Source organism: Canis lupus, chromosome 32 (assembly GCF_011100685.1).
Source record: "Canis lupus familiaris isolate Mischka breed German Shepherd chromosome 32, alternate assembly UU_Cfam_GSD_1.0, whole genome shotgun sequence".
In the NCBI taxonomy this organism is placed as follows: domain Eukaryota; kingdom Metazoa; phylum Chordata; class Mammalia; order Carnivora; family Canidae; genus Canis; species Canis lupus.
Window position 1 is genome coordinate 14,855,208 of NC_049253.1, and position 72,089 is coordinate 14,927,296.

At 35.9% G+C, this 72,089-nt stretch overlaps 2 long non-coding RNA genes and 1 other non-coding gene across 3 annotated transcripts; 2 read left to right on the forward strand and 1 right to left on the reverse strand.

Annotated features, from left to right (window-relative positions):
• The first annotated feature begins 20,862 nt into the window (after positions 1-20,862).
• LOC111093696 lies at positions 20,863-39,916 on the forward strand. The gene is made up of 3 exons (XR_005382522.1): positions 20,863-20,946; positions 26,297-26,380; positions 39,824-39,916. It is a non-coding gene; the product is annotated as an uncharacterized LOC111093696 (long non-coding RNA).
• LOC119867254 lies at positions 31,848-31,954 on the reverse strand. The gene has a single exon (XR_005382989.1). It is a non-coding gene; the product is annotated as a U6 spliceosomal RNA (small nuclear RNA).
• Positions 39,917-40,342: 426 nt separating the features above from the next.
• On the forward strand, positions 40,343-43,046 carry LOC111093650. Its single transcript, XR_005382523.1, has 3 exons — positions 40,343-40,390; positions 41,309-41,415; positions 42,915-43,046. It is a non-coding gene; the product is annotated as an uncharacterized LOC111093650 (long non-coding RNA).
• The last annotated feature ends 29,043 nt before the right edge of the window (positions 43,047-72,089 follow it).

Below are 72,089 nucleotides of genomic sequence, written 5' to 3' on the forward strand. Positions count from 1 at the left end.
GTAATGAAATACAATATCCTTAAATATATAATTCTGAGTTTTGATATATTTACAAGCCTGCGTGATCAACACCCTAATCAAGACATAAAATATTTCCATTATCACAGAAAGTTCCTCCCTACCTCCTTCCAATCTATACCCTCTGAATCAACACTCTAAAAAATAATATTTCACCATAAATTAATTTTAGTTATTTCAGAATGTCATATAAAAGGACAATAATGTATATGCTCTATACATTAGTATATGCTCTTTTATATCTGGGTGTCTTTTTGCTCAGCATAATAATTTGAGACTCATCCATAATGTGTATGCCAATAATTCATTCATTTTATTGTTCAACAGGGTTCTATCAATGAATATGTTTTATACATTCTCCATTCACCCTTTACAGTCATTTGGGTTATTCCTTGATTAGGGATTATGAACAAACTGCCCTAAGTATTTTTCTGAGTCACTTTGTAAATAGGTGCTTTCATTATTTCTTGAATAAATACCTAGGAGTAGAATTGTTGTACCATTAGATACATGTCTAACTTTATAGGAAACTGCAAAACGGTTTCCTAAATAGATTATCCACTTCAGACTCTTGTCATCAAATGTGTAAAAGTTCTGAGTGCTCCAAATCCTTGCCAACACAGGTTTCCCTTGCTATCTAAAAGTAGAGCATTCCTATGAAACCTATCATAAATCGAAACAGCATAATGGCATAAAGACGTAATTACCAGCGACTTATATGGAAAAGGTTTTGAGCATTCTCTGACTCAGAATATAACCTCTTTCTGGCTTTTCTGATATGTTAGGACATACTTTGCTAAAAGATGCACAAAATGAATCAAGATAAAGCACAGATGCTCACAGACCAGTTAAAAGCTATAGCAGCTTGATAGCTAGGTGCTGAGTATAGTTCCTGGGGAAAGGGCTTGGTAGGGCCACTCCTTGTCCAGGTGCTTGCTGCCTCTATAGTGGCTTGCTGCAGAACAAATTCTGAATTCTATTTTTGCTTTTCACTTCTCTTATGGGAGCAAAAATCCTTTTCAGATTTCTTTTGCTTAGGGAAAACAAGGTACTAATGTAGGTCTTGCCTAAAAGCAAAGTGGCATAATGCAAACTTTCAAAACTGGAGAAACACTTGTAATTGGTTTTGTCACACTTTATCATTTTAGTCATTTTCGTAGGTATGAACATACATGCCATCATGGTATTAATTTGCATTTCCCAGTGATCCCTGGGTGGCTCAGTGGTTTAGTGCCTGCCTTTGGCCAAGGGCGTGATCCTGGAATCCTGGGATCGAGTCCCGCATCAGGCTCCCTGCATGGAGCCTGCTTCTCCGTCTGCCTGTGTCTCTGCCTGCCTCTCTCTTTCTCTCTCTCTCTCTCACATGAATAAATAAATAAAATATTTTTAAAATAATTTGCATTTCCCTGATGATTAATACTGTTTATTTTCTTTTCACTGTTTTTTTAGTCACTCATTATTTTCATTTAAGTGTCTGCTCAAGCTTTTCCCCCTTCTTAACGGAATTGTTTATCTTTGTAATATTGATTTGTGGAAGTTCTACAAATATTCTCAATACGAGACCTTTGTCTGGTATAGTTATTGGAAATATTTCTCCCTTTCAATTTTTTACCAGTGTTTTGATGAGAAGTTTTTCGTTTTAGTTCTGAATTTTGTTCTAAATTCCACTTTGTCCCTTTGTATGGTTATATCTTTTATGGATTAATTGTAAATTCCTTGCTTCCCCTCATGGTCACCAAGCTATTATCCTATTTTTTTGTTTTGTTTTGTTTTAAAGACATTATAGTTCTGGGGCACCTACAACTATAGAACCTATAGCCACCTAGAACCACTGGGTGGCTCAGTGGTTGAGCATCTGCCTTTTGCTCAGGTCATGATCACAGAGTCCTGAGATCGAGTTCCAAATCAGGCTCCCTATAGAGAGCCTGCTTCTCCCTCTGCTTATGTCTCTGTCTCCCTCTCTGTGTCTTTCATAAATAAATAAATAAATAAATAAATAAATAAATAAATGCTTTTAAAAAAGAAGCATCACAGTTCTAACTCTTATGTGTAAGAGTTAGACACATTCTGGACACATCTTGATTTGATTGCGTGTATAGTGTGAGATAAATTATGAGGTTAATATTTTTTCTTTTCATTTGTAGTTACTTCAGCATCATTTGTTGGAAAGACTCTCAAAACCCTATTGAATATCTAGGATATCTTTGTTAAAAATCAATTATTCACTTAGATTTGGGTCTATTTCTGACCACTATATGTCAATCTTAGTTTGATTGTTGTAGTATTATGGCAAACACTGAATACCGTGTCATATAAATGGAAAGTGTGAATGCTCCAAATTTGTTCTGTTTCAAGACTGTTTTCCCTCCTCTTAGGGCCTTTACATTTCCATTTCATTAGAATTAACTACCTCTGACTGCAATGATCATTAGTTTTGACAGAACAAATATTCTTTCTTATTCCCTGGACACAATAAAATGATTGTGCTTCCTGGCTCCTAGTAGTTGAGTGAAGTTCTAAATCTAAATCTAATCTATGAATTGAGTGGAAGCGATGCTGGTATGTTTAATTAGCAAGCTGAGACCTTCAAGAGCTACCACATTTTATTTTGACATAGTTAGCTACTGTTCAGTTGATAGCAGCTCCCTCAGCCTGGGTCCCTAACTGGCTGTGATGACCAGAGTCCCCTTGACCCGACATGTACATGTTATCAGGAGAAACAAATAAACACTTGCTATGTTAAGTGAGTCACATTTGGGAATTGTTTGTTACCACAATATCTCGTGTCCAGTATAAACTTAGACTATTTCTTTGCCAAACCTCATTGACATCTACCCTCAAAACAGATTTCACATAATGATTTATAAAAGTCTGGAAAATTATTTATCCTAGGCATTTGGGAGCAGCCAGTTGGTTAGGCGGGTGGGCTTCGGAGCTGCCTTTTCCCTGGAGGCTGGCAAGGGATGGAGGTGGCTGTGCCCCGTTCCCTTCGGGAGAGGCGGTCCCGGGAGTGCAGTTCCAGCAGCACAGGCCCCGGATCCCAGGGCACCCAGTGGATACAGCCGGCGATCCCATGTTCCCCTCAGGACAGGTGGAGGTGGGGAGGGCACAGGACAGGGAGACTCTTCTGCCACGGGGCACCCCGGAGCTGTACAGGTCTGCGCCCCTGCATCTGCCCCCGGGAGCATCCAGGCCACTTCGGACTGGGAGACTGTGGTAGTTACTGGGGGAGCTGACTCCAGGGATAGAAATCTGGCTACCACCAGTGTTTTTCCTCCTTATTTCACCCTGTGCCTGGGAGGGGCGGGGCCGCCAGGGAACAGAGGCCTCACAACATTTCCCCCTGAGCCGTGCACCTGGCAGGAGGGCGGGGCAGCTCCCCCAGGTGCACACACCTGAGAGTCAGCACAGCAGGCCCCTCCCACAGAAGACCTGCTGGAAGGACAGGGGAAGGGCAAGTTCTTGACCCAGCAGCGCTGGAAAGCTCCAGGAATGAGGGAAAATAGTATATAGGACTAGAGGGTCCTTTTTTTCCCCCTTTCTTTTCTTCTTTTTCCATTAAAACTTGTTTTTATATCAGACTAAAAATTTCAAATATTTTTCCTCTTTTCCCACCTTAACTACAATATTTTATCAACTCTTCATTTTTAAGTATTTTTCCTTTTTGACTTTTGTGTTTCTACAATTACATGTCTTAGATACATTTTTCACTTCTGGATTCCCTTCAGTGTATTCAATTTAATTTTGGTAGATATACAAGATATGGGTTTTTTTTTTCTTCCTCATTTTGTTTTACAGTAGTGAAAGTTAGTACCTCCTAAAATACCATCAATATACACCCAGAACCAAGTGGAATACCATGTTGGTTCATTCTGTGAGGTTATATTTTTTCTTCCTTCCCATTTTGTCCCCTCATTTATCTTGTTTATGTTTTTGTGATCAATGTTGGGGCTTTATATAACTATTGCTGGTTTATATAAATTTGGGATTGAACATCTTCTGACACACATAACAAAAAACACTCAAAACCAAGAGGATCACCCTGTAGGACCCCTCAGATAGATTACATTCTCTCTCCACTACCACTTCCTCACCACCACTATCTCTTCTTTCTTTTTCTCTTTTCTTCACTTTTTTTTTTCTTTTTTCTTCTTTTTTGTTTTGGTTTTTGGCTTTTTATTTTTACTACTTTGTTTTAAAATTTATTTTTCACTTAGTGGTCTTTTTGTTTTGTTTTGTTCTGTTCTCCTTTTTCTTTTAGTTTCTGGTCTCTGACCTCTTTGGAATCATCTAGGGTGTATTTTACTTAGGTCATGGTTGATACTTTTGACTCAGCCTGCCCCCACAGCCACTCTGCCCTGGACAAAATGACTAGAAGGAAGAATTCACCACAAAAGAAAGAACCAGAAACAATACACTCTGCTACAAAGTTACAGAATTTCGATTTAAATACAATGTCAGAAATTCAGTTCAGAAGTACAATTATAAAGCTATTGGTGGCTCTGGAAAAAAGCATAAAGGCCTCTAGAGACTTTGTTACTGCAGAACTGAGATCTAATCAGGCCCAAAATTCAAAATAGATTAAATGAGATGCAATCCAAACTGGCTGCTCCAACTGCTAGGGTTAATGAGGTGGAAGAGAGAGTGAGTGAAATAGAAGACAAGTTGATGGTAAGGAAAGAAGCTGGGGAAAAAAGAGAAAAACAATTAAGAGCCCATGAGGACAGGCTTAGGGAAATAAATGATAGCCTGAGAAGGAAGAATATAAGTCTAATTGGGATTCCAGAGGAGGCTGGCGGCAGGGGGGGGGGGGGGGGGAACCACAGAGTATATCTGAACAAATCATAGCTGAGAACTTCCCAAATCTGGGGAAGGAAACAGGCATTCAGATCCAAGAGATAGAGAGGACCCCACCCCAAATCAATGAAAACTGTTCAACACCTTGACATTTAATAGTGAAACTTGAAAATTTCAAAAATAAAGACAAAATTCTTAAAGCAGCAAGAGACAAGAGATTCTTAACTTATATGGAGAGAAATATCAGATTAACAGAAGACCTCTCCACAGAGACCTGGCAGGCCAGAAAGGGCTGGCGGGATGTATACAGGGTCCTGTATGAGAAAAACATGCAGCCAAGAATACTTTATACAGCAAGGCTCATTCAGAATAGAAGGAGAGATAAAGGGCTTCCAGAAGAGGCAGAAACTGAAAGAATATGTGACCACTAAACAGGCTCTGCAAGAAATATTAAGGGGGACCCTGTAAAAGAAAGAGGGAGCCCAAATAAACAATCCACAAAAATAGGGACTGAATAGGTAATACAATAACACTAAATTCATATCTTTCAATAGTTACTCTGAACATGAATGGGCTAAATGATCCCATCAAAAAATGCAAGGTACTGGACTGGATAAAAAAGCAAGACCCATCTATTTTCTGTCTACAAAAGACTCATTTTAGACCTAAGGACACTTACAGCCTGAAAATGAAGGGGTGGAGAACCATTTATCATTTAAATGGGCCTCAAAAGAAGGCTGGAGTAGCCATCCTCATATCAGATAAATTAAAGTTAAGACTGTAGTAAGAGATGAACAGAGACACAACATCATACTTAAAGGGTCTATCTACCAAGAAGACCTAACAATCATGAATATTTATACCCTAATGTGGGAGCCGCCAAGTATATCAATCAATTAATAACCAAAATAAAGAGATATTTAGATAATAATACACTAATAGTAGGAAACTTTAACACGGCACTTTCAGCAAATGACAGATATTCTAAGCACAACATCACTAAAGAGAGAAGGTCCTATTTGGTCCTTAATACTGGACCAAATAGATTTCACAGATATATATAGAACTTTCCACCCGAATGCAACTGAATACACATTCTTCTCAAGTGTATATGGAACTTTATCTAGAATAGACCACATACTGGGTCACAAATCAGGTCTCAACGGATACCAAAAGATTTGGATTGTCCCCTGCATATTTTTAGACCACAATGCTTTGAAACTAGAACTCAATCACAAGAAGAAATTTGGAAGAAAATCAAACACATGGAGGTTAAAGAGCATCCTACTAAAGATTAATGGGTCAACCAGAAAATTGGAAAAGATTAAAAAGATTCATGGACTCTTAATGAAAATGAAAATGAAAATACAACCATTCAAAATCTTTGGGATACAGCAAAAGCAGTCCTAAGAGGAAAATACATCGCAATACAAGCCTCCTTCAAAAAATTGGAAAAACTCAAATACACAAGCTAACCTCACACCTAAAAGAATTGGAGAAAGAACAGTAAGTAAAACCTACACCAAGCAGAAGAAGAGAGATTATGAAGATTCGAGCAGAACTCAATGAAATAGAGATTAGAAGAACTGTAGAACAGATCAACAAAACCGGGAGTTGGTTCTTTGAAAAAATTAATAAGATAGATAAACCCCCAGCCAGCCTTATTAAAAAGAAAAAAGACTCAAATTAATAAAATCACAAATGAAAGAGGAGAGATCACAATCAACACCAAGGAAATACAAACAATTTTTAAAACATATTATGAGCAGTTATATGCCAACAAATTAGACGATCTAGAAGAAATGGATGCATTTCTGGAAAACCACAAATTACCAAAACTGGAACAGAAAGAAATAGAAAACCTGAGCAGGTCAATAACCAGCAAGGAAATTGAAGCAGTCATCAAAAACCTCCCAAGATACAAAGGTCCAGGGCCAGATGGCTTCCCAGGGGAATTCTATCAAACATTTAAAGAAGAAGTAATACCTATTACACTAAAGCTGTTTCAAATGATAGAAAGGGAGGGAATACTTCCAAACTCATTTTATGAGGCCAGCATTACCTTGATTTCAAAACCAGACAAAGACCCCACCAAAAGAGGATAATTATAGACCAATATCCCTGATAAACATGGATGCAAAAATTCTCACCAAGATATTAGCCAATAGGATCCAACAGTACATTAAGAAGATTATTCACCATGACCACATGGGATTTATCCCCATGATGCAAGGGTGGTTCAACATTCATAAAACAATCAATGTAATAGATCACATCAACAAGAGAAAAAAACAAGAACCATATGATCCTCTCAATAGATACAGAGAAAGTATTTGACAAAATACAGCATCCATTCTGGATTGAAACTCTTCAAAGTGCAGGGATAAAGGGAACATTCCTCAACATCTTTAAAGCCATTTATGAAAGGCCCACAGTGAATATCATTCTCAATGGGGAAAAACTGAGAGCCTTTCCCTTAAGCTCAGGAACATGACAGGGATGTCCACTCTCACTACTGTTATTCAACAAAGTACGAGAAGTTCTGGTCTCAACAATCAGACATCAAAAAGAAATAAAATGCATTCAAATTTACAAAGAAGAAATCACACTCTCTCTCTTTGCAGATGTCATGATACTGTACATAGAAACCCCAAAAGACTCCACCACAAGAATGCTAGAACTGATGCAGCAATTTAGTAATGTGGCAGGATACAAAATCAATGCACAAAAATCAGTTGCATTTCTATACACTAGCAATGAATCTGAAGAAAGATAAATTAAGGAATCAGTTCCATTTACAATTGCACCCAAAAGCATAAGATACTTAGGAATAAACCTAACCAAAGAGGTAAAGGATGTATACCCTAAAAACTACAGAACACTTCTGAAAGAAATTGAGGAAGACACAAAAAGATGGAAAAATATTCCATGCTCATGAATTCAAAGAATAAATATTGTGAAAATCTCAATGCTACCCAGGGCAATCTACACGTTCAATGCAATCCCCATCAAAATACCATGGACTTTCTTCAGAGAGTTGGAACAAATAATCTTAAGATTTGTGTGGAATCAGAAAAGACCCTGAATAGCCAGGGGAATACTGAAAAAGAAGACCAATGTCAGGGGTATCACAATGCTGGATTTCAAGTTGTATTACAAAGCTGTGGTCATCAAGACAGTATAGTACTGGCACAAAAATAGACATATATATCAATGGAACAGAATAGAGAACCCAGAAATGGGCTCTTACGTCTATGGTCAACTAATATTCAACAAGGCAGAAAAGAATATCCATTAGAAAAAGGACAGTCTCTTCCATAAATGGTGCTGGGAAAATTGGATAGCCACGTGCAGAAGAATGAAACTAAACCATTCTCTTACACCATACACAAAGATAAACTCTAAATGGATGAAAGATCTAAATGTGGGACAAGAATCCATCAAAATCCTGCAGGAGAACACAGGCAACACCTTTTTGAACTTGGCCACAGCAACTTCTTGCAAGATACATCTATGAAGGCAAGGGGAGCAAAAACAAAAATGAACTACTGGGACTTAATCACTATAAAAAGCTACCACACAGCAAAGGAAACAGTCAACAAAACTAAAAGACAACCTACAGAATGGGAGAAGATATTTGCAAATGACATATCAGACAAAGGGCTAGTATCCAAAATCTATAAAGAACTTATTAAACCCCTCACCCAAGAAACAAACAATCCAATCATGAAATGGGCAAAAGACATGAACAGAAATTTCACAGAGGAAGACATAGACATGGCCAACAAGCACATGAGACAATGCTCCGCATCACTGGCCATCAGGGAAATACAAATCAAAACCACAATGAGATACCACCTCACACCAGTGAGAATGGGGAAAATTAATAAGACAGGAAACAACAAATGTTGGAGAGGATGTGGCGAAAGGGGAATACTCTTGTTGCACTATTGGTGGGAATGTGAACTGGTGCAGCCACTCTGGAAAACTGTGTGGAGGTTCTTCAAAAAGTTAAAAATAGACCTGCCCTATGATCCAGCAATTGCACTTCTGGGTATTTACCCCAAAGATACAGATGCAGTGAAATGGCAGGACACCTGCACCCCAATGTTTATAGCAGCAATGTCCATAATAGCCAATCTGTGGAAGGAGCCTCAGTGTCCATCGAAAGATGAATGGATAAGGAAGATGTGTTCTATGTATACAATGGAATATTACTCAGCCATTAGAAAGGACGAATACCCACCATTCGCTTCAACGTGGATGGAACTGGAGGGTATTATGCTGAGTGAAGTAAGTCAATTGGAGAAGGACAATCATCATATGGTTTCACTCATACATGGAATATAAGAAATAGGAAAGGGATTATAAAGGAAAAGAGGGGAACTGAGTGGGAAAAATTAGAGATGGAGACAAACCATGAGAGACTCCTAACTCTGGGAAACGAAGAAAGGGTAGTAGTAGGGGAGGTGGGTGGGGTGATGGGGTAACTGGGTGAGGGGCACTGGGGGAGGCATTTGATGGGATAAGCATCGGGTGTTGGCAAATCGAACTTCAATAAAACAAATGCAAAAAAAAAAAAAAAAGGACCAGAAATATCTCTCATTAAAATAAGGGAAAAATAGGTAAACGTCAACTGGCATTCTCTAAGGCTTCTATCTGTGGTACAAGTGGAACCCCATTGGCTGCAACAAAGAAGATCTCTCTGGTTCATCCTTCTTTTATGTCTGCCAGACCTCTCAGGCTTTCTAAGATACTTTCAGGAGGGGATCCCTGGGTGGCTCAGCAGTTTAGCGCCACCTTAACCCCGGGGTGTGACCCTGGAGTCCTGGGATCGAATCCCATGTCAGGCTCCCTGAAGAGAGCCTGCTTCTCCCTCTCCCTGTGTCTCTGCCTCTCTCTCTCTCTTTCTTTTATGAATAAATATTTTTTTTAAAAAAAAAGATACTTTCAGGAAATTCAGTGTGTCACATGTTTTTTCACCACTCATCTCATGTTCTGCTTCAGCCATCCGTACCAACATCCTGAATGAGAAGATAATTTGCTTCCCCAGGTATTGTCTCCAAGTGGCCCCAAAGCTGCAAAGGTGCCAAATGAAATGGCATTCATCATTGCACAGAAATAAGAATTCTCTCTTCCTCAATTCGGTACCATACTGTCACCTATACCCAAAGCAAAACTTGTCACTTGAAGTCTGGGCTTTCCTTCTTGCCAGTTTCATCTTCAATCATGAAAACTAGTATAGCTCTTTTCTCTGCAAGGCTCAATGCTAGTCACTGGAATGGGGTAGAGGATACATGCCATGTGCTTATGGGTTTGTTCTGTTTTTCATTTTTATAGATTCCCAGGTACTCAATGCAAGTGTGTCCTCAGCAAGCTCTACTCCCCAGTGCCTGCACTCCTACAAATAGATGACTAGATGGCCTGGGCTGCCCCATCCTCATCAGACACTATAAATGCCTGAATCTCAGGAGTCTGAGCAAGAATGACTACCAACAAGTAAATAAATAAGAGGGGCTGGATGGATAAGCCATCCTTATCCTACGCAGAGATCTGGAGATATATGTATATCTGAAGATAAATATATAAGGATAAATGTAAATACAACCTCTCTTATCTGCTACATCAGGGAACTCTAGATTGTCTGGCAATTACCATTTTCCTTATGTTTTCAAGTGACCTTTGTGAAAATGGTTATACCACAAGTCAGGGGGATCTGAGTGGGTTAACAACACCCACCCAATAGTAAGAGTTACAAACAGCTTTCATCACAATAGGTATAGATCTGATTCATCACTTTGAATGACTCTTAGTATTCCATTATGTGAATTGGAGAAGGACAATCACATTGATCATGCCCAACAATGAACATTTTGATTGTTTTATGTATCTTACTATGATAAAAATAAATATAATCCACAAAAATAAATATTTTTAAACACTGGGATCCTTTTCCTCAGAGTAAATTAGAGATAAGACAGATGGCTTAACATTATGTAGAATTACATTCATATACATACTTTGTCCATATTTTTATTTATATTCCAATATAATGAACTTTCAAAGACAGGGTTGATTATCTTGTTGAGATACAGTCTCATAATATCAACAATGCCTTTGCAGGATACTTACTAACTATGCTTTTGGTGAGTATCATATTAATAATATTAAAAATTTGAACTTTATTGAAATTTTATAGTGAAATGACCTTTGCTTTTTTTAATTCTAAGATTAATTATTCATTCATGAGAGACATACAGAGAGAGTAGAGACATAGGCAGAGGAAGAAGAAGGCTCCCTGCAGGGAACCCAATGCAGGACTTGATCCTGGATCCCAGGATCACAATCTGAGCCAAAGGCAGAGGCTCAGCCACTGAGCCATCCAGGTGCCCCTGACCTTTGCTTTTTTTTAACCAAACTAACAAAAATACAAAGCCGTTTTGAGAAAATCATTGAAAATCTGGATTAAACTATCATTATTTCTAGTATAAACTAGAGTTTTTTTTTTTAAAGATTTTATTTACTTATGAGAGACACAGAGAGAGAGAGGCAGAGACACAGGCAGAGGGAGAAGCAGGCTCCATGCAGGGAGACTGATGCAGGACTTGATCCTGGGACTCCAGGATCATGCCCTGGGCCAAAGGCAGGCACTCAACCTCTGAGCCACCCAGGGATCCCTAAACTAGGGTTTTAACCTAATAATATCTAATGGACTTAATCTGCAGTTTGTCTTTTGAATTTGAAAATGCTTTATTTTCTCTTGTTCCCTAGACAGTGTTGTCATTAGCTACAGGATTATGGACCCTGTGGCTTTGCTATCCAATAGAGTACTAAAAATTGCTGATGTGGATATTATTTAATAAGTATGCCCTTGTGTATACGTAAACATACAAAATGTAATTTATGTGCATTTTAATGTGCTAAATCTCAACCCAGTTAAAGTCCCTTTGCTCCAAGGACTGAAGTCCCCGAAGTTAGCACTCTGGGCAGTGCCAAAGGGGCTAGGGACTGTCACAGATTCCTCCAGGACAGAACTCCAGGCCTCTAGATAACAGATCTGTCCATTATGCCCCTGGCTCTGTGACATCCCAATAGAAGACAGCTTCAGAATCAACGTGAGAAGTCAGACCAATTTCCATGCCCAAGAGAGTCGACAGTTAACGCTATGCAGTTTGCAAGGGTGACAGTAATGATTTTTTCATGCAGTGCATTTTATGCCCTCGTAAAATGCATGCATTTTCTAATTCTAACTTTCATGATGCGTACAAGACAGTTCTTATTACCTGAACTTTGTCATGTTTAGGGCGACATTTTCATACATTTGTGACTTAGACTCCTTTGTGAATTCTCTTACTTCTTTGCTACCCAGCCTGTCTCATAAACGTTCCTGTCTACAGAAATCAGTTCAGCAAACATTTACTGGTACTAGGGTTCTAGTAAATTAGAAGATATGACCCCACGGAATAAGGAGATGGTCTGTTATGGAGGTTGGCAATTCTGCATCATGACAGAAGTATGTGAAGGGTATTTTTAAAAGTAGTAGTGCTTTGCTGTGGGTAGTGGAAGCATTAAGATAGTCTTTGAAGAAAATAATAATTGAGACAAAGCTTTTAAGAGTGACATGGAAAGTGTGGAAGGTTTTTGAGGCAGACACACAGTGGGTGCAAAGGCATGAAAACATGAAACAATAAGGTGTAGGGGGAGTCCAAGCATGCTGATGACAAGTTTGAAGTGTAAGGAGGCTCGTCATTTAGGTGGCTCTGAGTCTTTGAGGGCTGCGTATGACACAGATTTTAAAGCTGTGAAATGTTACTGTATTTGTACTTTAAACAGATTGTGGGGGATCCCTGGGTGGCTCAGCGGTTTAGTGTCTGCCTTCGGCCCAGGGCATGATTCTGGAGTCCTGGGATCGAGTCCCACATCAGGCTCCCTGCATGGAGCCTGCTTCTCCCTCTGTCCGTGTCTCTGCCTCTCTCTCTCTCTCTCTCTCATGAATAAATAAATAAATAATCTTAAAAAAAATAAAAATAAACAGATTGTGTAATCAGTAGATACTATAGACAATAAGTTGGAGCATGAAACCTTAAGGTTGATGAACTACTGTTAATCAGTAATGATAAAACTTAAAACCAGACGTTTTAAGAATTTCAACAAGGGTGGGCACCTGGGTGATCATTCAGTTAAGTGTCTGACTTTAGCTCAGGTCGTGGCCTCAGTCCTGGGGTTGAGCCCGTGTCTAGTCCATGTCTGGCTCCACACTCAGTAGGGAGCTTGCTTCTCCCTCTCCCTCTGCCCTTCTCCCAGCTTGTGCTCTCTCTGTCTGTCTCTCTGTCAAATAAATAAATAAATAAAATCTTAAAAAAAAAAAAAATCTAAACAAGGGCTGTGGTTCTGAAGCCAGACATAAAGGGGTTATTTTGAGAAATGTTTAGAAGGTAAATCAAAAAGGCTAAATTAGATAGTGTTATGTAGAGATACAGGAAGAGGGTTTGGTGAGGGAGCTATAAAAAAAAATTGAAAATAAAATTCAGAAAGCCTATGGTTGTCCCCCATCCGCACAGACAGCTGCAGGACATGCCGGCTTCCTTGCTAGTCTTTCTGTACATTATACTCCTTCTCCCCAAATACTGCCTATAAATGAAGCTGCAAACTGAATATTTAAATATATCCCAGGTAGCTTAACCTCAAAATATCCAATATTCGCTTCAAATATTCTTCGTCTGGTTTCTCTATACTCAGGTTAATAATCTACCCTACTTTGTTTGTGTAACACTCCCTGGAGTCACTGCTCTCTGGCATCATAGGAAGCTCATTTCTCTCAGCCTGACACTTGCAATCAGGCATTTACCACACTTATTGCTCATCTCCTTCCTATTACATTTGCTTGGTATCTTTTTTTTTTAATCATCCCTCATTTTTGTGTGTCTTTCCCCACTTGATTACAATTCTAGAATTCTGAATTTTTAAATCTTCCCAATGAACTAATCTAATGTGAAACTAAACTAAGAGTCTGCCTTTGGATTTTTTAAATCCTCTCAGTGAAGAAGTCATATCAATTTTTTAAATTATAATTATTTTCTCTGTTTCGCTCACCAACTCTCTTTCATATTTTCTATTCAAATAATAAAAATATCTTCGAACAGTACTTTTTTGGTTTTTTTTTTCTTTTTTTCCTCTGAATTCTCTGAACCCTTCTTGGCATGTCATGAAATAGTTTCTCTGTGTTCCGCTCCCCAAATCTGCCTCATCTCTTTTCCTTCGAGTTTTCAGTTTCTTATTGCATTTTCTAACACATTGTTTTCAATATATTTTTTATTACATGTTAACAATTCCACCAGAAATCTTAGAATATTTCAAAAATAATGAATGTACATCCTGTAGATATTAAGCTAAAGTAACCACAGGTTTCCTCAGTTGGGATCCACGTGGGATACGAACAAATATTATTCACATGCACATAAAATCATGTATACAATAAAAATATTGGAATTCATTGGAATGAAAACTTTCAAATATCTCATATATAACATATGAAATATTTTGTATTTATATCTTATAAATAAAATATTTTATATATAAATACATATATTTTAATCAACTTTATAAATAATCCCTCTAGCTTGAAAATATTAAAACTTCAACTTTTAAAAGGCTTGTTAATAAAATGCTTCTTTTTGTGGATGCTACATAATTTTTTAAACATCTTCACACGCTAAATTTTTTCAAGATTTATTTATTTATTTGAGAGAGAGAGAGAGAGAGTGGGGGCAAGGAGCAGAGTGTGGAGCCTATACGGGACTCAATCCCATGGCCCTGGGATCATGACCTGAGCTGAAACCAAGAGTTGGACACTTACTGACTGCACCACTCAGGCGCCCCCACATGCTGAATTTTATATAACAAAATGATGTATTCAACTCAATCCCGTATAAGAAACTAAGATAGTCTTATTATTGTTTTCTTCGTGTTTATAGCTATCAATGTATCTGACTAAATACTTTTCTTGGAGTTTTGGAAAGGAAGTTATTTTTCTCTGAAGTGTTGCGTTCTCCCTGTTTGTGAACACTTTCTCCTTCTCTTTCCTTCTCCTCTCATTCTTTCATTGTTATAATTCAACTTTCAGACATTTGGAGTACCTCCCCTGTGTCAATCCTCTAATAACAAGAAAAAATATTAATCTGAAATAAGACTAGACAGCATGCTGTTAACAAGGGCACCAGCCTGGAAGTTGTTGAATGACAGAACTAGAAAAAGCTGCTGTCCAGGGGCTATCTGCTAGTCGGGAGCTTTTGAATAGCTGCTTCTACTACCAGGAAACTTAATCAACTCAAGCTCTTTTTTGGAAGCTGCATAAAAATCTCACATCCTTGTGAAGAGAAAAGGAAAAAAAAATCAAGTTTTGTTCCTCCTCACGCTAAAGAGATTTTTAAATGATGATTAAAATAAGAAGAGCAGGGGCACCTGGGTGGCTCAGTTGGTTAAGTATCTGGGTCTTGATTTTGGCTCAGGTCATGATCTCAAGGTCTTGGGATAGACCCTGGCATTGGGCTCTGTGCTGACTGTAGAGTTTGCTTGTACTTCTCTTTCTGTTCCTCTGCTCGAGTTCTGTCTCTCAACCTCTCTAATAAATAAATAAATAAAATCTTAAAATTAAAAAAATAAGAAAAGTAATAAATATAAATGCGTCTTTGATCAAGTCTGTATTGGAAGGAAGAATAAGCTACAAAAAACTAAGATGAGCCAAGTTAAAATTTTTTAAATAAAAAATATATTTGGTATTAAAGTACTTGAAAATTAGTAGAAATCCTTAATTATACTCTCTCATATGTGTCAGTCTTCATTCTCAATATTTTCCCTAGCTATTATGGAAGTGGAATAAAATATCTCATGCCTGATAGACAAGTACACATGCATATGCACATGCAAATTCACAGATACCTGCAAAATCTACATGAATTTTTCACTTCAGGAAGAATTAACATACATTTTGTAGGGTTATGGTAGGGCATTGGGGATAAGGATGGGAAGTGGGATCACTTATAACCAGTTTCATTATTATTTGCAATGCTAAAGAGCAGTGTTGCCACTAGAGGGCAGGGTTTGACTAGAAATCAAAGAAAAGTGCCTATACCACGTTGCACACAGACCTGTTTTATCCATAGTACACATGGAGTTATCTAGTCAGTAAACAATTTGAGCTTCACCTCTGATCTTACTTAATTTTTTTTTTTTAACCACAACTAACATTTATTGAGCACCTGCCACGTGTGGGGCAGCCTTTACAACCACCCTTAGAGGTCAGTGCTATCCCTCTACACGTGGGGAAACAGGTTTAGAATGCAGGAAACCTGCCCAGAGCTGCAGAGAGGAAGTGGCACAGCTGGAATTCCCACACAGCCAAGGCAGTACCTTTCATTTGGGGAGGGAAATGTCTTCCTGAGGAAGCTCTTTCTCCACTTCAAGAGGAGCATAAAGGAGGTATCTTCAGACACCTGCAGGCACTGGGTACTTCCTGTCTCCTGGAGATAAAAGGAGAGGCAGCTCTGAAAGCAGCTGCCTCCCTTCTAACCTCACAGCTACTACCCAAGGACACCCAAGGACCCACGGCCATCTCCCCTCATCCCCCAAAGAGAAGGATTTGGAGGTTTTGTACTAGAGGGAAGACTAAGCTAGGTGGTTTCTTTAAGAGACCCCGGGGTGGAAGGGGGCTCTCCTGTCCCTAGGTGGCTGCTATGCATGGGGCCAGGGCTGCACACAAGACTGCATCTGTGCCCTGGCCTAAAGCAAGGGGGACGCGGGAGATCTCCCACAGGCGCCAGGCCAGCTTAGTGGCCTGCTGCACCAGCACGTCTGTGGGGATGACGGATAGGTGGAGGCAGCAACTCATGGCACTTGATAGCCTCAGCGGGGTGGCCCTTGCTAAAGTAGGGCAAGTGCTTCCTGTAGTAGTCTCCTCTCAGCATGCCTGATGGAGGCCGAGTCATCCGAGAGGATGGAAACTTTCAAAGAAGTTTGGTTTGATGCCTATAACCTATAACATTCAGTGATCCAAAGATGTGATCCCTGTCAAATCCCTGTAAGATTATAAAGTATGTTTGTTTAGGTAGCTTTATTCCTAGTCTTGAATTCTGCTCTTTTCTCTGAAAGAGGAAAGCACTCCTTGCCTTTGACATTCACTTAAGTTCAATCAAGAAATAAAGACTCAGGTTATTGCTATAAGCCCTACACTTTGAGGTTTTCTTGTATATGTAGGAATGGGATCCGGTCCTTCACCAGAGCTTATGCAACCATGTCTTTCCTTGGGACTTCCTGTGATGGTCCTTACAGATCCTGCTTTGGTCCTGCTACTGTCCATTTCTTCCACCTGAAACTTTTATTTTCAAACTTTATACTTATTGTTAGGAAATTGGTATTCTTACATATTTTAAATATAAATTTAAAATAAATTTAATAATAAGGGCTAATATGAAAATAATATAATATCTGACTCTTCTTAACATGCACTTTCATGTTAGAATTCATTTCTGGAGATGACTAATAATTATACATTTTAATATTTGCATTTGTATTTCATTTGACCATTTCTCATTAGCTAATATTTAAAATTATTTTCTGTATGGCTGTCACTGTAAGTGTAAGGTAATTCTGAATTTAATCCTATGATATAGGCACTACAATTATTTCTAATTTACAGTTGAAATTGGGCCCAAGGGTATATTTCTAACCATTCAGACAGTTAAGAAACATGAGGATCTAGGCTATGGCTTGAGATTATTGGGAAGTAAGAAGTAGAACTAGTTCTCCTGACTCTAGAGTTGATAATAACTACCTTTCAGGCTTTCTGTAGATATCAACTTAAGAAACCTATATTTGAGGGGAGGCTGAATGGCTCAGTTGGTTAAGCATCAGACTCTTGTTTTCAGCTCAGGTCATGATCTCAGGATTGTGAGATAGAGCGAGCCCTGCATCAAGCTCTGACCTGAGCATGGAGCCTGCTTAAGATTCTCTATCTCAAAAAAAAAAAAAAAAGAAAGAAAGAAAGAAAGAAAAAGAAGAAAGAAAGAAAGAAAGAAAGAAAGAAAGAAAGAAAGAAAGAAAGAAAGAAAGAAAGAAAGAAATTAAGAAAAGAAAGATTATTTTCCAGCTTTATTGAGGTATAACTGGTATACCACAACTGCACATAATTCATATATAAATTTGGTAAGTTGGAATGAGTATACACTCGTGTTACCATCACCACAAAAGTAATATAAATACCTAGCACCTCCAAAAAACATAGGATTTAGATTTAAATATATTGTTTTAATATTTAGACAATATTAAAAAAAATATTTAGACAATATTGGCTTGTTTTCTGAAACCATGTGTTCTCTTTATCTCTGCAAGTTGCCTCAGTTCAACAGGACAGGAAGTAGGAGGAATCAATCTCTAGAAGATGGGATCTAAAGAAGCTCCTTTGCAATGAAGTACTATCAAAACACCACAGGAGGGAGCCTGAATTCCACACTGGAAAATTGGAAAATTCACTCCGTAGTCATGGATTCCTCAGAGGACAATTTGCAGAGTAGGTCATGTGAACCATCGCTCCAGAGGTTTATTTTTAAGCACTGGAATATATGCTTAGTGATGTCAGGATCCAGATCTCTTCCAACCTGAAACAGTAGCCCTTACATCCCCATGTGAGAGGACTTTTGTTGCAAATATAGAAAAAAAGGGGATTTATTTTTACAAATTTCTCAAGATCAATAATTGTAAATGGCTTTTATATAATGTAATTGCATCCCAAAACAAAACTTAATAATATTTATGAGGATACAAAATATAATCAGTTGCAAAGTCTATTATCCAATCAGATATAACCAAACATTCAAAGAAGAAAATAAATCCATTACAAGGAAAAATTAATCAATAGGAAAAGGCCTGGAAATGGCACAGATGACAGAATTATAAACAATGATATTTTAAAAGTTATAACAACCATATTCCATCTATTTTAAAGCCAGAAGGAAGATTCACATGTTCAGGAGAAATATGGGTAATATAAAATACACAACAATGTAAGAGAAAAATGATTAAAGGCAGATACAGTGCTACAGAAGAAAATATTAGTGAACTAGAAGAGAGGGTAACAAAACTGTCCAAAATGAAAGGCAGGAAAAAAAAATGATCACAGCATGAGTAAGCTGTGAGGCAAATTCAAATGACCTAATAAATGTGTAAATGCAGTTGTCGAGGGGGAGATATAATAAAAATATATTTGAATAAATAATGGTTGAAAATTACCCAAATTTTATAAATACCATATGCCTACAGATCAAGCAGCTTAATAAACTCCAGACCAAAGACAAACATAAATAAAAACATACCAAGGCAAATCATAATCAAAGTACTTAAAACAAATGATAAAGAGATCATCTTAAAACATCCAGGAGAAAATAACACAGTACCTAGAAAAGAACACAATTAGAATGACAACATACTTTTTGATGGGGGCGGTGCATACCAGAAGATATTCTTACCAGTGGAGAAAAATCTTTAAGTATTATAATTTAAGGGCAGCCCAGGCGGCTCAGCAATTTAGCGCTGCCTTCCGCCCAGGACTGATCCTGGGGACCCGGGGTCGAGTCCCACGTTGGGCTCCCTGCATGGAGCCTGCTTCTCCCTCTGCTTGTGTCTCTGCCTCTCTCTCTGTGTCTCTCATGAATAAATAAATAAAATCTTTTAAGAAGTATTATAATTTAAAAACAAAGTAAACAGAAATACTATTACCCTGGACCTCTATGCCACATAGTAATAATAATTAGAAAATCAGTGAAATATAGACTACTTGAACAAAACTATTAACTAATTTCCAAAAGTAAAGTATATAAAACACAACGATGAATGATATTTTATTTTCAAGTATACATAGAGCATGCAGTAAGACAGACGATATTGTGGCCCAAAAAACAAGCTTCATCAAAATAAAAAGATTTCTGTCATACAAAGTGTGTTCCCTGATCACAATGGAATAGGTTAGAAACCAATAATCAAAAAGGTATTTGGAGAATCCTCAATTACTCTGAAGGTAAAAAACATACAAAAACCCTCCAAATCAAAAACAAAAATAAATTTTAAATAACCCAATGGTTCTAGAAAGACACAAAATGAAAATTCGAACACATGTGGGACTGAATGAAAATGAAAACACCACATATCAAAAATTGTGGATGCTAAACCATTACTTCAAGAAAAAATTATAACACTAAGTACCTATATTACAACCAAAGAAATGCAAAAGAATCAATTAATCCATCATCTACCTTAAGAAATTAGAGGAGAAAAAGAGCAAATGAAAGCACGACTAAGCATAAGAAAGGAAATAATAAGGCGCAGATGAAAAATTGATGGAATAGAAACAGAAAGAAAACAGAAAATTAATAAAACTAAGAGCTGGTTCTTTGAGAAAAACAATAAAATTGATAAACCTCTAGCAAAAGTGATCTGGAAAAAAAGGATAGAAGAAACAAATTACCAATATTAGGAAGCCTATATATTCTAGAGATACTAAAATAATAACAAAGCAGTAGTATAAAAAAGCATTATGACAGTAAATTTGGAAGCTTGTATGAGAATGAAAAAGCCCTCAAAATTACAAACTACCAAAACCCACTAAAAAGGTAGAAAAATTTAATATCTCCTTATCTAGTTTTGTCAAATCAAATTTTTAGGTTATAAATATTTTTTTGAAAACCCTTCAGTAACAGATGACTTTACGGTATTAGTCTGCTAGTGGGTGCCCAGCATACGGGATGGCTTAAACTACAGAAATTTTTTCTCTCCCTGAAAGCCAGAAGTCTGAAATCAAGGTGTTGCCAGGGATTAACTAGGAGATGTAGTGGAAGAGAGAGAGAGGCAGATAAACCTGCCTATAAGAGGGCAGCATTAAAAAAAAAAAAAAAAAAAAAAAAAAAAAGGAGGGCAGCATAAGAGATACTTGTGGTGAAAAAATGGTCCATCTGTGACATCAATGCTAATGTGACATCATTATATTCCAGTGGCTATGAGGGAAGGAGCTGTTCCAGGCTCTCTCCTTGGCGAGTAGATGGTCATCTTCTTCCTATGACATCACATCATCTTCTCTCTGTGCAGGTCTCTGTGTTCAAACTTCCCTTTCTCATAAGGACAACAGTCATGTTAGATTAGGGTTCACCCTAATGACCTAATTTTAACTTGATTACCTATGGCAAGGCCCTATCTTTAAATAAGGTCTCATTCTGAGGTGCTGGGGAATAGGTCTTCAACATACGAATTTGAGAAGGGACACAATACAACCTATAATACTTCAGCCTCTGGTCCCCCAAATTCATGGCATTCTCATATGCAAAATATATTCATTCTATTCCAAGATCCCAAATGTCTTAACCCTTTCCAGCATCAACCTTTAGTCCAAAATCTCACCTACTATCACCTAAATCAGCATGAGTGATACTCATGAGTGATTGTTCCCAAGGCAAAGTTCTTCTCTAGCTGTGTACCTGTAAAACCAGACAAATTACTGACTTCCAAAATACAATAATGGGATAAGCATAGGATTGATAGTCCCATCCTAAAAGGGAGAAATTAGAAGGAAGAAAGGGGTCCCAGGTCTCAGGCAAGTCTGAAATCTAGCAGGGGAAATTTCATTGGATTTTAGGCTTGAGAATAATTATCCTTGGGCATCAACAGTATATAAACAAACAATCTAATTAGAAAATAGGCAAAATACATTAATGGATATTTCTTCAAAAAAGATATACACATAAAAACATGCATAATAAAAGGCATTCATCATCATTAGTCATTTAAGAGATGAAAATTAAAACCACAATGTGAAATCACTGTGTACCTGCTAAAATGACTAAAATAAAATATAGTTACATATCAAATATTGGCAAGGATGTGGAGCAAATGGATCACACATACATTGCTGGTAGGAATGTAAAATGGTACAGCCATTCTAGAGGTCAATTTTTGGCAATTTCTTAAAAACCAAACATGTAACTACCATATGGCCCAACAATTGCACTCCTAGACATTTATCACAAAAGATTGAACACTTATAAAAAACCTGCATACAAATGTCTATAGAGGCTTTATTCCCAATAGCTAAAACATGGAAACAACTCATATACCCTTAGTAGGTAAATGCTTAAAAAGATTGTAGATCTTCAATACCACAGAATAGTAATTAGCAATGACAACCAACCAACGGAAACAAACAAATAAACATACACCCCAGATGTTGATACATACAAGGACCTAGATGAATCCCCAATGAATTTTCTCAGTGGAAAAAAAGCCAATCACAAAAGATTACATAGGATACTATTACATTTATATAACATTCTTGCAATAACAAGTTATAGAAATGGGGATCAGGGTACTGATTGCCAGGGATTAACAAGGAGATGTAGTGGAAGAGAAAGAGAGGCAGATGGGCCTATTAAAGGGCAGCATTAAAAAAAAAAAAAAAAAAAAGGAGGGCAGCATAAGAGATATTTGTGGTGGAAAAAATGGTCCATCTGTGACATTAATGCTAATATCATAGTTGTGATAGAATACTATGGTTCTACAAGATGTTGCCATTGAGAGAAACTGGGTAAAGGATATGTGAGATCTCTCTGTATCATTTTTTATGATTGCATGCAAATCTATAAATATCTTAAAATAAAAAGGTTAATCAAAAATTAAGAGATAACGTACTGGTCTGGATATTTTTTTAAAGATTTTTATTTTATTTATTCATGAGACGTAGAGAGAGAGAGAGAGAGGCAGAGACATAGGCAGAGGGAGAAGCAAGAAGCAGGCTCCATGAAGGAAGCCCCATGTGGGACTCAGTCCCGAGACTCCAGGATCACGACCTGAGCTGAAGTTAGATGCTTAACTGCTGGGCCACCCAGGAATCCCATAGTCTGGATATTTCTTACCAAAACCTCTCCCTTGGTCAAGAGTCATTCACATAAAGATGAAGGCAAGAATTGAAGGAGAGGGTATAGAAAGGGTAGTTCTTGGGGAGCAGATGAGGGGATGATTGCAAATGAGGAAGGGGATATACTATTAAGATAACAGAAGTTTCCAGACTTGACAACCCTTCCTTCAATGGAGGTGACAGGATTTCAGAAGGAATGGTGTCCAGATGCCCATGGGGAAGCTCAGCTTAAGGGCATACGATTACGTATGGCATAGAAAAAAAAACACCAAAAGCTTCACTAGGTCTATGCTTGATCAGACAATACATCTAAGCATGTTAACAAGTACTGCTGTTGCCGAAAAGCAAAATAAATTTCAAGTATCCTCTGGACTCCGTGAAGATCCCAAGTCCAATGCACACATTTTTGGGGTGGGGGGAGGGAAGGAAGGAATGAGAGAAACATTGGATTTAAAAAAAAAAAAAAGAAACATTGGATTTTTCAACACTTATCAAGTGATAAGAACTAAGAACCTGATTTTAAATGATTTTAGAAAAATAAAGCAAGCTAATATTTTGTGTTGCTGCTGGAATTGCTGTTATCTCCCAGAAACATGAGTAAAATTCACACCTGCCAATAGATGTCACAAAATCTTTTCTTACTGATGGACTACAGAAAGGAAGTTTTAGATTTACATAATTTCAAGAATCAAATTTCCTTTCCATTCTCTGGAGTAAATGGCCCACATCGCTTTAACAAAATGGCTAGAGGATTTGGGGAGCCAGGATATGCTTACTCACTTTTGATGATGCCAAGTTGAATACTTTTACATTCTAGAAAGAGTGAGGGTTTCTATTTACTGTGTGCTTTCCTTTGAATTCCTTCATAGAGACTGGAATGACCATAAAATTATTAGCAATGGAGCTATGTCTAAAATAATTAGATAAACAGAAGAATTAAAAAGAAATCTGAATGCAGATAATAGGCATCCAAATTGTTATGCCTTACGGAGGTGAAGAGGTATATGTATATTCTAAAGCATTTTTTACTACATCAGTAATTGAATTCAAAATATTTTAATATAAAACCTTTATAAAATACTAACAGAATAAGGTTACCTGATATGTTTTCAGGCACAAGTAAACACTTTCCACGGCTTTTATGGTGAAGCTTATTTTCCCTTTGAAACTAAAATTGCTTTCAAATGGTGGGCACTTTTTCCCACATGGAAGACAAGAAGTTTGCTTATTATTTTTAGTGCCTTAATAACCAGACTTATTTTTCTTGGATTTACCTTGAGAACTGTAGTGGTTTGAATAGAGCCCCTCCAAAAATGTATGTGTACCCAGAACCTCAGAATGTGACCTGATTTGAAAATAGGGTCTTTGCCAATTTAATTATATAAGTAAAGGTCAGGTCATACTGAATTAGCGTGGACCCTAACTCCAATGACTGGTGTCCTTAAAAGAAAGAATAGTCACCCGGAAGAAGACCTTGTGAAGTCAGAGGCAGAGGGTAAAGTGGTGCATCTACAAGCAAGCCAACATCAAGAATTACCAGATATGACCAGAAGCTAGGAAGAAGTAAGGAACAATTCTTCCTGAGAGCCTTCAAAAAGAATATCACTCTGATGGCACCTTGATTTCAAACTCTGGCCTCTAGACCTGTGCAAGAATAAACCTCCGTTGTTTTACATCACCCAGTTTGCAGTAATTTGTTAGGCCTGCCCTAGGAAACTAATACAACAATAAATCTTCAGCTTCTTTTACTGGATGAGAAAATGTTTGGATGTTTGAATCAGGATATTTACTTCTGTTCTCCACAGAACATATTGACTTATTTGGTGCTTTGAGGAACAGCCAAGTGGTTCTCCAGCTGCTTTTGTAGCTAAGTGAAAAAGAAAATGTTAAACTAGTCGACCGTATTTTTAAATCATTCAGGGCCCTTCTTGTTAGAAGAATTGATTTCCTCAACTCTGAACTGCAGCCAGTAATCATTGCTGTTGATTAAGAAGAACATCCTGGTGGACAAAGAGACAATCAGCTGAGACTTACATGAAGATCAAGTATCACTCTATCCATCCTGTTTCCTAGTAATGCTTCTACCTAACTGATTTGTAAAATTGGTAATTCTGGCATTTAAAAAATATTCTGGCAATATTCTATATTTACTCACAGGCTGCCCTTTTCTCATTTTTTTTGTAGGAGAGGTCAAAAGGAACCAGCCAACGTATTGTAACATTTGTTTTATCAGAAATGATAAGATTTATGGACATTACCATTATATTCTAAAAATAATTCTAAAATATAAATAAGATGAACATGGGAATGGAAATCAAAGGGAGACTTGGGGAAAAAATAGAGTTGGAATTAAGAGGGCTCCTTATGTCTTATGATGCATTTTCTCTGGTTTATTTTTGAGTCCATTTATCTTTGCTTAGAAAGAGGTAAATGATTGAGTACCCTTGCCCCTAACCCTTAAGAAAAGTGAGTTTGGTATATGAGTTGTTCTCTGGTAGAAAAGCAGGGGGCAGGCATCATGGTAATTCCACTCAACTCAGCTAGGTAATTCCAAAAAGAAAATAGCAGACAGTTCTCAGCTTGTGGGTACCATGTGTTATTGGAGAGGAAGGTGGAAAAGGAAGCAAGGTTTCTTGGCTCCCTACATCACCATCTTTCCTTACTGCTGCCTGGGGTTTAACACCTCACCAGTTGGCTGCAGAAGGACATAATATTGAGATAACTTTTTCTTGTAAGTTTGCTTCAATTGTGAGATTTTTGCAATCGTTTCTCAAGATTTCTGACATGTCTCATTATGCAATTTCTCTCTGGCCTCCAGAGAATTAATTCATTTCAAAAAACCCAAAAAGTAAAGAACAACATAAATTATTGAGCTTAGCGTTGTAACACTTTGCATTGCTGAGGAATTAAATATAAATATTTATTTTGTTAGTGTAGAAGATTGGATTCATATTTCTACAAATGAAAAAGAGCTTAAAGTTTATCCCTTCAAGAACAAAGTGTAATTTGATGGAATTATAATATTAAAATTTCATAGAAAGAATACTTTTGTTTATGACTTTACAAATTGTGATTTACACTTTCACATTTGGAACAAATTGCAGAAATGGCCTACTCAATCACTTTCACAATTCATATGCCCCTCTTCTTTCATCCATGAAAAAAAAATTTGTTTTTCCAAAAAGCAATACACTTCAAAGAATTTCAAGGGAAAATAAGTTACTTTGAAGGAAATTGTCCATGGAATAAAGTAGTAGAGATTGTGTCCCTAGATATCATTATTTTTTCTGAGGTCTATCAGTGAGAATATGTAATACTTATTATGTCAAGCCATGTGAGAACTTACCTGTATGCTTGTATGTGTGTGTGTGTGTGTGTGTACATATGCATCTATGTTCATATGTGTCTTTGTGTGTGTGCAAAAGAAAGAGAGAATAAGAAAAATTCATTTGTATGAAGAGGGAAAATAAAATATTTGAGCATGTTATTTAATTTTTAATGACTTTTTTTTTACTCTCCTCTCCTATTAAGACTCAGGCTCCGTGAAGAGAAGATTCAGTCTGCTTATGTCACTGCTGTAGGCCCAGTGAAAAGAAAGTGCCTGTGAAATAATAGGTATTTTATAAATATTTGTTTAGCTACTGAAATAAATGAATAAAGGACAGTCTATAATAAAATGTAGCTCAAGGTAAGTACAAATGATATACCATTACTAGAGAAAAGAGTATAACAGTTATAGTTGACAAGATTAGAAAAAGCACATTATTTTATTGAGATGAAATTCGCATGACATAAAATTGTCCTTTTCACCACTTTGCACAATTAGAGGCCTTTAGTACATTCATAATATTATGCTACCATTACCACTATCTAGTTTCAGAACATTTTCATCATTCCTAACAAAAACCCTGTACCAGTAAGCAATCACGTCTCATCCTCCTCCCCCTAGCAACCACTCCTCTGCTTTATGTCCAATGGAAATGCCTGTTTGGACATTTAACATAAATATACATTTCACAGGCTGTGGGGGTTTTATGAAAGGTAATAGAAGTTTACACTAAAAAGTAAAATACTAATCAAGAGAAGAAGACCTAAACTTCAGTAATGGAGCTTTGCGATCATTAACTTGCCCTGACCCAACACCCTTCAGCCCAGCTCCAGCATCTAGGGCTACAATAGGAGGTCCTACAGGAAGTGGGGTTCCAGATACTTATCTCATGACTTCCCAGACACACTTATGTCTGTAAGTTTCCTTAATAAATAATTTCTATCAAGCTAATCTTGTTGGCCTTTCTCTTTGGTCTTGTGGATTTTTGGTCTTTGGAGGTCATTTTTCATATACCTCCCATGGGATACAGTGTTATGTCAGCTTCAGGTGTACAATATAGTGATTTGACAATTCTATACTTTACTCAACACTCACTACAGTAAGTGTGGGCACCATCTGTCACCGTACTCCTCACTACTTTTATAGAGGGACAGGATTTTAGAGTTCTCCACTCCATTAATTTTGTTGATGTCACTCACAAAACTTCTAATTGCTTTTATTTTTAATGTGACATTGATTTCCAAAGATTGAGAACATACTGACTTTTCAATATTTCTGGACATTATCACAAGATAGATTAGATGAGGGAATGGTGGCAAAGCATGTTTTCAAAAGCCAGGTGATTTGTCAATGTGTGAGGCAGTCTAGAAGGAGAAAATAGGGAGTGAAAGTGTTAGTGATTAGCTAGAGAATATGCCTCATGTAAAGAATTTCAAATCCACTGAAAAAAAATTACATCTGGACTGAAATATAAAGAGGATGAATTTTGTCCTTGAATAACCAATTTTTGACACTAGATTGTTGTTAATCTAGTTAACATTTCCCAGTGACTTTTATAATTTAGAAATCATATATAATCTTTTAATATCACTCACTCATAATTATTTTTCTCATTCTAAGTGTAGGTATGGCATTCTAGATTTTTTAGTGTAGTTTGCATGTGACAGTACTTTAAAAATGTTTGTGTTTTATACAGTTTAATTTGACAGCTGCACATCTTTTTTTTCTTAAGATTTTATTTAAACTCAAGTTAGTTAACATATAGTGGAGTATTAGTTTCAAGAATACAATTTAGTGATTCATCACTTACAGTTAACTTCTAGTGCTCATAACAAGTGCCCATCACATATTTAGTCTAACCCCCACCTCCTTCCATCAACCCTCAATTTGTTCCCTATAGTCATTCATATATATATATGAATATATATATATAAATATATATATATATTTTCTTTACCAATGAACATTTTTAATTGTGATAAAAATAGCATCAGTATAAGGTGGTTGGGGAATAATGGAAAGGAAGGGCTCAGATGAGGAGATACAGCACATTCATCAGGCGGTGGGGTCTTTAGTCTCCTGCCCCCCCCCCCCAACTTGGCCTTTTACCATGGTATCCAGCACCTGGGAAGAACTTCTCCACACACTATTTCTGCTCAGGCTGTCACTAGTTGACAGGCAGGGAACAGAGAAGCAGCCAGTGGGCCTAACTCTCCTTCCCTTCGACCTTGAAAACTGAAGATGACCGGGCACATAACTCATGGTGGCCTGGTGTCGCTCCACCTCGTTGGGCAGCCACAGAAACCAGCTATACTACAACGGCCTGATTAGAGACCCCATAAATAGCTTTCCCTGGGTTCCTGGCATCAGTCATGTTGGCATTTGGGCCTGTGTCCTAAAAGGAGCTCAGGTTTGCTGGTATCAGTCGATGCTTCTCACTGGCTTCAGATAAAACTTTCACCTAATAAATAGTGTGTTAGCACTGGAGCCTGAATGAGCTCCTCGGGGCCCGGGGGAAAAAAAAAAAAAAAAAAAATATATATATATATATATATATATATATATATATATAACCTCTTATTTATCCATTCATCAGTATATGGACATTTGGGCTCTTTCCATAATCTGGCTTTGTTAATAATGTTGCTATAAACATTAAGTGTATATGCCCCTTGGAATCACTATTTTTGTATGCTTTGGATAAATATTTAGTAGTGTAATTGCTGGGTCATAGGGTAGTTCTATTTTTAACTTTTTGAGGAACCGCCATACTATTTTCCAGAATGGCTACACCAGTGTGCATTCCCAACAGTGTTAGAGGGTTCCTCTTTCTCCACAACCTCACCAACATCTGTTGTTTTCTGTGTTGTTAATTTTTAACTATTCTGACCAGTGTGAGGTGGTATCTCATTGTGGTTTTGATTTCTATTTGCCTGATGATGAGTGATGGTGAACATTTTTTCATGTGTCTGTTAGTCAGTTGTATGTCTTCTTTGGAGAAGTAAATGTTTGTTCATGTCTTCTGCCCGTTTCTTAGCTGGATTTTTTATGTTTGGGGTGTTGGGTTTGATAAGTCCTTTATAGATTTTGGATACTAGCTCTATCTGATACGTCATTTGCAAATATCTTCTCTTATCCCATAGGTTGCCTTTTAGTTTTATTGTTTCCTTTACTGTGCAGAAGCTTTTTATCTTTGATGAAGTCCCAATAGTTCATTTTTGCTTTTGTTTCACTTGCCTCCAAAGATGTGTCTAGCAAGACGTTGCTGTGGCCAAGGTCAAAGAAGTTGCTGCTTGTGTTCTCCTCTAGGATTTTGATGGATCCTGTCTCACATTTAGGTATCGTCCAGTTTCACTCTTCTGCATGTTGCTGTCCAATTTTCCCAACACTATTGTTGAAAAGACTGTCTTTTTTTCCATTGGATATTCTTTCCTGCTTTGTTGACCATAAATTTGAGGGTCCATTTCTGGTTTCTCTATTCTTTTCCATTGATCGATGTGTCTGTTTTTGTACCAGTACCACACTGTCTTCATGATTACAGTGTTGTAATACAGCTTGAAGTGTGGAATTGTGATGCCTCCAGCTTTGGTTTTCTTTTTCAGGATTTCATTGGCTATTTGGGGTGTGGTTCCACACAAATTTTAGAATTGTTGGTTATAGCTCTATGAAAAATGCTGGTGTTGTTTTGATGGGATTGCATTAAATGTGTAGATTGTTTTGGGTAATATAGACATTTTAACAATACTGGTTCTTCCAATCCCTGAGCATGGATTTCTTTATGTCTTCCTTAATTTCTTTTATAAGTGTTCTATAGTTTTTAGAGTACAGGTCTTTTACCTCTTTGTCTAGGTTTATTCCTAGGCATCTTATGGGTTTTGGTACAGTTTTAAATGGGATCGTTTCCCTAATTTGCCTTTCTGCTGCTTCATTATTAGTGAGATAGAAATGCAACAGACTTCTGTGTGTTGATTTTATATTGTATGATTTTGCTGGATTCCTGTATCAGTTATAGTAATTTTTTTGGTAGAGTCTTTCCAGTTTCTTACGTACAGTATTGTGTCATCTGTGAAAAGTGAAAGTTTGACCTTGCCAATTTGGATGCCTTTTATTTATTTTCGTTATCTGATTGCTGAGATGACAACTGCACATCTTTTAGTCTGTTATCTGTCTAGTTATGATAAATACACAAGTTATTCCTTTAAAAATATAGCTCGTCTATTTTGATCACAGACTTTCTTTTTTTTTTTTAATATTTTTTTAATTTAATTAATTTATTTATTTATGATAGTCACAGAGAGAGAGAGAGAGAGGCAGAGACACAGGCAGAGGGAGAAGCAGGCTCCATGCACCGGAAGCCCGATGTGGGACTCGATCCCGGATCTCCAGGATCGCGCCCTGGGCCAAAGGCAGGCGCCAAACCGCTGCGCCACCCAGGGATCCCCTGATCACAGACTTTCTTAAGTTAAATAAATTAAATAAATTTGGGGTTTCTTTACACAAAGCAATTATTTAAAGGTGCCATACCAAGTCGTGTTTGGTTCAAGAAGTCCAATTAAGGAAAGTACTTTCTCTGTACTTTCTTTAAAAATATAAATACTTCATTTTCAGTGCAGTTTTATCTTAACAACAACACTGAGTGGAAAGGACAGTATTCCTATATACCTCCTTGCGTTGCACATTCAGCCTACCCCACCATCAACACCCCACACCAGAGACCTGCATTTGTTTACAAGCAATAAACCAACATTAACACGTCATTATCACTCAAATCCCATTGTTTACATTAAGGTTCACTTCTGGTATACATTATATGGGTTTTGATAAATTCATAAAGACATCTATCAAACATTATAGTTATATAAAGAATAGTTTCATTGCCCTAAAAATCCTGTTCCACCTGTTTATCCCTTCTTTTCCTTATACTCCTGCACTGACTGACCTTTTTAGTGTCTCCATAGTTTTGCCTTTTCTAGAAGGCTGTATAATTGGTATCAAACAGTATATAGCCTTCTTAGATTGTCTTCATTCACTTAGTAATACACCTTTATGGTTCTTCCATGCCTTTTCATTGTTTGACAACACATTTCTTTTTATTTTTTTTAATTTATTTTTTATTGGTCTTCAGTTTTAATATTTTATTCATTTATTCTTGAGAGACAGAGAGAGAGAGGCAGAAGGAGGAGCAGGCTCCATGCAGGGAGCCCGATGTGTGACTCAATCCTGGGTCTCCAGGATTAGGCCCTGGGCCAAAAGCAGGTGCTAAACTGCTGAGCCACCCGGGCTGCCCCAACAACGTATTTCTTTTTAGCATTGAATAATATTCTATTGTCTGGATGGGCCACAGTTTACTTACCCATTCACTTACCGAAGGACATCTCAGTTGCTTCTAGGTTTTGGCAATTATAAATAGATACTATAAACATCCATGTGAAAGTTTTTGTGTGGACATAAGTTTTCTACTCATTTGAGTAAATATCAACAAGTGTGATTGTTGGATCATATGGTAGGAATGTGCTTATTTTTGTGAGAAACTGCTAAACAATCTTCCAAAGTAATTGCACCATTTTTCATACCCACCAGCATGAATGTTGTATTTTTCTCTGTTGCTCCACATCCACGCCAGCATTTGATGTTGTCAGTGTTTTGGGCTTTAGTCATTCTACTATATGTGTAATGGAAACAATTTTATTGTTGCTTTAATTTGCAATTCTTTAATGAGGTATGATGTGGAACATCTTTTCATATGCTTATTTGAAAAATATGGAATGTGTCACAAATGTGCATGTCCTCCTTGCACAGAGGGCACGCTAATCTTCTCTGTATTATTCCAATTTTATTATTTGTGCTTCCAAAGTGAGGACACTGTCCTTTCTTTTGATTCCCAAGGTAACCTTTCTTTTGATTCCCAAGGTAAAGGATGTAATGGGTTAAAGCAAACAACAAAGATGAAATGGAGTATGACATTCATGGAAGAGTCACGTCTATTTCTTTAAAATATAAATAAGACCAGGGCTGTGAATTCAGAGGAGCAAGAGATACCTAGGAATATGGAAGAGAAAAAGTAGTAGAAAGGAGGTATACTTTCAGACAGAACCAGAAAGGCACCACAGGTTCAGTGTATGCAGAAAAAACAGGGCAGATTTTGAGGAGGAATTTTTTTAAAATGGGAAGAGGAGTTACTGGAACTTAATTTTAGAAATACTAAGCAAGTTTTCTCCTAATATCTTATTCTTTCATGTTTTTATCCAGCCCCAGTCCCAGTTTACACAGAGTTAATAAGATTTAAATTTAAAGCATGGGAAAACAGTATGATTCCACACTTATAAAAAATATCAAATTGCTTATGGGGGAATTATTATTTTAGGCTCATAACTGGATACTTATATTTTAAGATGTCTGAGATGCCATACAGTGTATTATGCTCTGTTTTGGTGCTGGAAAATTTAAAAATGGAACAAAACTAGCTTCCTGTCCCAATTGAATTTATATTCTACTGGCTGAAGATAAAAATGAACAAACAAAAATGCAATATGTAAAACACAGAGTAAAAAAAAAGCAGGGTAAATTGGGAAATTACTATTAATGTGGCTCACTATTTTATATAGATTTGCTTGGGAAGATTTTTCTTTTCCTATCATATTTAAGAAGAGTTCTGAAGCAGATGATGGATTTGGCCAGGCTGTAAGAAAGAATATATTTAAAAATATTTGTTTATTTATTTTTAGAGAAAAAGTGTGTGTATGGGTGGGCAGAGAGAGAGGGTAGAAAGATTCTTAAGTAGACTCTACACTCACTGTGGAGCCTGAAGGATCCAGGTGCAGAACTTCTTTGGTATGTTTAGAGAATAGCAAAGAGGTTGCTATGAGTGAATTAATCATAAAGGTAGCTTGTACTTTGAGTTTAAATGGACAAGAAGAAGAGCAATGGAAGTTGAGGTGAGAAAGTAACAGAGGAAACCATAGAGGATTGTATAGGGCTGTATAAAATAAGGTTTTCCTAAGGGTAAGATATGAAAATGAAGTAAATCAATTTGTGCTAATTGGCACAGCACATTCCATTCAAAAGAGCAGAATGTATTTCTATGCACACGCACATAAACCATTACCAAGATTAACCATATTGCATGAAAAAAAATCATTAATTTAAAAGTGTTTGCACACTGAGACATAAGATATCAGATTATGTGAAATGTCACTAAAATGACACTAAGAGAAAATTTTTAGCAGCCTCTAGCTGGCCCTGTCAAAGGACCTGAGTGGAAAAAGAGACTGCAATCAGAAGCAGATTGTGTTAGGTAAGAGTTGAAGTCGTTTTTAAGGCTTTTTAATGATACAGCATATCATGCAGTATGGAGATTTGCATTCTTATCATTTACTGAATTTCTAGTAACACTGTGAATTCTGGTATATCAGTTATAGTGCCTAGTTGAGACAAAACAGATCATTGGTAGGAATCATGAAACCCAGAGTGAAATGGTGGGAAATTATTCTAGAAATGGTGTATTGACACTCCTTGCAAAATCAAACGTGTTCACAAACACAAATGAATAGCTTCTGGGAATCTCAGAAATACTTGCAAGTTTATAAAGGATAGTAGGCAGAAGGCAACTAAAAAGAGCAAAATTTGATGGACTGTTGCGACAGTATCCAAACCTTAAAAGGCTTGGGGAATTTAGTTACAATTCTCTTCTGTAAGTCTTTTAACATCTCTCCTAGGAGAGTTATGAACATGACAAACCTGTATTCAGTCTCTGAATAATAATTGCAACTTATATTGCAATTTTGTTTATCCATTTACAACTTAATGGTCATCTGTATTGCTATTCGTTAGTTAACAGGAATAAGGTTTCTATGAAGACTTGAATACAAATTTTTCTATGGACATATGTCTTTATCCTTTTGGGAAGATACCCATTAGACCCTCTCTTTCCTGCCAGACTCTGAAACAATTGAGGAGTAGATAGAATCAGCATATAAAAATCAAAATGTCTCCCTCATTACTGAAAAATGTTATTGGATAATGTGGTCTTGTGCTGTTAAAAAGTAAACATTTCATGATTGCACTCCAGAATTATGCAGACTTGTCCATTCTGTCATAGGTAGCACTGGATTACAGTAGATTGTTCTAGTCTGCGAAGTCAGTTTATAGTGTGGAGGAGCAGAGCACAAAGGGGTACTGTGATAATAAGATGTTTGTCCAAATGGAAACCTGAGTGTAAAAATTCAATTAAATGTAGTTTTACAATTTACATACAATCCAGTGATCACACTCTTAGGTGTTTACCCAAGTGTCTTAATCCATCTGTCTTAATTCATCTTCTATAACAAAATGCTATAGACTGTCCACCTTATAAGCAACAAACATTTGCTGGAAGATGAGGATGCCGGCATGATCAGGTTCTGGTGAAGGTCCTTTTCTGTGTTACATACTGTCAACTTCTCAGTGTGGCCTCACATGGTAAGAGAGGCTAAAGAGCTGTGTGGGATTTCTTCTATAAGAGCACTAAACCCTTTCATGCTCTCATGACCTAATGACCTCCCAAAAGTTCCATCTTCTAATACCATCACATAAACCTTTAAGATTCCAACATCTGAATTTGGGGAAAATACAAACATTCAAATCATAGCACCCAAGTGTTGAAAACGTATATCCATACAAAAACCTGCACATGCCCGTTTAAACAGATTTATTCATAATGCTTCTAAAAAATTAGAAGCAAAGGAGATGTCCTTCAATAAGTGAATGGACAAGAAAACTGTAGTAACATCCACATGAAAGAATATTATTCAGTGACAAAGAGAAATGAACTATCAAACTATGAAAAGACATGGAAGGATCTCAAATGCGTATTGCTAAATGAAAAAAGTCAGTTTGAAAAGGCTCTACATTGTATGATTCCAATTACAGGACATTCCGGAAAAGGCAAAAGTATAGCAATAGTAAAAAAGGTCAGTATTTGCCAGGGGCTTGGGAGAAAAGGAAGAAAATTGAATAGATGAAGTACAGTTGTTTTTTTAGGGTGATGAAACTGTTCTGTATTATATAATTTTGGATAGATAAAGGTATGTATTTGTCAAAACTCATAGAAAATTATAGCACAAAGAGTAAATCTTAGAGCATGAAAGTTTTAAAAGAATCATTTAGGATGTCAGATTTCAGGATGGAACACATTCTTCATTGACAAGAGCATCCACTGTTTTATTAATGTATGAATTAACTTCACTGAAGAGGGGTAAAAAGTTACTAATCTAAGTAATTTTGGAAATAAATAGATTTGGTAAATACTGGAATTGAGCAATTAAGTAAATAAATGTAAATTGGTTGAAAGGAGGTTTCTCACTGGTAAAGAGTAGGTGTACAGAAAAGCAGGGGTAGGAGTCTAGAATAATCTACGTGGTAATGGATTAGAATTAGGAACATCAGTGTGAGCTCATGGTTACCCTGATGTAGGTAAACGGTCACACACACACAAACACACACACACAGATTTGTATATACACATATAGTTCCTTGTTCCTTCCTCTGTCAAATGAGAAAACCTAGAAACAACGATATTCTAGGGCACAAAATTCATACACAAATGTAAACATCCCTCTCACATGTATGCCTAGCTGGTTACTTACCTTCCCAGGAAGTGATCATGGTTCATTTCCTGTGCCCCTCTACTCCCGTCTAATATGCATATGTAACAACTCTGCAAATAAGGTGAACATAAAGATGCACCCTGACTTTCTTGCATGATGACTGTTCTGTGTCCTTTCATATGGGGCTGATGTTTTACCTGCTGAATAAATTTCACTGGATGGAAAAAAAATTAAAAACCCAAATACTTTACAAATTATCAATGTATAGTATTTTGTTATCATTCATAATTACAAGTGAAAATTCCACTCAATGTGTAAATTTGAGCAGTAGGTTTTAATATAATAGACTATATACAAAAAGTTAACTTATATTCTTTCAAATTACACATTTTAATTAACATTTCAGATGTTACCTATTGTTAACTTTTGTATAGAATCAAAGAAGAATATTTATAATTATCTGAAAAGGATACCAAAATGCTAATATCTCCTATACTTTCCATCTACAAAACTGTATGAGGTCAGATTTTCTTCATATATCCTTCATGTATTTCAAACCAACACAATATATTGCAAGAGATTAGAATGTAGAAGCAGATATAAGAATCCAATTCTATTTCATTAAGCCAGATGTTGAAATGTTTATAAAAAATATAAAACAATGCTGCTTTTCTTATTATATTTTTATTTTAGAAAATACAATTACTTTTCATAAAAATATTTATGTCAACATGTGGTGGAACACATATTAAAACACAGCTATTTCAGTATTTTCAAAATATCTATTTATTTTAAAATACAGTAATCATTGATGATTTAGTTTATGTAAGCAAAGTTTTGTTGTGCACTCAATAATTTTTAAGAAGGTGAAGGAGTCTGGAGACCAAAACTTTGAGAAATACTGGACTAGTATATGTGTGGCCCAAGACTTTGAAATAAGGTCCATGGATCCTAGCTAGGTTCTGCCTTTAATAAGCCAGACTGTTTCACTCTTGTATTTGCATTTATTTTGGTGGTCTTCTACCTTTATAAAACTAGTTAAAAGCTTTAGCTGTGTGAATGAGTTCCATGGGAAGTGTGTTATCTATGACAAAGCCAGAGCTTTTGAAAGTCATGCCTGTGGTGAGGATTTAGAAGTGGTATTTGGGATGAGAAAACCTTGAGAGAAGGTTAAAAAAAAAAACTTGGGAGACACTCTTGGGGCTGCTTAATCCAACTATCCATCTTCCCAGCTTAAGTTTCATTTTCTAATTTCAGTAGTTTGTTCTTAAATAAGGAATTAGTATATAGATGGAGTTATGGTCAATACTTTACTTTTCATGATACTTTTATTAGGCCTTTCACAAAATTTATAAGATATAAAAAATATTTCATCTATTTTTCCAGTAAATATGCCCACATACCTCCACTTGACACTTAGTCTGTTAACTGATGCACATCAGGTAGTCCATCAGCTTTTCTTCATAGGAAGAGGAAGTACTATATTATCAGATAAAAACATAGCAATAATTCTCACTGGGAAAGAGCTAGTGCTTAAGGCTGATGTTTCTTCCTAGCTGTATACTAAACCATAAGGAACATTTACAAGTTTTTAAGACAAGAAAATATGTATCACACACAGAGGAATTTATGATTTTTATTTGCATAAGATAAAACCTAGAGGGAAAGAATGTTTAGAACTTTTAGTATATTCAAAATAATGTGACTTTCAAGAATGAGAGATGACATAAATTTAAGAATCCTCAAATAAATCTTCAAATAATTTTCATCAAAATGTTTTATTCTACTCAAATTTGATCACATTATAGTAGTCAGCTATTGATGAATGAGCATGTGATGCAAAGAGAAAGGCCTTGACTCAGTAGACTGTTATTAATTAGTTTGATTTGGTTAAACACTGTCACCATCAAGAAAATTAATGGTAATTGAGAGGAAATAAATGAGCAGATGGGTGGCTACCATATGCTCATGCCACACTCTAAATTGATAATAATTAAGTAATTATGGATGGAAAAATATTTATTCAAATGTCTATGGCATTTAAAATGCCTGTTTATAAAACCGTGTCATTTTTAATGGATACTGTTCCACTTGACCTCTGAATTAGCAAGAAGTATTAGGGCAAAGGGAAGAAATCACTCCAGTGCTTTCTAGCCCAACCTCATTTATTAAACAGTTTTTAATATGTGCTCTCAAAGGGCAAATAAGGAATTAAGAAATATAAACTTTATTTTCTTATTCTTGATACCAAGACAGAAAGATACGCTCATTGTCTTGGGGTATTAACTATTGAGATGTCTGTGGATGGTGTTGGATGTGATTGTTAGCACCTCCTGGAATGTGGCTTGACTACTTTTGGTCCTCAATCTTCAGTTGCTTGTTCTAATAGGAAAATTAAGGGTCTGATTTCAAAACATCATTCACAAATTTTGTCTTTTTGTTTCTCTTTTCCCCAGCCTAGTCTTGTATCTTTTCACTGAAAACATATGCCTTCTTTGCTCATTAACTCTCTCAAGAATTTTGTCTCACATAAGAAGACTGTTTCCTTACTATTTACTCAACAATTAGAAATATGAGCCTTCTTATTATCTAACTAGCTTGCTTCTTTTAGTGAAAAAGCAGCAGCAGCCAGCTAGTAACACTAAGAATTGCAGTGATCTTTAAAATGTTATTTTAACTGTTATTTTACTTTCTATCACAGTTCCTGCCCTGCATAAATAACCTTGACATTGATCTTCCTCAATCTTTTTTTTTTTTTTTATGGTGAGATAATGAATTAGACTAGAATTTAGAGAAATTCCTACTCAGATACAGTATTGATTCCTCAGACAGTAAATGAATTTCTAGTACTGGATAAAATTCAAACACCTAGTGTCAAAGAATACCAATGTTTATCTCATTAAAGTATGTAAATAAAGTACATTTCTAATATCACAAGATGTGTCTTTGAGGCATAAAAACTTATTAGCCTCCCTCACCTGAATTTCATTAAAGATTCTGAAATGCTGTGACAGGTAATGTACTATCTAATAAACAAGCTCAGAAAATATTTCCTGCATTTGTTTGTTAAGGCTGCCATAGTAGAGTACCACAGACTGGATGATTTAAACAACATAAATTTATTTTCTCAAAGTTTTGGAGGATAAAAGTTCTAGATTTAGGGGACAGTCAGGCTTCTCTCTAGGCTTAGAGATGGCTATCTTCTATGTCTTCACAGATCTTTGCCCTATCTTTGTGTACAACTTTCCTCTTCTTATAAGGACACCAGGAGATTGGATTAGGGCCCACCCTAATGACTCCATTCTAACTTGATAGCTCCTTGCAGGTTTTATCTCCAAATAAAGTCATATCCTGAGGTACTGTAGTTTAGAGCTTCAGCATATCAGTTTTAGGATACAATCAACCCATAACATGAACTATAAGATTAAAACATTTAGGTAGGCAATTTTTACTTTAAAATATTCTTTAAAAAAATACAATACAATACAATAAAATAAAATAAAGTATTCTTACATACAATTATATTCGGACACATGCAATAAATAAATAAATAAATAAATAAATAAATAAATAAATAAATAAACAGTGATCTTACTCATTTGAGCTGTCACATGTGACTCCTCATGGATAACTATTTCACAGGATGTACACCCATCTGAGGAAGCGAGCTCATTCATGTTAGAATATTAATGCTCTGGGGCACCTGGATAGCTCAGTGGTTGAGTGTCTGCCTTCAACTCAGGCTGTTATCCTCGGGTCCTGGGATTGAGTCCTGCATCAGGCTCCCAGGAGGGAGCCTGCTTCTCCCTCTGTCTATGTCTCTGCCTCTCTGTGTGTCTCTCATGAATAAATAAATAACACCTTAAAAAAAGAGATGATTAATGCTTCATGTTACACTGTTGCTGATCAATTTTGCGTTTCCTCCACATAGTTGCCTGACCTTCATCCTATATGGCTGAAGAAGGGTAGTAAATGGCTTGCTTGTTAAGATACATCTGATTCACTGAGGCTACTCAGTTTATTTAGAAATTGCAACTTGGGCTTTTTCAGTTTAGTAAAATGACAGCAAATTTACAAATATAACTCTTTGAGAGACGAAGACAAAACTCAATACTTGCTTCTAATACTTTTTTTTTTTCCTGCCAGGTTTCTCCAAATCTGCATTAAGAAGATCCAGTGAAAAATTTCTTTCTAAGTAACATGTTGACCGGGAATGGACTTGCTAGATATCAAAATAAGTATCCTTTATGTCTTATTTTATTTAAAAACATAAGTCAGCATAGTATTTTATAGTATTACCTCCATTTGGCATAATAAGAATCCAAAACTTAAGAGTTTACATAATTTTCCAAAGATTAACAAAAAGTAGTTAAGTATAGAATTTGATTTCAAACTTAGGTAACATGACCCCATGGCCATTTTCTGAAGGTCCACATGCTACTGCTTCCACTAGTAATTAAAACCCCATCACAAATTCTAGAAGAAAGCATTCTTAAGTGTGATCTTAGTTTCAGATTTTTATTTTATGTCCTTTATCAGACTGAGAAAAATATATTTTATTACTACTTTGCTGAAGGTTTTTTCATAAATGTTATATTAAACTTTGTCAAATCCTTCTTTTCTATTAAAATAATCATACACTTTTTTCTTTTTTTTAATAAGGTGAATTATATTGAATGGTTTGCAGATGCTGAGTGACCTTGCATTCCTGAGGTAAATGCCACTATCAAAATTCATTATCAATTTGATCCTGATTGTTTTATCCTTGCATTCAAAACCAAACTTTCATTGATTTTCTGTGTCTATGTATGTTCATAAGGAATAGAGATCTATATCACTTTTTTCTTCCAGGTAATGTTCTATCTGGTTTTGGTATATGAATTAATGCTGGCCTTATGAAATGAGTGAGGAAATATTTCTTTTTTTTTTTTTCTTTGAAGGACTTTGCATAGTTTTTTCTTAAATATTTGATAGAAGTTACCATCCATGGCACTTGATCCTGGAGATTACTCAACCACCTTCTCTCTCAAACTCTGCATTTAGTTTAACATATATTCATTATTCTTGACAACAATTTTTAAATCTAATTAATTCAGGATACTAGTAGTAAACCTTATTTTAACCAAAGTTTATTTTCTTCCCTTAATATAAAATCTTACCTAAACAAAACATCACTAGATTATATTTAGTAAAATTACTATGTATTGAACACATTATGATACTTTACATGAATTATCCCATTTAATTATTACATTTACAAAATTAAAAACTTGAACAAAATCATTGCATACAAAGACATAGGCTCATTTTTTTCAATATGATGGTCATTACTCTTACTGAGGTTCATATTGCAAACATATAAATTTGTATCTTCATGCTAAGTCAATTAGAGAATTTCAACCACATCAGAGAATACTATTTGCAAGAATAGAAATCATCCTCCAGCAATGTGTATGGCACTTAAGCTAAAAAGTGGCATTTTTAACATATTTTAATAAAAATTTTTCTCTTCAATTTAAATATTCTTAGATCAATTAATTCTGATATAATAAAAATACTATATAGTTGATACTCATTTTTTCTTGTTATTTTAGATTCATACATTTAAGCCTGTTCTAAATCATTTGTCAGCAGGGAAATGAAATTAAAAATAATGAGATACCACCACACAACTATTAAAATGGCCCAAATGCAGAACAACAATAGCACGAAATGCTGATTAGGATGTGGAGCAACAGGTACTTTTATTCCCTGCTTATTCACTCCTAACCATAGTTATTTAATAGTTCTTATAAAACGAAACATGCTCCTATTATATAACCCAGCAGTCATGCTCCTTGGTATTTACCCAAAAGAGTTAAAAACTAAAAACTTATGTCCACATAAAAATCTGCACATGGTTGTTTACAGCAGTTTTACTCATGACTGTCAAAACTTGTAAGCAACTAAGATGTCCTTTAGTATGTGCATGGATAGATAAGCTGTGGTACATCCAGACAATGGAATATTATTTAATGCTAAAATAAATGAGTTATTGAGCCATGAAAAGACATGAGGGAATATTAAATGCACGTTACGAAGTGAAGGGAGTCAATCTGAAAAGGCTACATACTCGAAGATGCCAACTATATAGCAGTTTGGAGAAGGCAAAACCACGGAGAAAGCAAAGATCAATGGTTGCAAGTTTAGAGGGGAACGTATGAATAGGCTGCTCACAGAGGGCCGTGAAAATATATTGTGTGGTACTATAATGAAAGATACATGTCATTATACGTGTCCAAGCCTATACATGTGTGTACAACTCCATAAGTGAACTATAATATAAACTATGGACTTTGGGCAATCATCATGCGTTGGTGTAGGTTCATCAGTTGTAACAAATGTTCCACTGGTGGTGAAGGATATTGGTAAAGAGCAAAGTCATGTAGAGCATATGGGTGGGAGCATATGGGAAATCTTTATACCTTCCCTCAATTTTTCTGTGAATTTAAGACTGCTCTAAAAAATGTGTCTTAATAAAAACAAAAACAGAAAAAAATATGTGAAATTGAGCTCTGGAATTTAAATTACAATGTTCACAATCATAGTTTTCTGAATCTAAGAATTATCCAAACTTAAAATTAATTACATGTTAACTTAAGGGTTACAATTTATATTACAATGTATTAGATGGTCCATATCTATTGTCCTTCCTTTGTTTCATGAATTGCTGTGGATCCTTCATGTCAACATCTCAAGCTTGTCTTTTTGCAAAATTCATGTCGTCTTATAACCAGGAATTTATAATCATGCCTGAATCATCTATCTTCTATTTATGTAAAACTTCCTCACTTTATCATGTCCACTTTATTTTTTTTCATTTTGCAGCCCAAAAGAGATACTAGCAGGTAAAAGTAGATAATACTGACTACAAATACTAAGTTGGACTTTATTTTTAAAAGCCTAAGCATTCAAAGAAGGAGTTATGATAGAGGAGAAGCCAGAAAAGTTTTGAAGGAGAGTTTTGACTAGATATTTTTGGTCTTTTCAACCAGGGAAAGAAGAATGAATAATAGTGACATTCATTGTATTAAGGACTGAGCATATGAAAACTTATTTCCAAGTGAAGTGGACTTGGATATCAGTTAGGGCTGAGCATCATATTCTTCAGTAGTTCTGTGAGGGAAGGATTTCAGTGGTGGACTTGATTTGGGTGCCTATTAATAATGATGGACACTAATCATCTTGGTCTTGACAGTCTTTTAGGTGGTTTCCTATGGCCGTGGCATGGGGAAAATGGAGCTGCAAGTTGAGTCGTGCACCCCCCAAAACACCACCACCTGAGAAACAAATGCACAACAGCCAAATAATAATAAATTGTCCATGCGTGTCTTTTGTTTTTTGGCAAATGTTTAAGCCCTGGAATTCTTGGACAAAACAAGAAAAAGAGAAAGGGACTTATAAAATTAAACTACAATGACTTTCTTGCTAAATGTGGTAATAGGTACTTGAATGTAGTTTATTATGGTAAAGGATGTTTCTGTAATATGAAGTAGCTCATAGTTAATTGATACACAGGGAAATGATACCAGTATAATATGGAAGTAACATTGGCATTCTCCATGTCAGGTTTTGTACCACAAACTGATTATAACTGAGCATAAAGTCCATTAACTCAGCTGAATGAAGTAAGGTCTGGAAGAATTCAGTATGGCATATTCATCTTTGTCATTCTGCTTGACCACAAGCTCTGTACTGGAACTGTTAAGGGAAAGCCATAACTTTCTCATTCATAGCCTTCCATGATTATTTATTTATTTATTTATTTATTTATTTATTTATTTATTTATTTATTTATTTTTCTTTGAAGATTTTATTTATTTATTCATGACAGACAGAGAGAGAGAGAGAGAGAGGCAGAGACACAGGCAGAGGGAGAAGCAGGCTCCATGCAGGGAGTCCAACATGGGACTCGATCCCGGGTCTCCAGGATCACATCCTGGGCCAAAGGCAGGTGCTGAGCCACCCGGGCTGCCCCATGATCTTTTTAAAAAGGCAAACGTCTTGATAGTATCTACTTATTAAAAATTTGAGAGTTTTTTTTTTTAACAAAGCAAACCTTTTTCTTAGGATTATTTTTATTAATTTTAGGGTTTGGGTTACAAAATTTCTTAGGATTAAAGTGGTTTGAACCTAACCCTATTTTTTATCATAGAATTATGGGGTTTGGTTGTAATTTTGCTAATTTAAGATATGCAAATATGCCATTTTAGTAGAAATTAGTGTTTACATCATGACCTTGATAAAAAATACAATACTTTATGTACAATGATGTTGTAGAAAAAGCTATATATGTTAAAAACAGATTCCTAGATCATGAAGATGAAATGCGACAGAAAAAACTTCAATGTTTGAATTCGGTTTATTTTTTGTTTAAAATTGTTAACTCAGGGCACCTGCATGGATCAGTCAGCTAAGCACCTGCCTTTTGATTTTGGCTCAGATCATGATCTCAGGGTGGTGAGATCAAGCCCTGTCTCAGGCTTCATGTTGGGCATGAGTCTGCTGAGGATTGTCTCTCTCTGGCTCCTGCTGCTCCCACCACCCACCACCACCACTCATGTGCTCTTTCTCTCTCCCTCTCTCTCAAAAAAAAAGAATTGTTGACCCAAAAATAGTCTCAAAATACTGTCGTATAGCTTAGCATCATTTGTTTAAAGGAACTAGAATGTTTAGTAATTAGGAATATGAGCTAAAAACCTGATCTTAGAAGAAACTTTCAATAGCTGCATGTTAATATTTGGTGCTGTTAAATTTAGTAAAATTCTTCCATGTTATCATTTCCACTCATTTATTTTCATAGTTACATGGCATATATGATTGCTACACTATGTTTTTTGAATAGGTCATAAATAATACCGGGCAAAGCCTGAGTACCTTAAAAGTGATAACTTCATTGATTTAGTCAGTTGATACATGCTTGTTCATCATTTAACACTTTTTGTATCATCTGCTAAGGACCATATACGAACAATGGTAATGTAGTGATTTAAAGAAGGAAATAGTCACCATGGAGCTGGGTGGTCAGGGCATGTTTCTTTGAGAAAATGGGACTAGATATTCAAAGAAGGCAAATTCTTCATATCGCATTGTCTTCTAACACTTTAGAAACCTAGTTGTCCAATTTTATGTTTTTCAATAACTTCATGTGGAACCATAAAATTTATATCAGAAGTATTTTTAAAACTTGTTCACTCTTCTTAACTACCTCTTTCTTCTAATTAATCTGCTCATCTTTTTTCTTGCCAAGCTCCAGTCTGTTCACCCCATAGAAGTAATGTAGGCAAGGAATTCATTTGAAATACAAATACGATCATGTTATCAGTATGTATGCATACACACATTTAAATGCTTTTCCGTCATTCTTATCATAAAAACTTTTTAGCAGAGTCAACAAAACCCTACATAATTTGACCTTCCTTTTTCTCTTTTATCTTCCTACAGGCTCCCTTCCCATTCCTTTTTTTTTCTGCCCAAGAAACCTTAAATTCATTTTATTCCACAGTATTTGACCCTTCCCCTTATCCCCAGAAGACATTTCCCCACTTTACCCCCAGTTAATGTTTGCTCACCCCAAAAGTTTCAGCTCATGAGCACTTCTTTCAGGGATATTTTCCCGACAACAGTACTGTGTCATAGGTAAAAACCATGCAATAGTAAGTTAGAAGACTTTATTCTTGAGCTATTTATTCAGTGCTTATTATGCATTAGACACTTACCTTTTCATGTACAAATTATTTTAATTTTCAAAATAATCCTATGAAGCTATCAGAGTTTTAATTTAAAAAAGGTCTTATCAAGGTAGTAAAAAGTCATAGAAATAAGTTTTTTCCCTTTATTATATACCAAGCATCTAGCACGTATAGTATTTGTTGAATTGAAGAACGAATGAATGAGTAATGGCTAAATAAATACATAGCAATAGCTCCTGAACGCTTTCTGATGTCGTCATTGAATTGTTTTTTGATGTTATTTTTTTAAAGATCTTAACAATGCTATAAGCAGCCTGAACTCTTTCTGAAGTTGACATTTAATTGCTATTTGATTTTTTTTAAGATCTTAACGGTGCCATAAGCATCTTTGTAAGTTTTAAAAACAAAGACTTTGGAATATTAAAGATATTATATAATTTTAAATTGTTATTTTAAAAATAAGATTATATATTAGAACATTAGACACTTATCAAGGTTTCAGGAATAAACAAAATGGTAATAAAAACCTTCTTAATGTTCAATCTACTCATAATATTCTATCATTCTAATGAAATGTTCTAATAAAAGAGTTCTCAGTTTTTTACATAAAATGTAAAGTTTTATTTCTCCCAATCATGAGTTGACACTTTGCAAAGGAAAGTTATTAGCTTATATTTAGTCTGAAATAATTAAATATTTATAGACTACCTATCAGTCAAGCACTATAATTCAAATAGTTTTGAGAAACATTTTATATTTATCCTCCCATAAAATTTGTGGTAAAGACTGAGTCATCACTGTCATAATAATAAAATATTCAATGATCACCTTTATTACATGTCCTTCTAGGTAAAGGGAAACATATCAAAAAATACAGGATGAATTGTGCCCTTAATCAGCTTATAATCATTTAGTAATTCAAGGATAATGCATAAAAACAATTAGAAAAAGAATAAATAGATTGCATAATTTTATGAACTTGTTGAAAACTAACACTAAGAATTTAGATTTCAGAAAACTTGAATAGTTTAATGTAATTGAAGTTTCCTCTCAAAAGAGAAGACTTAGACTAGACCTGGAAAAGAGAGTATTTGAATGATCAGAGGAAATACAGAAGATAGAAGGCAGAGACACATAAAAAGAGCTCACTGACATGTGTTCAGGGGAGTGTAGGAAAAGGAAGTGGAGTGTATTCCAAGACAGGCAAGAACTGGTGATTGGCACATGTGGGGAATAAAATAGGAAAGTGGTTTTAAATAAACTAAATTTCAGACTATTGATGACAAAAAAAAAAAATCTTCAAGGAGATAGTTTATGCTAAAAAGCTAGTTATCTAGAGCTGGGAGTTTATAGTAAAGTTTGATGGGAAAGAAAAAGACAAAATAGATGAGCTTGAAAACCCTGAAAAGTTGCTACAAGAATTGTTGGGTGTAACTGTCCCCATATTTAAAATTCTTTAAATCAAACTTCAGTTCACCCAATAATGGTTCAACTTATACTAATACATCTTCTCCACAAAAGGAGAAGGAATCTTGTCTTTGGATTCCAGCTCTGGGTATAATTTTAGTACAGAAAAGAATGAATGTCTGGGCATTTATTGTGACATGCATGAATGAGACGGACTTTCATGAGAAAGGACTTTCTTTTTATTTTCCTCCTCCTTTCATGAGATGGACTTTCTTTTTATTTTCCTCCTCCTTTCTTTTTAAAAGCCTGTTGGGTTGGGGTTTTTTTAAAGATTTTATTTATTTATTCATGAGAGAGAGAAAGGAAAAAGAAAAAGAAAGACGAAAGAAAGAAAAAAAGAAAGAAAAAAAGAAAGAAAGAAAGAAAGACTAAAAAAAGAAGAAAGAAATTTTCCCAGAGTTATAGCTCCCCTGGGTATGTATCCTTTTCTCTTAAAATAATGTGAAGCTCTTCTTAACATCGGATTGCTTAAAATGATTTAGGGCATTCTCTGGCTCACTAAAGTGCAGGAAAGCATTATTGTCATTACTATACCTGGAAGACAATTTGTCTGACATTCTACCTAGATCTAAGAAGGAGTTAAAGTATAATACTAATGAAAAAGTTTTTATGAAAGTATTTCTTCTACTTCAAGAGAATTATATTGTTTATTTAATTCCCTACAAAATATTTTATAGGTGTTTTTTAAAAGATTATTTTTATCATAATAGAGACAAGGAGTTAAATTAATAAGAATTATAGAGCAAAGCTGAGCTATAGAATAACAAATGAACTTAGCAGGGAGTGCTAAGGTGCCATCAGCCTTTTTCTCTTTTCCTTTTCTCCTTCTTTTTTTTAATAGCACTAATTATAGCACTCATAATTAGAAACAATGCTATATATCCTGATTGTCAAGATTATATAAATGCCTATATGCATAGAAATTTTAAACCACTATAATTTCATTCTGGATTTTGATTACTATAATTATAGTATACTAAAATAACTAACATGAGAAAATAATATCAAAGCAGATGAGTTATTGTTTTTGGTGTTAAGGTAAGTAGAGTCATAATTAATTAGGATTATAAAGTTTTTGATTGAAATTTCCCTTTTATCTTTGGTTCTCTTTTACACAAAAAGTGTGATAAAATGTGAATATGAGGAATGAGTTTAGGGTTCATAGGTCAATGTTCTTGCATTTTGTGTCTATCCTAGTTTTTCCCTACTTTCTTCAATGGGAGAAAAGCTCCCCCAAAAATGGATTTTCCAAATTAATTAATCAGATTAACTTCTTTCTATTGTATTTTGTTTCCTTTTTCTGCCTTCTCTACTTATTTATAGTATTATTAATATTTTTCAATGGATGACCTCTTTGGGGGGTGTGTATGTGTGTGTTTTATGGTTCTTATTAGATCATAAATAAACTCAGAAGCTCAGAAGAGCTCGACTCTTGAGAAAATATGAACAAAGTAGTGAATAGTACATTATAATATGTGAATAGTAATAGAAGCACCAACAAAAAAGTTTATATGGTTTGAATGATCCAATTTATGAAAATTTTCTAGTGTTTGATGTAAGGGAGCCTGGAAAATAGTATGAAGGTTATAGGAAGAGCATGAAGAGCAAGAAGGAAAGTCAAATTAAAAATTAGCTTTGACTCCATATAAGGATAACTTTTGATCATCCATAAAGGAATACAGGGCAGCCCAGGTGGCTCAGCAGTTTAGCGCCACCTTCAGTCCAGGGCATGATCCTGGAGACCGGGGATCGAGTCCCACGTCGGGCTCCCTGCATGGAGCCTGCTTCTCCCTCTGCCTCTCTCTTTCTCTGTGTGTCTCTTATGAATAAATAAATAAAATCTTAACAAGAAAGAAAGGAATACAATGCTGCCAAGTGGCTTCCTGCTCTTTACAAGGGAGCCATTTGGGAACTAAGGGTGAACCATTGCCCATGCACAAGTAGTGGAGGAAGTTTGGTGAGAGGAAGGAGACATGTGTTGAGTATATATTTAGTCTCTATCCCTAAAAATTTGGCTACTTGCTTAATAAAAACAATATTAAGCAAGTCCTGAGATGGTAGAGAAATAACATGTATGTGTCAGTAGAGAAATAACATGTATGTGTCAATAATCAAACAGGAAAAAGAAAGAACTCTAGGTGTTTCAAGGAGAAAAGGATCTAAAACAGGAAAATAGATGCCTATAAAATCACTGAAAAAAAAGAGGAAAGAAAGTTGAGGCATTAACTGGACTGCTGAATTTGGGGCTATATCTTTGGTCCTGCAATCTGGAAGTGCTACTCTACTGTTCCTCCAATACAACTACCAAACATTCACGAAGTTGTTGAGTAAGCATTGAAACATGGAGTCTCACCACTGCAGACTTGCCTGTCTGTGAGAAGTCACCTGTCAACACCACAGTTATCAAAAGATAACTTCTACCTCACTTCTATCACAAATCTGTGTCTCCTGGACAGAATTAAACTTTCGTCAACAATCTTAAATTTTAAGGATTATGAAACATGTAAAATTTGTCCTTCTAAATCTTGTGATAAGGAACAAATATTGAAGAGGTTGAAGAGAGATTCCATGCAACAACGGGCAATATCTAACACAGGAGGCTGACTTGAAAACAGGTGAGTTATCCTTTCTATCCCTCTGTGAGGTCTTGTGGACAAGCATTCATGTTAAACACAGTTATTTTCATGCTCTGGGATTGGTCCAAATGCTTCTCCCACACACCTCTTTACCAGATCTTGTCACAAATATCCTCATCTTTTAACTATGTGAGTTTTGACATACTAATAATACATGATTATACTCATTTTATCAGAAGATCTTTATCTCTGTCCATCTATTCCATGAAAAGTGAACAATAAAATGGTCATTTAGGAAGGATTTTTCTTCTCCATTTCTAACTATTGACATTACGTCATGCAGGGCCATCTCAAAGTTAGGTCCTTATTTTTTCATACTCTTAGAAGTTGTTTTGTAATCATTTCATGGGGTCATTCGTATGTGTTGGTTGAAAGAGAGATGACAGTGAGTAGGTTCAGGCATGCCAGGATTATGAACAATAATCTTGCATAATTTGTATGTGATCCCAGATCCTACTCAAGCTAGCTCTGAATATAACATTATCATTATCACTTGATGCTGTCAGATTTGCTTGACTTTCTATCTAGGAAGATGAAATCATATCCAGTTAATCTTGGGTAGTTTTGAGTTGCATAGTTACTTCCTGGTGTTTCAAAATCAGGTCCAGCCTATTTCAAAGGTTATTATATAACCAGCAGCAATTTATCTAAGAACAAGTTGTATAGTTAAAAGGTGCAAAAGACTTTTGTTTCAAGAACCTGAAAATCTGTGGTGTGAGTCTTCTATGTCAAAGCAGGGCCTTCCATAGGCTCTTTGAGATACCCTGACCCAGCACAGATATTTTGAAAGTATTAGATCTGCTATTATATAAAGGCCAAATGACAGGCTGCCTAAGTTGTAGCATATACCAAGATAAGTCAAATTCATAGCTGGAAGTTCTGAGTTACATAATAAATGCTTTGGAAACCCAAATGTAGCAGGCATTGCCCTAGAGAAGTTTCCTGATAATGAACAGCCCAAGATGGGTTGCCCCTTATTTTGTTAAAAACTAGGAGAAACTCTGAGCATAGATTTATTAACTAGTATTGCATACATAGAGGGCAGCAGGAAGTTCACTATTGACATAGCATAGATTGTAAGACTGAGAGTTAAGAAACTAATAGATACCAGTCAAGTTGATCTTGATAACATACTAAGGAATTGAAACTCCATTTGATAGGAGAGCAAGGCCTGTGCTGTGGAGGTTAATTCCAATAGGCTTTAACTCATTCTTATTTCAGTAAAAATTATAAATGTACTTGCTTGACACTGACCTGCAATCAGCATGAAACATATTGATTAATAGTGTTGCTTGGTAGCCATAAGTCTTAGAAGTTGCAGGGAAGTTTGTACCAACATCTACATATCTTTTGATAACAATGAAACAAGTGATTTGCCCCTGTTTTCTTGGTAAAACCCCTGTATTATGTATCAAGGATACGCCTGCATGACCAGTAGGGTATAAGGAACTCCAACTGGGACTGAATTTGGGGTCCTCTATTGTGAAGAGTTGGAACCAACTCTTATTGGTTCCAATTTATTGGAACTTATCAACTGGTCACAGTTGGTTGTTTCTTAGTCAAGAAATTTGTTATGGGAGTCCCTTACAGATGGAGGATGGCAGGAGCTCACTCATACCTGCCCTCTCCAGATATTTTGCTGTGAAGCAGCCGTGCCTGTGATGCAAACTCTTATTTTAATGCTGTGACTTCTCTACTGTACCTTTTTATTTTTCTGCAGAAAACTGAGGATTTGTCAGTCTTGTCATTTTGGTCCTATGAATCTTTCTTAGGAATCATAATCTGCATAACTGTTACATTAGTGCCAGCCACCATATTGTTGGATGTAGGTATCAGGGAGATAATTCACATGTTTCTGGTTTGGATGAGTATAGATAGAAGTAGAGTTAGTTAATATCCACAAAGGGGGCAAAATCCCAATTAGAAGTTTGGATGTTATTTTATCAGAGCTTAAATTCACTAGGATTTGGAAAATAGGGTTGTCTACTGAGTAATTGTAATCAGAAATTGAATGGATATTACTTTAAAATTCAAATAGATTATCATGTATCAATATTTGCTAATTTCCATAGAGTGTTCAGCACTATACTTGAACACTCAAATTTTGCTTATAAGCATACTTTAGAAAACAGTTTCCCTATCTCACTGAAAAGATTGTCTATTTATTAACTTGATGCTGTGAGATACAGATCAATCCTTTTATAGTGGAATTTCTGCTATGCCAATGCTTAGGTCAGTGCATGGCTGGCTGGCCTGTGTTAGGTGTTCCTAACAAGATGTGAATAAAGGGTTCTTGGCTCTGACAGTCAGTAAAGACCCTCTTGAGCATCACTAGGGACAAGTTATAGGAAATCAAGAACTTCCTAATTTACACCTAGACTCTATAAAATCCTAGATGATTTTTTTAAAAAATTAAGTAACTATTGGCTTACTCTTCTCTGATTGCAAGACTGAAGCTTCTGGCTTCTCCAAACTGTCTCACTAGTCATTCATTTGCAAGGTTGATGGGGAGCTCTTAAGTTAGTTTAACTTCTCCAAGAGTAAGTAGCAGCAACTTATTCTTTAAACTTCTCAATTTACAGGAGGGTTTATTCCAGTCCTAACTGTCTATATGTTAGACCTTTATTCCATCATTGATGACAATATAGGGCATTCCCAGACATTCCTCACTCTGTTCAAATAAAGAATTCACTTACATTGTGACCCCTGGGATTTGGGGATGAAGGAATGGTATGGAATAGAATATTTCATTCAGAGACCAACCATGATTCACTGGGTCTCTGCACAGATGAACAAATTGTTCCAGAGAAGTTTGGAGAATTGAATTAGATCTCCGATATGTGCAGGTGGCAGAAAGTCTGAACTTGACTACAACGCTGTTTTCTTATGGTTTCCATTCTCTACTTGTATTACCAGAAATGAGAGATTTGGAAATTTAATTTTTTCATTACTTAGAAATATTTTCTCCCTTTCTTCTTCTTCAGCTTTTCTAGAAAGGACTAATTTGATATGGTTTGCATGAGCTCCCCCTGCTCTCCACAACCCCCAACACACACACTCTAGATGTGAACTGGACATGTGACCCAGGCCTAATCAATCAGAATACGCATTACCCTGACCACGATGTTGAACATATGATTTAAAGCGCATCACACACACAAAAAAAAGTGGATCAGAATTTCCCTTAAAACTTTTAAAATGTACACTGGGAGAGAGGTGTTCTCTGGAACACTAAGCTGCTGATCACCTTTATTGTAGATGGGCAGAGCTCACACACAGATGGTCCCCTCAGAAACAACTGGGGAACTGGAGATGAGTGCAGTCAAGATGCTATCATATGGCACATAAAGGCATCATATTGTGCACAAGGAAGGGAAGAAAGGGAAAGGGGTCTAAGTCACTCAACACTTTACATCCCTAGTTAAAACTAAGAGGTTTGAAAGAGGTAGTCAATGCCTGGGAGGTAACTGATGACAGAAATAAAACAAGACAATTCAATGCATTGTACACTCAAATTGACATTCTTCTCTTTATCATACTTGTCTTACTCATGCCTATATTTTTACACTAATTTTTATAACATCTCTTTGAATTGAGAGGGAACCAGCATCATGCTTCCAGTTCTGCAGATGATTAGTGTAGGTTGAATTGAACTGTTTGATAGTTCGGAATAGGAAAGAGAAAGACATGTCTGCCTAGGAGCAAAAATTACTTAAATCCGTAATATTACCATTACTTATTTGTAAATACTATGTATGTGATGACTGATACATTGAGATGTTGATTTTAAGGCCACCCTCAAATAGATCCTATTTTTATTTTGGAAAGGATAATCCTGTAAGTGCTAAAAACTAAAATTTTGTTTCATCACATCAGAATCTAAGTTTTGAGGGAAGTCCATGAACAACTGTGTGAGTGCTATAGTACTTTTGATCAGTATAATACAAAAGAAATCTAACACAAGTTGTTAAAAACAACAGCAACAAAAACAGAGCATTTATTGAATGCTTGGTATTCACCTCACAATGGGTTCTGCTGTGAGGAAATAGTAAACATAACACAAGAAATGGCAGCAATACATCACTTAGAGTTGAGATGTCTCTAGGTAGAATCTGGACAAAGTTGTTAAATACAATAGACGTTTTATGTTGCAGTATGTTTCACAATCTTCAGAGAGTGTGACATAAGCAGCAATTCAAGCTTAGGTTACAGTCTTAAGGACTCAACAAAAGCAACTATTAAAAATTTTATTTTCAATATTCCTACTTCTAATTTTATACCATTCCCAGTGAGTTTACAATTAAATTCAAAGGTTGGACAGAAGTTTAAAACACAAAACAAAAAAGAAATGAAAAGCTTTGACTGATAATGAAAATGAGTATTGAGTACTGAGTGTAAGGAAAATAATAAGACTTGTAATTTTTTTTTTTGAGGTTACTATGTTAACTTGAAATTCGAAGAATCTATTTTTATACTAGCTATGTGATTTTGGACATACTAGAGTTTTTTTTTTTCCTCAATTTTGTTTCCTTGGTTAGAAAATAATAAAAATTATATAGTTTATTATCTCATAAGACTTTATAGTAATCAAATAAAATAACTTGAAAGTATTTCACACATCCTATAAAGTACAATAAATACATAAGACAATTTTTTATGGTGGTGGTGGTTTTGATTGGTTTTGTTAAATAAATATCATTTTTGAGTAGAAAAGTTGACACAATGTCAAAATGAAATGATATTCCCACATCAACCAGTCGTTTACAGAAACAATGCTGAACTCCAGTGTGGTTAGAGAATGGCATGGCAAATTGAATAACATTTTATTAATAAAATTCTTGTAAAATTATCATGGTAATGTTGATAGTGGTGATAATCATAACTATGGTGTTAGGGAGAAAGAGAAGAAAAACAGATTTCCAGTGCAAAGTACAGAAAATTATTTGATAAAAATTTATTTAACGTTACTAGTCTGAGTACAAAAGTAACAAGAATAATTTAAGCCTTCAGAGTACAAAATGAAGCAAAATCAGTTTAGCATTTAAGAATGTGAGTGAGTCATGAATGGTGCATGGTGGATACTATTCACAAGAATAAACAAGTGTTTTCTGTAACTTTAGCTGATTTTAGTTTAATAGCTTGGTAACTCTGAGTGACTATCCAGTTCCTCACCCTCCTACCTTCACTTCTATTTCTCCTTTCTTCTGTGGGAAAGTTCCTTTTGGTACTGGCAACCCATAGACTTAAAAGTACTGACCTAGGGTCACATGGGTGGCTCAGTTGGTTAAGCATCTGCCTTTGGCTCAGGTCATGATCTCAGGGTCCTAAGATTGAGTCCCACGCTGAGCTCTCTACTTAGTGGAGAGTCAGCTTCTCCCTCTCCTTCTCCCTCCGTGCTCTCTCTCTCTCTCTCTCTCAAATAAACAAAATATTTTTTTTAAGTACTAACCTACAGGTGAAAAAGTGTTTATGCAACTGCATCTAATTTCCTGTTTCATCAAATTTTATCTCTGCTCTAATTACTTTTTCTCACCATCTTTTCTCTTTATAGTTTGTAAATTATACATCTTAGTTATTTTTATTTAAATTTACTCTAAATTTTTTAGTTTACTTGAAACAAAAACATTAAAAATTAATCTTCCAGAAGAAAGATGACTGCATTACCTCTCTTCCAACATGTAATCTATATTTACAGTTTCAGCCTTTGTTGGTTTAACCATTTAAATAAGACATTATAATTATCTCTACATTCAGTGGTTACTTCAAAATATGTTTTCTTTAAAGGTGGATTCATCACACTCTGGCTTACTTGTATATGACACTTCACGCATCCTACTAACATATCACCACAGTGGTTAGTTATAGATTTGTCTATATCCTATGCTACTCTGTAAGCTATACTCAATACTTCTATTTCAGAAGGCAAATATCATGGCTTCTATCTGCCAAAAGAGTCAGATTTTATGAAGGCCACCCCAAGGCCCATGAATAAAAGCTGGTGAGCCTTAGAAATGTACTAAGTGGCATGTAGTCTTGCCTGGAGAAAAGCATATAATCAAGTAAAAAAAAGATTCTATATATAATAATTCTATATATGCCTATCAAGGTGTGAGGGAAATGTGCAGCTATTTATTCACTTATGTATAAAAATCTAAACAGAGTTGAAATGCCCTTACTAGATCTTTGAATATTATGATAGCACAAATAATAAAAAATATCTGAATTAACCTTGGCTCAATTTTGGTTATATAAATTTATAAATGATGTCAAATTAGGTAAGCACTTGCAAACTTTAATTTCTCCCTCCAATATATTTGGCTATGATGACTATGTTTTGAAAAATTAATGGAAAAGAATTTTGCATTAATTAACAGAAAAGACAGTGATAAAGAGGAAGATTTGATTTGTGTTATAAACTTTGGTTTGATGTAACTGTTTTCCTTAAATATTTTAAGGAGCACATGAAAGATGAACAATTCTAAAGAAATTATTCAATTGTTTGAGGTGTACTTAAGCTATCAATTTCTATGAAACAAGCCATATCAATCTTAATGGCATAAAAAATAACCATTTAAAATGCTGAAGGACAGCGCATCTGGGTAGCTCAGTCCGTTAAGTGTCTGACTTTTAATGTTAGCTCAGGTCTTGATCTCAGGGTTGTGAGTTCAAGCCTCGCATTGGGCTCCATGCTGGGTGTGGAGCCCACTTAAAATGTAAAATTAAATTAAATTAAATTTTAAAATGCTCAAAGATACTTTTGGTCTGCAATATGAATAGAACACCATCTGGGTGATTTGCCTCTGGTCCATATCCAGGGCTTCAGCTGAAAAGACTGGAAGTGACTTAATAGCTAGGTGCTGTTAGGTCTGAAGGCTTTCTTACCCACGTCTTATGACTGAGGCTCACTGCTGGATGGACCTCAACACATGCCCTCTCCATGTGGCTGCTTATACTTCCCCAAAGCATGAAGGCTGGGCTCTAATAATAAGCATTCTAAGAAAGTAGAAGTTGTATTACTTTTTATGATCTAATACCAAAAGTCAAATAGTGTCATGTTAGTATAGTTACAAGCCCACCCAGATTCAAGGAGAGGGAGTATCGACTCAACCTCTTCATGGAAGGGATGCCAAAGTAAAAAATGTGAGAAACTAAATATAGAAGCTATAGCTCTTTGTCTCTCAAACAATGTTCTTTTCATTGTCTTTGGCTCTTGGTTTTTCCATTGAGAAAAATCCTCCTTTATAATGGAGATGAAAGGATAGCTAAATATTACTCATATTCTTACTCATCAGAAGAGTTATATTTTGCTTCAAATCATACCTTAAAACAAATTGTTGTCTTCAACTCTGCTGTATATACTTTAATAATTTGAAAAAAAATAATTTGAATCAAATGGCAACACCATTACTAAAGATTTCACTTAACTGAACTTTTAAATTCTAAACATTTTGTAGTGTATATGTTCCATTATCATACTTTTACTAATTCTATAGTTTACTGATACCCCTAAAAAGTCAACAAATCTTGTTTTGAGCATATTTATAGTACTACTATCATATTTTTATCAACATTTCTGTAATTCTATATTAATGTGTTATAAATGAATTGTTTAGCCAATATCAAGTTTTTCACACTTTATTTTTATTTTTTAAATATTTATTTATTTATTTTTGAGAGAGAGTGAGCATGAGTGGGGGGAAAATAAAAGGGGGACAATCTTTAAGCAGACTCTGCCCAGTGTGGATCCCAAGGCGGGGCTTCATCCCATGACTCATGAGATCATGACCTGAGCTGACGCTGAGTCAGATGCTTAACAGACTGAGCCACTCAGGTGCCCTCACACCTTTTTAAAGCTATTAAACCCCTTATCAACAGAATGCCTTTGTAGAGACATAATATTAAACAACAAAGAAATAAATTAGTAAAGTTAAAAGAAAAACACCCTATTTTTTGAAGTAGGTGATGGTTTCAAAGATCCTGTCTGATTGAAGTCTTCATGGTTAAGAACTCTTAAAAAATTACCCTAGGAGACAGGTTCTTTTCTTTTTTTTTTTTTTTAAGGTTTTATTTATTTATTCATGAGAGACACACAGAGAGAGGCAGAGATTCAGGCAGAGGGAGAAACAGGCTCCTTGAGAGGACCCCAATGCAGGACTTGATGCCCTGAGCCGATGGCAGCCAGCTGCTCAACCACTGAGCCACCCAGGCGTCCTAAAGATGAGTTCTTAAAGCCTCATCTACAGACCCATGGAAGATCTTTCTGGGAGAGATGCCTGGGTGGCTCAGTGGTTGAGCATCTTGCCTTTAGCTCAAGGTCTGATCCCAGGGTCCTAGGATCAAGTCTTGCATCAGGCTCCCTGCAGGGAGCCTGCTTTTCCTTCTGCCTATGTCTCTGTGTCTCTCATGAGTAAATAAATAAAATTTTAAAAAAGAAAAGATCTTTCTGGGAGTCACCAAGACTCTTTCACAGAATTATTTTTTTTGGAAATATGGTTATATTCCATAAAAATAGCACATTTCATGTGTTTACATGTAATGGATTTATTATTGCCATTTTAAAACAAATTAATAAGCAAATCTTTTAAATTATACTTTATACTTTCTTATAATTAAAATTTCAAATAATATAAATTATACAGTTATACTTTCTACACAGTCAACATAACCAAAATCTATTTCTGTCCATCAATACTTTTGTAAGACGTCATTTTAGAAATGACCCTGTACAAAAAGTCACCTCACGATATATACCATGATGAAACAGCATTATATTTTCATAGGTGGAATACCTGGATCTGTAAACTAAGGAGTGGCTTCCTTCTCAGTCCCTTGACATGACCCACTTGAGAAATCTATCCTACCTATTTATTTTCTAGCCACAGGTATGGGAATTCTAAAAGGAAAAGGAAGAGCTTTAGACCTGTTGTAGCAGAAAACCCTCTACGTTATCCAAGTAATCTTCTTTTTGTACATTTTTTTTTTTTTTTACAAACTGTGACCACTGACTATCTTTAAGGATGCATGGCATTTAGACTGAACCTAAGTATACAGGAGATGAAGTAGGTCTGAGGAATAGACTATAGTAGATTACCTCAGAGCCTTTCACATCTCTTTTTTCCATTTTTGTATTCTTAGTTCCTGATTTTGTATATTATACAATTGAAGACAAGTAACTATTTTTTTACTCTGAGCACTGCTGTGGGGTAGTGGAATCCTCTTTGCTCACTACCAGAGGGCCAAAAGCTTCCTGTGAGATAAACCAATTAATCATCAATTGACAGGTGTAGAGAAGTATGTACATCTTAATTTTTTTGAAAGTCCACATTTTATGCTCTAGATGGGTGAAAGGGATGAGCACAACTTATTGTGTGAATTTTCCTGAGGAGCCAGGCTAAAGCTGTCTTCTGCAGGACTTTACTTGAGATGGTTTCCTTGTTTTGATTCCTCCTCTTCCCTGTCTTGCTTCTCCATTCACTTTTTCTCAGGTAGCATTTTCTTAGTAAGTTATTTGGGAGTGAATCCTTATCTCAGGGTCTGCTTTTAAAAAAACACAATCTAAGACAAGAAATATATATATATATTTTTTTTTAAAGATTTTATTCATTTATTAGAGACGAAGGGGGAGAGAGAGAGAGAGGGAGAGAGAGAGAGAGAGAGGCAGAGACACAGGCAGAGGGAGAAGCAGGCTCCATGCAGGGAGCCCAACATGAGACTCCATCCCGGGTCTCCAGGATCACGCCCTGGGCTGAAAGCAGCGCTAAACCGCTAAACCACCGGGGCTGCCCTATTTTTTTAATTTTTAAAAGATTTTTTAATCTATTTGAGCGAGAGAGACAGAAGGATCTGGGAGAGGGGCAGAAGGAGAGGGAGAGAAAGAGATTCTCTGAGTGTGGAGCCCAATGCGGGTCTCAGTCTCACAACCCTGAGATAATGACCTGAGCCTAAATCAAGAGTCAGATGCTTAACTTGTTATATCTAGAGCAGTGAGTTAAACAGATGGACCCCATAGTCAGAAGGCCAAATTAAGGAGTGTTTTTTTTTTAAGATTTTATTTATTTATTCATGAGACACACACAGAGAGAGAGAGAGAGAGAGAGAGGGAGGCAGAGACACAGGCAGAGGGAGAAGCAGGCTCCATGCAGGGAGCCCAACGTGGGACTCGATCCCGGGACTCCAGGATCACGCCCCGGGCAAAGGCAGGTGCTAAACCTCTGAGCCACCCAGGGATTCCCCAGGAGTCTTTATTAAAAGCTGGTGGCTCCGAAGGGGCTCATGCACTCCAAATCTTGTAGCCCCAAGTAAGCTCAGGGGTCGGTCAATAAAGGTATAAGCCGCATCCTGTTGATAGTTTCTGTTGAGCCCTAGATGCTTGCTAAGCATTGTACAGAGCCATAAAGCTGGGTTAAGCGAATGTCTAGGATATACTTCTTGAAAACCTGGGTATTGGGACATTTTGCGGTTTTAACAGACATAAGGTTACAAAAATAGCAGCTATGTACAAGATGGCATCCCTTACACTAAGCCCTGGTATCTCAAACTGACTGAGCCATTCAGGTGCAGGAAACAATTTTAATAGAATGATGTACCTGCTCATAAAACCTTTGGAAAGGCTGCACAGAATTGCCCCTCCAAGAAAAAAGACCACTTCTGACACAAGTAGGAATGAGGGAAACCAGTAACACACTGGAGTGTTTTGAATCAAAAAAACTCCACCATCATAGCCGAAATCTAGGAATGAAATATTAAGATCAGACTGATGCCATATCTATCACCAAAATATCTCTAGCAACTGAGACTAGAATTATGAGGGTATCTGCCACTGCCTCTGTCTCACCACACCCTCAAAACTACTGCCTGGGTACTGGACACTGTTGCTGGAGAAGCCCATGTATCTGTGTTCTTATTTGTCACTGATAACAGCCTGAAGTAGCAATATAATTTGCATCTAGAACACTAGCTGTAGAAGGTTCTGGGAAATGTTGCTTTTAGCCTGAAATACTGGAAATTTAAATAGATATCAAAATAGTTCATAGCACATTTACAGTACTGGTTATGTCCGTAGGATAATTCCAAGAAGCAATGTTCTGGGTCATAGATAATACATATTTAAAAGCTTATAGAAATTGTCCTATTATACCTCATAGAGGCTTTACTTGTAATGTTCTTTTGACAATTGACCATGACCTTAATAGTTAGCTACTAAGGCAGTCCAGCTTAATCTTATGCCTGACCTTTAACTCTTGTTCATGATCTTGCTTTGACTTTTTTTACAGACTTCTTATAAAAATTCCCTCATCAGACACCATTCATAGTCCTAGTATGATAATTTTTAAGAAGTATTTAATATCTTTGAAATTCACTATAGTAATAAGTTGAAAGGTCCTTCTCCATCAGCTTTAATCCAGTATTTTGTTTTTTTGTTTTTGTTTGAGGTTTTTTTTAGAGTGGGAAGGCAGAGAGAGAGAGAGAAAGCAGGGATTGGGGAGGGCCTAAGGGAGAGGGAAGGAATTCCAAGCACGCTCCATGCCCAGTGCAGAGCCCGACTCTGGGCTTGATCTCATAACCCTGAGATCATGACATGAACTGAAACTAAGAGTCAGATGCTTAACCAACTGAGCCACCCAAGGGCCCCAGTCCAGTGTTTTTAATATTCTTTTTAAAATGTGGCCAACAGAACCAAAATGTTAATCCAGATAGTTTTCACCAAAACATGTTAAATAAGAAACTATCAAGACTAGAATTTAAATAAATTAAATAAGAAATTATCAAGACTTGAGATATCTTCTAGTCAGGTCTTTATACTAGATAAAAGTTTATGGTATTTGAGTCAGGCCACAGAGCTAGTTAGGTACAAAGGTGAACCTACAACCCAGCTCTTAACTTCTGGTAGATTTGATTTTCTACTACATTTTCACTGACTTTATATGAATGGCAAAAGTCTTATCTACAATATTGCCTTAGCTTCAAGGTTCTAAGAATCTCTGTATCAAAATGCCTTTTAAAACCTTTCTTAAAATTATTCTCTAAAATCTTTGAACTTATAAAGCCACAGCTCCTTGATGTGGTAAATAAATCATATGAAATAAAATTATTCAAATGTTTCTGAAGTAGATAAAAGATCAGAATAATTATTTCTATCCTTGTAGGACTGTACTCAATCATAAACAGTTAAAAAAAATAAAACTTTTTTGTTTTGTGTGGTTTTGCTTTACTTCACAGCTCAACTTCCATGCAGAGGAAAACCAGTTCTGAAAGTCTTCTTCTTTGCTCTCATTTCTCACAATTCTCGTGGCACTTCCAAAATGAACTAGTATTGGTACATGTACAGAGTGGCTATACTGCATTCTTCAGGTCATGCTGTGCTGTGAAATCTTTGTTGGAGTAGGGAATGAAGACAGAACTAGCAAAATAGCTGAAATACTTAAAACATAGATTTATAGCTGACCCTTGAATTACACAGGTTTCAACTGTTGTAGGGCCACTTATATGTAAGCAGTTTTTTTTTCAGCACATACAGTATAGTACTATAAATGTATTTTATCTTCCTTGATTTCCTTATTAATATTTTCTTTTCTCTAGCTTACTTTGTTGTTAGAATTCAGTATATGATACATATAACATACAAAATATGTGATCTTCAAATGTGTATGTTATTGGTAAGTGTACTAGTCAACAGTACACTATTAGTAGTTAAGTTTTTGGGAAGTTGAAGTCTTTTGTGGATTTTTGATTCATGAGAATTAGGGCCCCTAACCCCCACATTGTTCAAGGGGTAACTATACTAATTACCTACTGCTGGGTAACAAATGACTTCCCAACCTAGTAGTTTAAAACAAAGAGATATATTTATTATTTTTCAGTCAAGCCGCTCTCAAATTTCTTTTTTTTTGTCTTATTTTATTTTATTTTATTTATTTTTTTTTAATTTATTTTTTTATTGGTGTTCAATTTACTAACATACAGAATAACACCCAGTGCCCGTCACCCATTCACTCCCACCCCCCGCCCTCCTCCCCTTCTACCACCCCTAGTTCGTTTCCCAGAGTTCACAGTCTTTACGTTCTGTCTCCCTTTCTGATATTTCCCACACATTTCTTCTCCCTTCCCTTATTTTCCCTTTCACTATTATTTATATTCCCCAAATGAATGAGAACATATAATGTTTGTCCTTCTCTGACTGACTTACTTCACTCAGCATAATACCCTCCAGTTCCATCCACGTTGAAGCAAATGGTGGGTATTTGTCATTTCTAATAGCTGAGTAATATTCCATTGTATACATAAACCACATCTTCTTTATCCATTCATCTTTCGTTGGACACCGAGGCTCCTTCCACAGTTTGGCTATTGTGGACATTGCTGCTAGAAACATCGGGGTGCAGGTGTCCCGGCGTTTCATTGCATTTGTATCTTTGGGGTAAATCCCCAACAGTGCAATTGCTGGGTCGTAGGGCAGGTATATTTTTAACTGTTTGAGGAACCTCCACACAGTTTTCCAGAGTGGCTGCACCAGTTCACATTCCCACCAACAGTGTAAGAGGGTTCCCTTTTCTCCGCATCCTCTCCAACATTTGTTGTTTCCTGCCTTGTTAATTTTCCCCATTCTCACTGGTGTGAGGTGGTATCTCATTGTAGTTTTCATTTGTATTTCCCTGATGGCAAGTGATGCAGAGCATTTTCTCATATGCATGTTGGCCATGTCTATGTCTTCCTCTGTGAGATTTCTGTTCATGTCTTTTGCCCATTTCATGATTGGATTGTTTGTTTCTTTGGTGTTGAGTTTAATAAGTTCTTTATAGATCTTGGAAACTAGCCCTTTATCTGATATGTCATTTGCAAATATCTTCTCCCATTCTGTAGGGTGTCTTTTAGTTTTGTTGACTGTATCCTTTGCTGTGCAAAAGCTTCTTATCTTGATGAAGTCCCAATAGTTCATTTTTGCTTTTGTTTCTTTTGCCTTCGTGGATGTATCTTGCAAGAAGTTACTATGGCCGAGTTCAAAAAGGGTTTTGCCTGTGTTCTTCTCTAGGATTTTGATGGAATCTTGTCTCACATTCAGATCTTTCATCCATTTTGAGTTTATCTTTGTGTATGGTGAAAGAGAGTGGTCTAGTTTCATTCTCGCTCTCAAATTTCTGAACAACGGAGTCTGTTTCTTATTTTAATATAAATAAAAATTTTTTCATTATCCATTTATTAATAATTTTACCAAACATCTGTCATAAATATATGGCCTATACACTGATTCACTACTGCAAAACTTTCTGTTGCTCTCAAATTTCTGAACAACGGAGTCTGTTTCTTATTTTAATATAAATAAAAATTTTTTCATTATCCATTTATTAATAATTTTACCAAACATCTGTCATAAATATATGGCCTATACACTGATTCACTACTGCAAAACTTTCTGTTGATATAGGCCCCCCCCTCAGACTCCCATTTCTTCACTAAAGAGCAGGGTCTCTCCTCCTTCTCCTTCTCCTTCTCCTTCTCCTTCTCCTTCTCCTTCTCCTTCTCCGTAAACGTCTCCATCTCCGTCTCCTCCTTTTTTTAACATTAGTGATCACGATTAGACTCAACACAAAATGTCTGTAATGACATTGAGAATATCTTATTTTAATTAGCAGATGATAAAAGAATGCTTTTTATCTCTGACCACCAGAGAAGGACCTTCCCATGACTACCTGGATGATTTGTTTAGCCATCTTTTGAGGTGGTCCTTCAGAGTCCAGGCAGCTGGCCCTGGGCAGAGAGTATGAGTAGGGCTACTTCATTTGCATAAGTGGCTTCGCTGCATGAGCAAAGAGTGAAAATGGGGCAGAGGTTCCAAAGGCCAGGAAAAGAGAATTGAATACTGTGTAAGAGGTTTTCTTTATAGTGGGCAAAGTCAATCCCTTCTGAGTCCGTTCTGTACAATTTTCAGTAACTTTCTCTTTCTTCACACGTGTCTTGTAGAGTTTTATGTGTTTATTGGCTTGTTATGAAAAATTAAAGCAATAAATATCCTTTTTAGAAATTATGGCAAAAATGAGAGAACTTTGCACATGAATTTACATACTCAAAAGATTTATTCAATCGTAGCTTCTTCTGGAAGGCAAAATAATCTTACTCATTCCTTGGAACACTGAATAACCTGTCAGTTTTTCCATCTCTACATTTCAGCTTCTTTCTATCATTTCAGAGAAAGATATAAGAAGCAAAGGGATAATTCTTATACATGGTATATCTTCTATATTGTTTCCAGAAGTAAAAATGCAGAAATTTTTTGAATGGATCTTTACTTGCTTTAAAGGCTGGCTGAAGGGAAAAGTTTTAATTTTACCCAGTGGGCCAGGTAGAAGGGCAAACTCTAGTAAGAAGTGAACAGTGTCAGTGGAGGTGTAAGAATCTCTGAAATCGTTGGAAGAAAATAAAATGAATGTAATCTTGGGTTATACCAAGAGATGGCTCTGAATCCCTTATCTTATACCTTCTGTCCTTTCCTCATCTATCATTTCTACCCCAAACTTTAAATCTACATTTGAAGCCAAGGAACCAGGGAGGATGGCTTCAAATTATGTTATTTATTTAGCTTTATTTCAAGTGGGTTAAGTAGATTTTGCAGAGGACATTGGAACTTAATCATTGATTGTGCACTGAATCCTTAAAAAGGCACATTTTAAAAACCAAGAGACTGGCTTATCAATGTATTTTGGTACAAACTTGTGAATAGGGCAGCCTGGGTAGCTCAGCGGTTCAGCGCCGCCTTCAGTCCAGGGAGTGATCCTGGAGACCCGGGATCCAGTCCCATATCGGGCTCCCTGTATGGAGCCTGCTTCTCCCTCTGCCTCTCTCTCTCTCATGAATAAATAAATAAAAAATCTTTTAAAAAATCTGTAAGTTAGACATTGCCTGCACTGATCCTCTCTTCTTTCTTCTTCTCTTTTCTCTTCTTTCCTCTTTTCTTTTCTTTCTTTTATGTGGCATTAAGAATGTTGTAAGAATGTAATAGAAAACGGGGAAAATCTGCATAAGAAACTGATTCGGTGACACTGGTATGTTCTAAAACCCACTCAAATAATTATGTGGAGTTAAAGATGGCTTCACTAACAACTAGAATTGTAACTACATTATAGCACGGTTTATTTGGAATTTAATTTATATACTCCCTGAGAATAACAGTTCCAAAGTACAATGTTATAAAAAGAAACCAATTTTGGGTTTTTTGTTTTGTTTTGTTTTGTTTTTTAGTAGCCTGTGACTTAAAGGAGTGTGTTTACAATGCTTAGTTGGTTTCTTTTTATATCATTGTACTTTGGAAAAACTCAAAGTACAAAAACAATTTCATTAAACAACGACTTTCTTTGTTTCTATAATAGAAAAGTAAAGATATTAAAAGGATGCTGTTAGAAATCGAGGCCTTGGGACACTTCGGTGGCTCAGAGGTTGAGCGTCTGCCTTCAGCTCAGGGCGTGATCCCGTGGTCTGGGATTGAGTCCCTCGTTGGGCTCCTTGTGGGGAGCCTACTTCTCCCTCTGCTTCTCCTTCTGCCTATGTCTCTGCCTCTCTCTCTCTCTCTCTCTCTCTCATGAATGAGTAAATTTAAAAATCTTAAATAAAAAAAAGAAAAGAAAAGAAATCGAGGCCTTCTCTGGACACCAAATACTAGAAAACCCTCACTAAACTTGTCATCAGGAAATCTGCCATGCAGTCCTTTTTCTATTTATAAACCACTTCAGTTATCGGGCAAGTTACCAAATCACATGTATTAGTTTCCTAGGGCTGTTGTAATAAGGTGCCACAAACTGGGTGCCCTAAGCAACAGAAATGTATTATGCTATGGCTCTGGAACCCTGGAATTCTAAGAGCAAGGTGTTGGTAAGTATGGTTCTTTTTAAGGGCTGTGAGGAAGAACCTGTTCAGGAAGCAGTGGCTATCTTTGACTATCCTTGGCATATGGAAGTATTACTTTGATTTTTGCTCTCACTCTTCCCATGGTGTTCTCCCTGTGTGCATGTCTCTGTGTCCAAACTTTTCCTTTTTACAAGGGCACAAGTCATACTGAATCAGAGCTCATTCTCATGACCTCACCTTAAGTAATTACATCTGCCATGACTGTTCTCAGATACACCCTTAGGTACTGTGGGTTAGAACTTCAACACATGGATTTTGAAAACAAAATTCAATCCATTACACACTTGAATTGGTTTTTGCTTCTCTAAAATGTTGGATTGGATGATATTCAAGTTGTACTTGGATAAGAATTCTAAAAGTATCAATTCAGTTGCATGATTGATATATACAAAATTATTAAAAGATGAACTGTAATCAACCTAAAATATGTTTAAAATGAATACAACAAAAGTATAAAATATTGTCAATACAATGTGAATTAGCAAATTGAATTTTATATATTATAATCTTATATGCATTTTTTTGGTCATTCTTCTGTGTGTAGAAATTGCATATATCCTTCCATCTCCTTCCATCATTGTATATCTCTTTATCTTCTAAATGTGTGTTGCAAAGTGTTGTCTTTAATTTGAGGGGAAAAAGAAACTATAAAATATAATGTTTCTGTCATTTGTGATTGCTCAAAAACATACAAATAAACTAGAAGTTCATCTTTGCCTCCTAAATCTATATTGTTAGAGATGGGCAATGAACTACCTTTTAGAAAAACAATTTGACATCTAATAACATAACTAGAATATGTGCCTGCATTTCTGAACAATAGCTACTCTGGAATGTAGAAGTATTTGTCAAGTGGAAGTGCTGCTATTCAAGCTAACTAAACTAGACTATGTCAAAGGAATCTCTCAATAAAGTAAATATATTCTATATTCAGTTGTGGTAGACAGAGTCTTAAGGTGGACTCCTGATATTTGTGTCCTCTTGCAATCAATGCCCTCCCATTAAGTGTGAGTGGTATACGTCACTTCTGAGCAATAAAATACAAAAAAAAAAAAAAAGTTGAAGGGATATATAGGATTATGTATACATGTCCGTGTGATTACATCATATAAGATTGTAGGGCATGTCTTTTTGGAATCTCTCTCTTTTTTTCTAATATTGGGGAAGCAAGAGGTCCTGAGGGTGAACCCCATGTGGCAAAAAAAATGCAGGCAGCCCTCTTATTGAGGGCCATCAGCAAAACATGCATGCATTCAGTTATACAATTTCAAGGAACTGAATGCTTCCAATAACCATATAACCATGTGAGTTTGGAAATAAATCTTTCCTCCACTGAGCCTCAGATAAGACTCTATGTCTGGCTAATGCCTCAGCTGCAGCCTTTTGAGTCCCCGTAGAAAGGGATCCAGCAATGTTGTGCTTAGATGCACAGAAAATGTTAGGTAATAAATGTTATTGTTTGAAACATCTAGATTTGTGATGATATTGTTAGACAGCAATTAATAAATACATCAGTGAATTCGCTTTATTTATTAGTCTTTGGAATATATGGCCTAAGTTGACTATAAAAAGATAAATGTTTGGAATGCCACTAAGTACTCTGCCCTGTACTAAGTACCCTGTATCCCTTATTTCATTTAATTTCCAGGTTGGGAGTGTTTTATTCTAAAACAGTAATTTTTTCTTTCTGTTTGAATGAATGCTAAAGGATGCTCAGTAAGCACATATGCCTTACTTATAATTTTTAAAAAATTAATAGTATTAAAAATAAAAGCAAGTTACCCAAGCTTGGAGAGAATTTACACAAACACTGTATATTCCCTATCGGCCTGTGCTTATTACTAAATGTAACATTTATCAGACTAATGGGAAGGAGCATGAGTATTGATTATTCTAACTCAAATCAATACTTACTTTAATTCTAGACACAAAGCCCAAGAGAAGATAAAAATGGTCAAGTATCCCACGCGTCCTGAAGTTGAGAAATAAAGCTTAGATGGAAGAACCAATCAAACCACCTGAAACAAACAGTATATGAAGACAGCCCTAACCTTACAACACATGGTGAAATGAGTAGACAACTTTGGCACCAGGAGCAACTGGGAATTGACAGATGTTTCACTGGTGGAATTATTCTTTAACAAGGGCTACAATGTCCTCAGACTCATGCACAGTCCAATAATGTACTCACATATGATATACAAACAGGTCACCTTCTACTTTGCCCCTTTGTTCAAGATTATGTCCCCCTGGAAGAAACACTGCCACATTGTGTAAGTTAAGGGGCACAGACGTTTTGTGTGAGATTTCAAACATGGCACCTAACTCTGAGAGACCTATGTGACCTAATGAAAAGACCACAATAGCTGCCTATTGTGGGGAGGTTGACTCTTAGCCAGTGGTGCTATTGTAACCACTGAATTCACTCCAATCAATGGATTCAGAATGAGAATGGAGGATTTTGTCTGGGATTTTTTTTTTAAATAATTGCATTGGTTCATTTACCTCATCATTAATAAATTTAGGGTACATCAGAAAATAAAATATTCACACTCCATTAGGAACTTTGGTAAAATAATTCCATGACAGATCTTTAGTACTCAGGGCTTCTGGGCATTCTTTTTGATAATAAAAAAATGAATTTTATTTTTATTTATTTATTTTTTTAAAGATAGAGAGAGGGAGAGGCAGAGACATAGGCAGAGGGAGAAGCAGGCTCCCTGCAGAGCCTGATGCGGGTCTTGATCCTGGGACTCCAAGATCACACCCTGAGCTGAAGGCATACTCTCAACCAATGGGATATCCAGGCATCCCTAAAATGCCATTTTAATACAATTGTTTTCATGTATCTGGATTATTTTATCCTTAAAAATAACAAAAACTATAATTTATTCTATAACAATTATCACCAATAATGAGAAGTAAATATTGAAGAAATATCCACATTATCATACTATTACGTGGGAAATAAAACATTTGACTATTAATAACTATACGGGCTACCTACACTTTGGAGCATTTTGTATCAATTTCCCATTCTTTTGATGATAGCATCAGATTCTCTTCAGAGAAATTATTTCCTCCTCATTGTTTGAATCTTAGTGGAAATTTCAATCAAACACTGCATTTAATAAAGTTACACTTAGCATACAAATTTGACTATAAAAATCAAGAAAAGTGCAGACAGGGACACCTGAGTGGCTCAACCATTGAGCGTCTGCCTTTGGCTCAGGCTGTGATCCTGGGGTGGGGATCAAGTCCAGCATTGGGCTCCCTGTGAGGAGCCTGCTTCTCCCTCTGCCTATGTCTCTGCCTCTCTCTGTGTGTCTCTCATGAATAAATAAATAAAATCTTGAAAAAGAAAAAAAAGAAAGAAAAGTTCAGACAGAGGAGGCAAACCAGGGTAATGAAAACCTCCCTCTCAAGATTTTGACTCTAAAGGGCAAAAAATAAGTTAATGCCAAACCATGCAAAAGATGAAATTGGCCCCCACTCCTTGAAAACCCAGAACTGTCATTGTTTCTGAGGCTTTATTTGTTTATTGGATTATGTAGGCTAATCCATATTCTCTTAATGATTTCTCATATATTTAAAATATTCAAAGTGATTTTAATTTTTTGCCATCAAATAATTTCAGTAGTAACAAACTCATTCAAAAGACAAGGTTTTAGGAAGTATCTGGGAACAAATTATTGTGTTTGAACGGATGCCTGGGTAGAGAGAATATTGAGCAGTGAGAAACAAGTTATATTTCACATTAGGAGCCCAAAAGCTTATGGTAAACAATTGAAAAGAACAAAATAAATTGTTGTTATAATCAGAGAAAGGCTCTGGAGAGCCAAGCAGGTATTTTAGAATATAAATAAAAAATAAATAAATAAATAAATAAATAAATAAATAAATAAGCAAGCAAACAAGGCAACAAATAAATATTTTGCTGCACCTGACTGTGTTTAATATCAAGAATGAAACAACAAAGTTCAGATCAGTAAATTCTCACTTCAAGCCACAGAATAAAATTCAGAAAATTTGCATATTTTGTAAGTAGTTATATCTTACTTATTTTGTCATAAAGCTCAGACCACCCTAATAATCAGAATTGAATTTTGCAGCATTGCTGTATTACAGCATCAGTTAAATTAACAGCTTTGTCATGCCTCATATATAAAATAGGGTAGTCTAAATATCCACCAGCAGATATCTAGATGGATTTAGAAGAGTTGTGGCATCCATTTGCTCAAATATCTTGAAAACAGAACTTATCTTACATACTTGAACAACTGAGTGGCTCCTGCTCCTTCACTGGAAGATCTTGTCAGATGAAATTATTTCTTCCTTGCAGAAAAATTTAAAACTCACATCTTTTCATTTTCACGTCTCACTGTAACCATGCTTGTACATGAATCTTTAGGAATTATACATAGGGTATAGACTTAAAGAGTTAACGTATAAAGAAAAAGTTCACATGGAGAAAGAAAAACAGGTATTTTCTAATCTATATCATGAAAAAGACCAGGAAACAAATTAGGAAAGGATTTTAAAAAGTGCTCTATCAAAAAAAAAAAAAATCACATGCTGTCTACAAGAGACTCATTTTAGACAGAAGGACACCTACAGCCTGAAAATAAAAGGTTGGAGAACCATTTACCATTCAAATGGTCCTCAAAAGAAAGCAGGGGTAGCCATCTTTATATCAGATAAACTAAAATTTACCCCAAAGACTGTAGTGAGAGATGAAGAGGGACACTATATCATACTTAAAGGATCTATCCAACAAGAGGACTTAACAATCCTCAATATATATGCCCCGAATGTGGGAGCTGCCAAATATATCAATCAATTAATAACCAAAGTTAAGACATACTTAGATAATAATACACTTATACTTGGTGACTTCAATCTAGCACTTTTCTACACTCGATAGGTCTTCTAAACACAACATCTCAAAAGAAACAAGAGCTTTAAATGATACACTGGACCAGATGGATTTCACAGATATCTACAGAACTTTACATCCAAACGCAACTGAATACACATTCTTCTGAAGTGCACATGGAACTTTCTCCAGAACAGACCACATACTGGGTCACAAATCAGGTCTGAACCGATACCAAAAGATTGGGAACATCCCCTGCATATTCTCAGACCATAATGCCTTGAAATTAGAACTAAATCACAACAAGAAGTTTAGAAGGACCTCAAACATGTGGAGGTTAAGGACCATCCTGCTAAAAGATGAAAGGGTCAACCAGGAAATTAAGGAAGAATTAAAAAGATTCATGGAAACTAATGAGAATGAAGATACAAGCCTTCAAAATCTTTGGGATGCAGCAAAAGCAGTCCTAAGGGGGAAATACATCGCAATACAAGCATCCATCCAAAAAGTGGAAAGAACTCAAATACAAAAGCTAACCTTACACCTAAAGGAGCTAGAGAAAAAACAGCAAATAGATTCTACACCCAACAGAAGAAGAGAGTTAATAAAGATTCGAGCAGAACTCAACGAAATTGAGACCAGAAGAACTGTGGAAAAGATCAACAAAACCAGGAGTTGGTTCTTTGAAAGGATTAATAAGATAGATAAACCATTAGCCAGCCTTACTAAAAAGAAAAGAGAGAAGACTCAAAATAATAAAATCATGAATAAGAAAGGAGTGATCACTACCAACACCAAGGAAATAC